General features: G+C 36.5%; 1 protein-coding gene across 1 annotated transcript; it reads left to right on the top strand.

The window, feature by feature from the left end:
* Positions 1-27,215: 27,215 nt before the first annotated feature.
* Positions 27,216-60,898, top strand: SNX18 (sorting nexin 18). Its single transcript, XM_074282517.1, is given in 3 exon segments — positions 27,216-27,979; positions 27,981-29,142; positions 57,591-60,898. Coding segments are annotated over 3 exon segments (1,929 nt in total). The 5' UTR covers positions 27,216-27,466; the 3' UTR covers positions 57,845-60,898.
* Positions 60,899-72,089: the final 11,191 nt, after the last annotated feature.

Here is a 72,089-nt window from a genome sequence, read left to right as displayed (position 1 = left end):
CATCAGAATTGATCATTGTATAGTCTCATTGTTGCTGTGTACAATGATTTCCAATGATTTCACTCAGAATCAGTTCATGTCAGTCTCTTCAGGACTCTCTGAAATCATCCTGCTGATCATTTCTTACAGAACAATAATATTTCATAATATTCATATACCACAATTTATTCAGCTATTCTCCATGATGGGCACTCAGTTTCCAGTTTCTTGACACTACACAAAGAGCTGCCACAAGCATTTTTGCACATGTGAGTCCCTTTCCCTTCTTTAGTATTTCCTTGGGATATAAGCCCAGTAGTAACACTGCTGGGTCAAAGAGTATGCACAGTTTGATAACTTTTGAGCATAGTTCCAAATTGTAAAGCAGCAGTTATCAAAACTATTTGGTACTGATTAAGAAATAGAGTGGTGGATCAGTGGAATTGATTAGATATACATGAAACAATAATCAAAACCTATGGCAATCTACTATTTGATAAACCCCCCAAACTCCGGTTTTTGGAATAAGAACTCACTAATTGACAAAAATTGCTGGTAAAATTGGAAAATGATAAGTCAGAAACATGGCATAGACCTACATCTCACACCCCATACCAAAATGGGTACATGATTTGGATGTAAAGGTGATAACTATAAACAAATTAGGAGAGCAAGGGATATTTGGAGAAGAGAGGAATATACAAACAAAGAAGAACTAGAGAACATTATGAAAGACAAAATGGGCAACTTTGACTGCATTAAATTAAAAAGGTTTTGCACAAATAAAACCAACAAGATTAAAAGGGAAATACAAAACTGGGAAAAAATCTTTATAGCCAGTGTTTCTGATAAAGGTCTCATTTCTAAAATACATAAAAAACTGTGTCAACTTTATAAGAATACGAGTCATTCCCCAGTTGATAAATGATTGAAGGATATGAACAGTCAATTTTCAGATGAAGAAATTAAATCTATTTATAATCAGATAAAAATGCTTTAAATCACTATTGATTAGAAAAAATATAAATTAAAACAACTCTGAGGTACCACCTTATACTTCTCAGATTGGCTAAGATGATAGGAAAAGATAATGATAAATGTTGGAGGGGATGTGGGAAAACCAGGACACTGATGCATTGTTGGTGAAATTGTGAAATGATTCACCCATTCAGGAGAGCAATCTGGAACTATACCCAAAGGACTATCAAATTGTGTTTACCCTTTGATTCAGCAGTACCATTACTGGGTCTGTATGCCAAGGAAATCATAAAGAAGGGAAAGAGACATATGTGTGCAAAAATGTTTGTAGCAGCTCTTTTTCTGGTGGTAAAGAATTGGAAAATGAGGAGATGCCCATTAATTGGGAAATGGCTGTATAAGCTGTGGTATATGAAGATAATGGAATATTATTGTTCTATAAAAAATGTTGAACAAGGTGATTTTAGAAAGGCCTGGACCTTATTTCTAAAATATATGAAGAATTGACTCAAATGTAAAAGAATACAAGCCATTCTCCAATTGATAAGTGGTCAAAGGATATGAACAGACAATTTTCAGATGAAAAAAATTGAAACCATTTCTAGTCATATGAAAAAATGCTCTAAAACACTATTGATCAGAGAAATTCAAATTAAGACAATTACAAGGTACCCCTGCACACCTCTCAGATTGGCTATGATGATGAGAAAAGAAAATGATGAACATTGGAGGGGATGTGGGAAAACTGGGACACTAATACATTGTTGGTGGAGCTGTGAACTGATCTAACCATTCAGGAGAGCAATATGAAATTATGCCCAAAAGGCTAGCAAATTGTGCAAACCCTTTGATCCAGCCATGTCTCTATTGGGATTATATCCCAAAGAAATCTTAAAGAACAGAAAGGGACCCACATGTGCAAAAATGTTTGCAGCAGCCCTTTTTGTAGTGGCTAGAAACAGGAAACTGAGTGGATGCTCATCAGTTGAAGAATGGCTGAATAAGTTATGGTAAATGAATGCTATGGAATATTATTGTTCTGTAAGAAACGCTTAGCAGAATGATTTCAGAGAAACCTGGAGTGACCTAGAGGAACTGATGCTGAGTGAAATTAGTAGAACCAGGAGAACATTGAACACAGCAACAAAAAAGGTTATAAGATGATCAATTCTGATGGACATGGCTTTTTTTCCACTGCAAAGTGATTCAGGCCAGTTCTAATGGTTTTGTGATGGAGAGTGTCATCTGCACCCAGAGAGGATATGGGAATTGAATGTGGATCACAGCATAGTATTTTCACTTTTTGTTGTTGTTGTTTTCTTGCATTTTGTTTTCTTTCTCATTTTTTCCTTTTTGATATAATTTTTCTTGTGCAGCATTATAATTGTGAAAATATGTATAAAGAATTGCACATGTTTAACATATATTGGATTTTTGCCATCTAGGGGAGGAGTGTGAGGAAGGGAAGGAAGAAAAAAAATTTGACTCAAGATTTTGCAAGGGTGAGTGTTAAAAACTATGCATATGTTTTGAAAATAAAAGGCTTTAATTAAAAATAAAATTTCTTAATGAAATAAAAAAAATTATCTAGATAAAAAGAGAAAGGCCTGGAAAGATTTACATGAAGTAAACAAGCAGAACCAGGAATACAGTATACACAATAACAGCAAGAATGTGTGATGAACAACTTTCAAAGACTTAGTTCTCAGTAGTTTAGTGATCCAAAGCAATCTCAATAGATTTTGAACAGAAAATTCCATTTGCATCCAGAAAAAGAACTATGGAGATTGAATGTAAGTCAACACATGCTATGTTCACTTCTTTTTTCTGTTTTGTTTTTTCCTCTTCCATAGTTTTTTCCTTTTTCTCTGATTTTTCTCTCCCAATATGATTCATAAAGCAATGTATATTAAAAATAAATATTTTTAAAAGAATTCTTCCTTTTACATAATTACTAATTATGAGGACTTGTATTAAAATTCTTCATCTGAAGTTTATTTTCTGTATGACAAATCACTTAATCTCCTAAATATAATTTTTTTCACCTGTTAAATAAGAACATTGGATTAAATAACTTTCAGAGTCCCTTCCAGCTTATGACTTATGACTCTACTATTAAATGCAACCCCAACAAATTAATTGAAACCAAGATTTATGAAAGTAAACATAAGAAATTTTGATTCATTTGTGAGCTTTTTTATTAGTCTGCTTTTTAAATTCCCATCCATCCTTTAAGACCCAATTCAAGAGGAAGCTGCTACATGAGAAAGAGGAGAGAAAATCAATCCTAAAATCAAGAGGACCTGAGTTCAAATCTGATCTCAATCACTTACCTCAAAAAGGATCCAATATTAATGTCATCATCATGAAGGCTTCTCTGAGTCTTACGGCTTCATTCCCATATATCTTCTCCCTACATTATATGATATTTTCTTTCTTTGAACTAATATCACATTTTATACTTATTAGATTTTCATGATCTGCCTTGTATTAGTTCATTTGGGTTTCCATATTATATCTATCTTCCTTATACTCCATTAAGGCAAGATTTTTGTCTTATTCATCTTTGCATATCTCTTACAAGAGAGACTGAAAGGCTCAGTAGATCTTCATTGAATTAAACCGAAACCAACTGGGTTAATTGTGCTTTTGAAATGTTTATTAGTTTTTAAAGCTAATGAAAAAGGGCAATGTCATCTCCCTGCTCTAGGAGTTCCAGTGGCTCCTCCAGGAACAACTATAAAATCTTCTGTTTATAAGAGCAAAAAGCTCTTCCTAATCTGGTCCCTTCCTACCTTTCCAGCCTTCTTATACCATACTTCTATGATACAACTATGGTGGCTTATATGAAGTTTCTCAAATCTCAACACTATGTACTGTTTTTACTTTTGCTTTTTGTTTGTATGTGAATAAAAATTGGATTAGCTTTATTCTGAATATTTTAATTTCAGAATAAAATAAACAGCTCACAATACACAATATCCCCTTCCCCAGTCAGGGAGTTAAGTGATTTGCCCAGGATCACATTGCTTCCTGATTCGGGACCCAGAGCATCACTTAACTGTCTATATATCTTTATCTCCTTCAGGTTATCAGGAAAAGCAGCAGTGAGTCCTTATACTGCCATCTTGTTCTTATTGATAGCTTAATCATATGGTAAATTCAATTTGATTGATTCTAGGAATCTTCAAGGGAGAAACCAAAAGGATAGTCTAAAACATATAAATAAACCTTTCACAGCTTTATCATACTTGACTCAGATTTCTGCTGAAGAGTTGAAGAAAATGGGATGATCTGAGTTTATCACCAGATGCTTCTTAGCTATCATAAAATGCATTGTGAAATATTGTCTCATTGCCTGTGCCTTCATGATGTGTTCCTTGTTGGCTTCCAGCAATGAAACAGGACAAAGACATCTGCTAATTGGAAATTGTCACTTTTCTCCACTTTCCTATACAGAGTTTTCTTCATTGACTTGAACAAGTTCTCAACTTTTGCCTTATTCTCTTACATTTTTTTTCTTATCTTTATCCTCTGGAAGTTTTAACCCTTCCTTGGCAACCAAGCAAGGATCTTCCCTTTAAATTCCTTTAAATTTTGCACATGGTACCTATCAATAAGGTCTGTCATGAATTGCTTCAAACCTATGTTTCTGTATTCATTCCACAAGGTAGAGCTGGCTACTCGTTCTTCACTCTCACCATTGGTAGAGTAGATATATTTCTAGATTTCCTTTATTCTGGACACATATTCAGATGAAGTTATTTCGACTCTTTTCTGAAATGCGAAGAGTGCTAGACACTTTTAAAAACAATATTTTTATGAGTGATCTTCAGGATTTTACTCTGCTATAACACTGCTCTTAAAATATTGAATGGTAGGTCCTTAGAGTCCATCATAACACAGATAGAGATAAGATGGTCAGAAATAGGCACATCACAATTGCCTATGATCATCAATCAATCAATATTTATTAAACACCTACTATGTTAGGCACTGTAATGAGCCAGAATTCTGTACTTGAAGCAAAGATTCTTACAAAATGCTAACTCTGGAATTGATAAGACATCGGTTATCTAGTTTAGCATGGTGATTAAGAGTTCTCTAGTTCAATACATGTACTTAGTACGTAATACAGTTCTACAAGATTCACACCTATGATGATGCAATTATAATAGAGTGTATAAGCTGGGACAAACTCAGCCAGAGGCATTCATTCCATCTCCCACCTTTGTGGTGGCTGGAGGCTGGAACACAAGCCCTAGGACTCAGACATTCATTACGTCTCCCACCACTGTGGGGGACTGGAGCAGAATCAGGGAAGACAGAGGACTGGAGGCTGGAGCACAAGCTCTCGGACTCAGGGAGACTCCAAGATCACGTCATACGTCATCATGGTCCTCCTGCCTCCCCCAGAGAAACCAAGACACATCCCAGAGAACCTCAGAAATGGCCCCAGGCAAGGAAATTAGACTGTGAAGGAGGCAATAAAGAATTTGGATTTTATCCCTGGCTATTCTAGTGGTGATTACTTTGCTGAAAGAAAGGCTGGTCCAAAGACTTCCAGAATACCAATCAGAACACTACAAGGCACTGTGCTAAGCACTGAGGATGCAAATAGTAACAAAAGCCAATATTTGCCCTCAAGGAACTTAAAATCAAATGAGGGAGATAATGAGCATATAGTACAATTTGATATTCTTTTTGTTTTCAAAGATGATGAAGGGAGTCCAAAGAGAGATGAAAAAAGCAAAGCTCTGAATTCTAGTTTCCACTGAGAAGTGTGTACTAATAAATCATTGATGAGGCTTTTTGTTAGGATTACAAGGTGCTAACTCAGATTGTCTAAACAATTCTCTAGCTCAAAATTAAGGTCCAGGCCAGCTCCTCTGAAGGGCTCAGAATAAGTCCTTGTCAGGATAAGCAAAAGTCTTTGCCCCATGGTGGGCACCAATTTGTAATGTTCTGTCATTTCTCAATTATAATCTTTCTGTGGGAGAAGGTTTTTTTTTTTTTTTTTTTTTTTGGTATAATCTTTTCTTCTGTGAGCAGGTTTCCTGGGAGACCTCTGGAACCTTCCCCTCCAAAAGTGTGGGATTGCTAGACTTGTGAATCCATGGGACGTCTTCTCTTTGACTCAATCCAGAATGCCGTCCCAACTCAATGTCCCAGTCTAGACTGTTCTTCAGACTCAATGTTGCCTTCTTTTATCTTCAAAGAGAATGGGCTTATGAGAACTCCTACAGCCAATGAACTTGCTCCTTTTAAAGGTGTAAACTCCTTTAAATGTGTAAACTCCTTTCAGAAGTCTAAAGGTGTAAACTCCTTTTAAAGGTTTGAAATAAAGGTGTGAATTCTGAGCTAGAGAGTTGTTTAGACAATCTGAGTTAGCACTTTGTAATCCTAACAGCTTTTATAAAAGTCATCATACTCCTCTTGCCTGATATCATCAGTACTTAATAAATGCATATTGATATATTATCTTTTTTTTTTTTGATATATAATCTTTGTCAGGTTTTTTGCTGTTTTGGGGAGAGGAAAGATAAAAGAGTGAGGGAGATAAAACTTGGAACACAAAATCTTACAAAAATGAATGTTGAAAACAATTTTTCCTTGGGACACTAATACATTGCTGGTGGAGTTGTGAAAGAATCCAGCCATTCTGGAGAGCAATCTGGAATTATGCCCAAAAAGTTATCAAACTGTGCATACCCTTTGACCCAGCAGTGCTACTACTGGGATTATATCCCAAAGAAATACTAAAGAGCGGAAAGAGACATATATGTGCCAAAATGTTTGTGGCAGCTCTTTTTGTTGTAGCTAGAAACTGGAAGATGAATGGATGTCCATCAGTTGGAGAATGGTTGGGTAAATTATGGTATATGAAGGTTATGGAATATTATTGCTCTGTAAGAAATGACCAGCAGGAGGAATACAGAGAGGCCTGGAGAGACTTAAATCAACTGATGCTGAGTGAAATGAGCAGAACCAGAAGATCACTGTACACTTCAACAACAATACTGTATGAGGATGTATTCTGATGGAAGTGGAAATCTTCAACATAAAGAAGATCCAACCCACTTCCAGTTGATCAATGATGGACAGAGGTAGCTACACCCAGAGAAGAAACACTGGGAAGTGAATGTAAATTGTTAGCACTAATATCTGTCTGCCCAGGTTGCATGTACCTTCGGATTCTAATGTTTATTGTTCAACAAGAAAATGATATTCACACACATGTATTGTACCTAGACTATATTGTAACACATGTAAAATGTATAGTATTGCCTGTCGTCGGGGAGAGGGAATAGAGGGAGGGGGGGTAATTTGGAAAAATGAATACAAGGGATAATATTATAAAATATATATATATATAATAAAAAAAATTTAAATAAAAAAAAATTAAAAAAAATTTAAAAAAAAAACAAAAACAATTTTTCCATATATTTGGAGAAATAAAATACTATTGAGAAAATAAAAAAATAGATAAAATCAATGCATGTTGGTAGTCTGAAAGTGACACACACACAAATCATGATTTTTAGGGAGCCTTGACAAAGCCACCTGCAAGTAAATGCTACTTCCAACTGCTCCCTTTAAATTGCCTAGCACTTTAGGCATTGTAAAGTGCTCCTAACCTTGGATTTAATTCAAACAAATCTTTCTCAAACATCTACTGTTTACCATAGGACTATGATAGCACTGGGGGAAATGCACATTTAACATAGCACTTAGCCAGAAGAAAAATAAATATTTCACTTTATAACTAATGAAAGTTGGGGTCCCTTTGAGATTCCTTTCTAATTGCCCAACCCATGGCTGACCTTGATTCACAAATCCTGGTCAAAGCACCCTTTGAATATCCGGGCCCAGCCCCACTATCAGCTCAGCTTCCCCAGCTCTCACCTGATCTGAGCTAACTGAAAAGCTCGCCAGAACTTAGGGGTACCGCCCATCATCTTTTGGGTATAAAAGAGGTGAGCCGGAACGCCCTCATTGCAGGAGCCCTCCCAGCCAACACATGGTATCCTTCCAGCCATGTAAGGGTTCCTGTCCGCCATCCCTCTCAGGTCCCAGACTAGCAGTCTCCTTGATCTCTTCTGGGGGAGATATCTGTGTTTGAGCCCTTCTTGCATTCCACCATAGTAGTCAGCCTGTAGCCACGAGGAGACAGTCAATGGATTGGGGCAAACTTGGAGATGTGTCTCTACCCAACTGCGTGAGCCTTCACCTTTGCCACCCCATAAGCACTGGGTAAGATAACATCTCTCCCTTCCCCCATCCTCTCTCTTTTCCAACCTCTCCCATGTGGCTTAACCTGCCATTTAAATGCTCCCATCCTGTCCCCTTCTTGGGATACAGTGAGGAGATTTGGGGACTCTTCAAGATCTCTAGAAACACCCCTCTCAAAGCTTCTACCTGGCTCTTAAAGGAGTCAAGGCTTCCAGCACTCTCAGAGAACTAGCTTGTCCTATACCTTTTAAAATGGGACTCGGTTTCCTGATTTAGTCATCCTGCATTAGAACATGCTCTCTAGGCTGAATATAGAATTTTAAAACCGCCCATTTTCTTTCTAAGCCTCAGGGCATACTTACCTGCTCTCTAAAGCCTAGACAGAGAATTTAAACTGTTCAAGCCTTTCTCTGTCTCAGGAGCTCCTAGCACACTCTCCTATTTCTCTGGATTGGCATCCTATGCCCCATATGCCAATAATTAAGGGCTTCTTTTCTGAAGTGCAGCTTTGGCCACACTGTCATTTCAGAAAGGAGACCTTTGTAATTTTGGCTGGGGAACAAAATTCTGAATCCAGGCAAATTATTTGTTAAGAGAGTGAGAATAGTTTCTTTAATCTTTCCCTCATCCTGACTGCAGCGGGAAGAGAATTCAGAGACTGAAACTATTTAAAAAGCACTCCTTAACTACTTTTAATTTGGTGCCTTGCTAAAATCTTGATCTGTTCTGATGTGCGACAGTTCTTTTTTTTTACTGCCTCAGTTTCCTTAAACTGTCTCTCTTGCCTCAATTTCTCTGGCTTCAGTCCAGGAAGTCCAGGGATATAGAATAGGAATAGACTCTACCTCAAGCTGCCTTTTAGAGAATGGCTAAATTAACACCTGAATTCTATGTAGAGTTCCAATCTCTCTCTACTCGCCCAACCCCCAACTTGCTTCAGGAATCGCTTATCTCCAATTAGGGTCTGACCTTTCTAAATGCCCCAAACACCCCCACACCCTACTCACTAAAAGATGGGTGGGGGTAGACTCTGCATTAAGTACCTGTAGCCTGAGGTAAATGCTAGCTGCCTTCCCCTCCCTAAGCTTCTTCTAACAGAGTTGTATAGTCTCATTGTTGCTGTGTACAATGATTTCCATTGATTTCACTCAGCATCAGTTCATGTCAGTCTCTCCAAGCCTCTCTGAAATCATCCTGCTGATCATTTCTTACAGAACAATAATGTTCCATCAGCTCAGCTTCCCCCAGCCCTCACCTGATCTGAGCTGACTGAAAAGCCCGCCGAGAACTTAGGGGTACTGTCCATCATCTTCTAGGTATAAAAAGAGCCAAGCCAAAGCCCTCTTGACAGGAGCCTTCCCAGCCAACACATGGTATCCTTCCAGCCATGTAAGGGTTCCTGCCTGCCCAGTGGCCACCTCTGGCCCTGGCATCTTTCTACCTGAGCTTTACTTCCAAATTTCTACAATTAACCTTTTATTTATCAATCTAGGTTTTCGGGCCTGTAAATTCATTTTACAGGGTACACTGTGCCTCATGGGATTATCTATGTGCCGAGAAATGGGGTTCCCCCTTTCCTTTCCCTCATTACCTTGACAACAAAGGTTCATGTAGTCAAAGCTAGTTTTTCCAGTAGCAATGTATGACTGTCAGAATTGGACTATGTGGAAAGCTGAATTGACCTCAGAATTGACACTTTCAAATTGTGGTGCTAGAGAAGACTTTTGAGAATCCCTTGGACAGCATGGAGGTCAAAACAGTCAATATTAAAGAAATTAATTCATACTTTTCACTGAACAGTCAAATATTGAAGCTGAAGCTTACGTACTTTGGCCACTTATTGGGAAGATGGGAGCCATTAGAAAAGCTCCTGATGATGGGAAAGATTGAAGGCAAAAGGAGAAAGGGACAGCAGAAGATAAGATGAATAAGATAGTGTCATGGAAATAAAGAGCATGAACTTGGATAGATTTTGAGATATAGTGGAGGACAGAAAGGTCTGGCATGCTATGGTCCATGATCTCAGGAAGAGTCAGACATGACTGAATAATAACAATACAATATTAATTAAGGAGGTGGACACTAGTAAACTGGAAGTGAAGAGTGGAGAATCAGGAAGTTTAATGTAGTAAATGGTATTAAGGAGAGTAGAATAGGGATTCTAAGAAGCAGAGGTGAGGGAGGAAGGCATTCCAGTTATGGGGGACAGTCTGTGAAAAGACATGGACTCTAAAGAGAATTTTGTGAATGAGGAAGAGTAAAAAGGCCAATTGGCTGGACCATAGGCTGTATATAATAAGAAATAATAATAAATAAGACTGGAAAAGTCGGAGGTACCTGTATTACATAGGACCTTTAATGTCCTTAATTCAGGTTGTTGGTGATGATAATTAGTACCTCTATTAGGGTAGAAGCTGTGGGAATAGAGAAGAAGAATGATTTAATGAGCACTTGCTAATGAGCACAAACATGTTCAGTGCCCATTTACAAATACAAAGTAAAGACAATTCATACTTCGAAGGAATTTATGATCTAATTGGGAGAGACAACATACATAGGGTAATGATGAACAGGGAGGTAAGTGGGGCCATAAGTGAATAGGCTGACAATTCTTCCAGGAAATGATGTCAGGGTTAATATGAATTGGGAGGGAGAAAAGAAAATGGATATGTTCTGCTGAACCAAAAGGTTGGGAAGATAAAAAAGAACCCTGGAAAGAGTTTAAGGTGGAGTAATTATTGAGGTAGAAAAAATAAAGAAGTGGTGTCTCAAAAGCCAAGGAAAGGGAGAGTGTCCAGAAAAAGAGACTGGTGAAAAGGGCAAAGTACTTCAGAAAGGTCAAGGACAATGAAAACTAGAAAAGACAGATTTGATAAAAAGAAAGTCACTGGACACCAGAGTTTCAGGAAAGTGGAGAAAGTCAAAGCCAAAACGTCTGAGTTTGTAGAAAATGTGAGTGGAATAGAATTAAAATTTTCTGTTCTGTTGGGCATATGACAATGTACTCTTTTGTTTTGTATTTCTTTTCTATTTACCTTTTTTATTCTGTTTTTTAATAAAATAAATTTAATACTATTACTTATTAAAAAAAACTACTATTAATAATTTTTTTTTTCTGAAGAACCAAGATAAGTAACACTCCTCTAACAATTATGTAGAAGGTCCTTGTTTAATACACTAGTCTAATCCAGTGAAGTGTCTAAAAATTGAATATTTATTTATTTTAATTAAAGCTGTTTATTTTCAAAACGTATGTGTAGATAATTTTCAACATTCACCTTTGCAAAATCTTGTGCTCCAAATTTTTTTCCTTCCCTCCAACCCCTCCCTTAGATGGCAAATAATCCAATATGTTAAACATATGCAATTCTTCTATACATATTTCTACAATTATCATGGTGCATAAGAAAAATCAGATCAAAAAGGAAAAAGTGAGAAAGAAAACAAAATGCAAGAAAACTATAACAAAAAAGGTGAAAAAAAATTATGTTGTGTATGATTTCAGAAAGGCCTGGAAAGACTTACATGAACTGATGTTGAGTGAAATGAGTGGACCAAGAGATCATTATATACTTCAACAATAATACTATATGATGATCAATTCTGATGGATGTGGCCCTCTCCAACAATGAGATGAACCAAATCAGTTCCAATAGAGCAGTAATGAATTGAACCAGCTACACCCAGCGAAAGAACTTTGGGAGATGACTATGAAACACTACATAGAATTCCCAATCCCTCTATTTTTGTCCACTTGCATTTTTTATTTCCTCCACAGGCTAATTATAAACTATTTCAAGTCTGATTCTTTTTTGTACAGCAAAATAACTGTTTGGACATGTATACATATATTGTATTTAATTTATACTTTAACATATTTAGCATGTATTGATCAACCTGCCATTTAGGGGGGCGGGGGGAAGGAGGGGAAAAATTGGAACAAAAGGTTTGGCAATTGTCAATGCTATAAAATTACCCATGCGTATATCTGGTAAATAAAAACTATAATTAAAAAAAAAATCATGTTGTGACCCACACTCAGTCCCCACACTTTTGTGTGTCTTGGACAGCAAGGAGATCAACTTAGTCAATATTTAAGTTAATTCAAACTATTCATTGGAAGGTCAAATATTGAATGTGAAATTTAAATATTTTGGCCACACAATGTGAAGAGAGAGTTCATTGGAAAAGACACTGATGTTGGGATAAAGACAAAAGAAAAGGGATCGTCAGAAGATGAGATGGGTAGATAATGTCATGGAAATAATGAACATCAACTTGGACAGACTGAGAGATAATGGAAGATAAAACGGCATGATATGAACTCTGTGGGCACAAAAATTCAGATATACCTGAACAAGTGAACAACAACAATCCAGAGTGGTACAAAATTGTGCATACCCTTTGACACAGCAATACCAAGACTAGGTTTGAATCCCCAAGAGATCAAAGGAAAACAAAAAGAACCTATATGTACAAAATATTTATAGCAGCTCTTTTTGTAGTAGCAAAAATTGGAAATTGAGGGGATGCCCACCATTGGGGAATGACTGAACAAGCTGTGGTATATGAATGTAATGGAAAATTATTGTGTTATAAGAAAATGAAGTGGATGGCTTAAGAAAAATCTAAGAAGATTTATATGAGCTAATACAAAATGAGTTAGAACTAGGAAAATATTTTATATAGTAACAGCAATATTGTAATGGTAATCAACTTTGAAAGCTAAGGATTTAGTTATAATGATCAATAGAATGATCCATGACAATTTGAAAAGTCTTATGATAAAAAAAAAAATACTACCTCCCTCCAAAAACAGAACTGATGAACTTTGAGTGTAGATTGAAGCATATTTTTTGACTTCATTTTCCTTCCTTTCCCCCCATAAACTGGCAAATGTAGAAATGCGTTTTTCATGACTTTATTTATATACTGAGTATCAAATTTCTTGCCTTCTCGGTAGACAGTCATGATCTTTTATGCTGTGTATCTTGAAGGGAAAGAAAGAATTTGGAACTGAAAAAAAAAAAAAAAGCCTAATCACTAAATAAACTAAACACAAGTAAAAAAACATGCCACTGTAATATAGTAGGTGAGATACTCCTTGGAAGTCAGTACTGAGTTCTAATCTCATATTTATCTATGTAACCCCTCAGAAAAAGCATTTAATCCCTATCAGACTCATTTTTCTCAGCTGTTAAAATGATGGGATTGGACTCAGTAGTTTTTGAGTTACTTCCAGCTCTAAATTTATTCTAATCTGAATAATTAACAAGCAAATAAATGTTTGTTGTATATTCCTTTCCAAGCCCTTCACTTTGGTTTCTTTTCCTTTTCTTCACTGATATTGTCAATGTGTACAAAATTCTAAACTTATTCACATTTTCCTTTTCGCTGTTTCAGCACTTTATTTTCATATTCCTCTTGGATGTTTAAAAGTGAAAGGGACCTCTGATGTCAAGTCAGATTTCCATTTGCAGTCAAGGAAACTTAAACCAGAAAGTTCAAGTGACTCACATCAAATCACACAAGGAAGATGACCACACAAGTCAGGCCTGACCCACAGAGTCACCTAGTTCTCCTATAGTCACTCAGGTAGTAAATGACCAAGGTATGATTTGAACACAAACTTCTGTGTTCTAAAAGCAGACCTCTTTCACTGTAGGACAGTGTCTCCCTACTTACCTACAATTTCTGCAACTGACCTTGCAGTTTATTGTTAAGTAAGGACCACCAGAGACCTCTAGCCAATGAGAAAACCCTGGAAAATCTTGCCAAATCATGCAGGTTCTTAAGCTTAATCCTATTGCAAAAGCCCTTAATACAAAAGCCAACATGGCTACATTCTGACCTAGGTATCTCTGAAAACTTCAGACAGTCTGGATAATTCAAAGATTAGTTTTAATGCTGATCTTCCTGGCGTCTAATGCTTCCAGGTTATTCCAGCTAGCAGCCTGAGAGGTCCTAACCGCACGGCTGTATTCCAAATGTCTGGTGTGAGCAGCTGTTTTCATGTAAGGCTAAATGCTGACAAGTGAGAATACAAACAGACACAGGAATAAAGATAAAATACTGTTTTCCTGCTTACACAGAGCACAGGATTTTCTTTAAAGCTAATCCAAAAGAACCCTTTTTAACCAAAGAAACTTTTGAAACTCGTATCTTCCTTTCCTTTTGATATTCTGCTGCAACATTAAGGCTGGGTCTCCTGGGACCCTTGTGGAGTATGTTAATGTCTGATTGTCTTACAAGTCATGATCTTTTATGCTGTGTAACTTGGCTTTGTGTCTGAATGTTCACGGCCAATGATATCAGTTCTTTCTTTCTGGTCAGCAAATTGACCAATTATATGATATTGGGTTTACTATTCAATTCCCTGGCTCATCTCGTGTATTTTCATTTTTCACTTTAATTCAACAATCATCTCCTAAACAGAAAACTAAGTAGGAATTTTAAGATCTGCAATAAGCACCACAAACTTTAGTCTGAGGCAGTCTTCAGAAAAGGAATCCTCATCTGGGGGTGGGAGTGAACACTGTCCGGTGCAGGTGAGAGGGATAGGGGACACCTCAGACTACTGATGGCGAGACTTCTCTCCTTATGCCCTCACTCTCGGAGGAAGGGGACCATTTAGTAGCATGCTAACTCATTTCTCCCAATAATTAAATATTAAAGTCAATAGTTTCTATACATGTTTACATCTATCACCCCTGACTTTTGGAGGAAGGATGTGATCTCTTGATTAGTAATCCAAAATCACGTAGTCCTTCTCTCTCTATGTCTTTTTGTTTGTCTTTCTGCCTCTGCCTGCATCTCTCTTTCTGTCTGTGTATCTCTGCATGTGTCTCTTTGTGTCTCTCTTTGTCCTTTCTCTGTCTCTGCCTCTCTCTGTCTCTCTCTGTCATTCAGTATCTTTATCTCTGTCTCTACCTCTGTCTCGGTCTCTTCATCTCTTTGTCTCTGTTTCTGTCTCTCTTTCTCTGTCTCTCCTACATATTAAAGGAATTAGAGTATTGACTTGGACTAAGAAAGACCTGAATTTGAATCCTGCCCCAGGCACTCTGTAACCCTGAACAGTCTATTTAACCTTCTCAGATTCCATTTCCTCATCTGTAAAATGGGGATAATAATAGTACCCCACTTCACAGAATTACTGTGAAAGTCAAATGAGAAAACATATGCACAATATTTTGCAAATCTTAAATAATTATATAAACGTTAGCTATTTATTATAATTGCTGCTGTTTTTATTATAAATATTCCAGCTGTAGGTTAGCCAGGGGTTCTCAAACTACGCCCCTCGGGCCAGATGCAGCCCACTGAGGAAGTTTATGTGGCCCACCAGATTATGGCAAATGGGCTGAGGGGTGGAGACAGAGTGTGAGTTTTTGTTTTTACTATAGTCCCGTCCTACCACAGTCTGAGGGACAGTGAACTGGCCCCTATTTAAAAAGTTTGAGGACCACTGAGTTAGACCATATTTCACATCTTATCTAGTCAACTACTAAGACCATCCTGCTATTCATTTTGCTTTGCTTCCCTCCCCTCCTTTTCATCAAATCTCTGTCCCTTAGACTGTCCATCCCCAGATTTCTTTCTCTGGCTATCATTCCCCTAAGTAAAATATAAGTTTCTCAAAGGAAAAGAGTGTTTCACTTTTTTATTGTATCCTTATATTATAACAGAGTTCCTGGTATGTAGTAAATGCTTAATAAGTTTTTTCCATTCACTTAATCAGAGAGATTACATTCTTTTGAATTAGAACACGGGTTGTAGAGATAAGCAAAAGGAAGATAACATGAGAAGGGAAAGAGCACCAGCAATTCTTTGGAGTTGAGGCTTTAAAAAGCCCCATTTTAAAATGTCTGGTTCCTTTTGTTTGTTTTTTGTTTTGTTTTGTTTTGTTTTGTTTTTTAATACTCTAGGAGTTATTTGAAATAATAATGTACTTGAATTGCTTAAAATTCAACTGTCTAACCTACACTTTTGTGTTTGCTAGATTGACTTTGTACATTGTGGTATCCTCTTACAAAATTCAGTTTACACTATTCGCTGACCTGATTTTCAGAGGTAAAAGTGAGGGGGGAATGAATTCTGGGAGTTTAGGAAAACTAAGAAGGCTGGAGATAAAAAGTTGCTCTGTCTGTGAACAGTAGGCCACATAGGTTGGAATAGGCAGTGTGGGACAGGAAGTCAGGTGAAGAAATGAAGTTTACCTTTGTTCCTTGTCCCTTAAAAGTTTGTTAACTTTTTTTTTTCATGTTTAACTTTTTATTTATGTCTAAAACTAGCAATCTTGATAAAAACTGTTAAGCAACAGAACTACTAATCTACCAGTTGGAATTCATTGAGAAGTGGCAATTCTGAAGCATCCCTGGAAGAAAGAGAAACACTTTTAAAACTGCTCTGTAGTGCCAGGGCATCTCTGACTGGAATATGATTGATTCAGTTTTGCATCTTTCTAAAACCGAAAGTCAGGGAGTCATAAACATTTAGTAAGGATATCATGTGCCAGATACTGTGCTAAGCTCTGGGGATACAAAGAAAAGTAAAAGACAGTCACTGATCTACAACAGGATTTCTTAAATTTTTTCTACTTGTGACCCCTTTTCACAGGAGAAATTTTAATGTGACCCCAGATATAGAGGTGTATAAAAGATGCATACAAATCTTACATTAGTTTATAATAAATCATAAAGAAATTATTTAAAAACAATTCTTTAGAATACGTATAATTTTACCATTTATCAAAGACAAAAGTTAATTTGCATACTGAGATTGCTGTGCTTATTTGTTTTTACATAAAGAATTAAAACTTGGCTAAATATTTGATATCTTTTACTGTTGTCAAATTTTTTGTGATTACCCACATTCAGTTATGTAACCCTGTATGGGGTCCGGGCCAGCAATTTAAGAAGCTTTGATCTTTAGAAGTTTATAATCTCTGGATCATGGATCTCTAATGGATCCAAAGAAGGTCTATAACACTCAAAAAATTTTTTTGAGGAAGTTCTGCTCTAGAATTTAGACAATAAATGTACAGTATAGGATGTACAGTAGTACAGTAGCTGAGCTTGCACTAAGCTGAGCAGGACCTCCTCCATGTTCCTGAGCTTGGTTTGGAAGGAATGCTGCTCACAGAACATAGAGCAGAGAGAGATAAAGATAGACAGAGAGAGAGAGAGAGAGAGAGAGAGAGAGAGAGAGAGAGAGAGAGAGAGAGAGAGAGAGAGAGAGAGAGAAGAGAGAGAGAGAGAGAGAGAGAGAGAGAGAGAGTCTATCTCCAAAAGGAGTAGCCTTGTTCGCAAATAGTCGAGGGAATAAGCAGCAGAGACTGATAACCCTGCATGACTGTGCACCAGCTCTATATAACATGGTCACACTTCTGCTAGATACATACTAAGTTTTATGATTCATTAGAAAAGGTACTGGGCTGGGTCTGACTTCACCTCTAAGCTAAGTAACAAAAAAAAGGGCTCCATTCAAATCCACTTTAAATAGAGCAACTGCCATCTTTTGCTTGGAAGTGGGTGGAGGGTTATGGCAATAAGAATTCTTTTTTTCTATTCTCCCTTCCTCTCACCTATATTCATATCTAGCAGTTATGTTTTACAATGGCTGGAAATATCAAAATTATTTTCATAATAATACTAAGACATTTTAACTTTTAATACAGTAAATATTGATAGATACAACTCAAACAAACCAAAGCTCTTTGGGCAGTAGGACCTCAATAATGTTTAAGAGTATAAAGGTGTCCTGAGATCAAAATTTTTGAGAAGCATGGGATGCCATTTCTTCTAAATTCCTACATGACTTTTCTCCCTATTGTTAAATAAATGACAATAGGTTTTTTGTTTGTTTTCTAGGACAAGTTAACAGATTTCCCTTCCTTATAGCAGGTAAATTAGGCAGGTAAGCCTAGTCAAATACCATGTATATATTTACTCCATTTACTATATATTTTAAGTTAAGGAAAATTAGAACAAAGATTGACAGAGGAAAATTTAATATGGCAATCTTAGAAAAGGGATTCATTATAACTGTCCATTAATAGGAAGTTGGAAAATAGCTGAAATATTGAAGTTGGAAAATGTTGCTGCTATTGCTGCTGCTGTAAAGTCAGTAGTACAAGAATTATTATCCCCATTTTACAGATGTAATGGATACGCCAGACCCCATCAGTTTGCTCAGCTAATGTAACTTTCTATTTGAAACTGGGAAATCTGCCTCAGAGAGAGAATTTTGACAATTGCCTTGGAAAGCTTGTGGAATACAATAACTGGTTCTTGGCTGCTCTTCCAAAATGATAGTGAGCATCTTTTGGATTCATTAGGGAAACACTCCAAAGATTTCAGTGTTCTTCTTTTAGGTCTCATTTTTGGCGGATGTAGTTGCCTGGCATCTGGTAGGAGACAGTGTGGTCAGGAGAAAGGCTGTGGAGCCTTTGGATCTGGGCTTGAGAATGGCCTTGGCCCTTGAGAATGGTCTCTGCTTTTGTTCTTTTCTCTTGTTCGCAAAGGGAGTGGAGTCGTTTACCCTGCCAGTCTCAAAAGGTCAGGAAAGCAAACCACAGGAATCTAGGAGTCAGAGTCCAGACTTGAGTTTTTCAGCCAGCCCAGATTTGATGCTTTGAGCAACGTTGGAACTTTCAGGAAGTGAACTTCTGGACTCTGACCAATGGACCTGAAATGAGGGGTACTTTGGAAGTCATAGTACATCTAGATTTTAATCTGATGGGACCAATGCAATATAAGAATTGAGTTAAAGTCTAAGCCTTCTTCCTCCAAAGACCAAGATGGTATAGGGAAGTTTATGACCCAGGTGCTATGCTGGGGCATGGGGTAAATTTGTACATTTGTTCTTGCTATACTTTCAAATTTTTTTTTTTCTGTGTGTGTGTGAGAGAGAGACAGAGAAAAACATTGACACAGAGACTTTGTGTCTAAAGCTGGCAATCTTGAAAAAAGTTGTTAACCACTAGAACTACTAATCGATGGGTTATATTTTCCAAGTAAATATTCTTTATAAAAGCTCATGGATGTGAAGTGGTTTAGGGAGCAAGGCTAATCCCTAGTGAAGAACAATTTGGGGAAAGACAGAGATGCTGGGTAGCTCAGGTTGATTGCATTGGAAGTGAAATACCCCACATACTCCTCAGAGTACCCTAGAAAAGAGGGAAAAGAGCCTTTCTGGCCTGGGATAATATGGAAACTAAGACTCATAAAACTAAAATAATTTGCCAAGGTTACACAGACAAGAATCCATGCATCCTAATTCCATGACTTATATTTTTTAATCTGTAGTGACTACTCAAATGAGTAGGGAGAAAATATTCTATTGTAGGGTTGGATTTGTTTTTGGTTTGTTTTAACTCTTAGATCTACATGTTAGGAAGTGACTCTCCTTGGGAGGCAAATGCTTGAAGATTCAGCAGGGGACACATCTTGAAAAATTGAAGAAGGAAAAGTCTCTCATCTGATATCAGAGGGTATAGTGAGAAGGAAGAAGGGATGTCTCCAGAGTCCATATAGGACCCTGTCTGGCATATCCATTACATCTGTAAAATGGGGATAATAATAATTCTTGTACTACCAACTTTACAGCAACAGCAGCAGCAGCATCATTTTCCAGCTTCAATATTTCAGCTATTTTCCAACTTCTTATGAATGGACAGTTACCATGAATCCCTTTTCTAAGTTTGTCATTGAATCTAGGGTGAGTGAAACATAAAATCATTGCACATGTATAAACTTCTTTAAATGTTTTTTAATATCCTAATCTTCCAGTGTATATCAGTAAATCTCTGTCTCTGTCTGTCTTTCTCTTTCTTTGTTCCTGTTTCTATCTCTATCTCTCCCTCCCTCCCTCTATCTTTTTCTCTCTCTTCCTTTCTCCTTTTCTCTCCTTCTCTCCATCTCCCTTTCTCTCCCCTTCTCGCTCTCTTTCTCCCCTTCCCTTCTCTCCCCTAATTTTTCTTTCTCTCTCTGTCTCTCTGTGTGTCTGTCTTTTTGTCTGTCTGTCTCTATTTCTGTCTTTCTGACTCTATCTTTCTGTCTGTTTTTGGCCCTATCTCCATCTCTGTCTCTTTTTTTTTTTCCTGTTTCTCTCTCTCTCTGTCTCTTTCTCTCAAAATAACTACCTGTAAGGGTATGCTTCAAAGCCCCTCTGATGAAACTTTCATCTGACTTTATCTAAATATTAAAAAGCCAGGAATGAAGTTAGGCTGGTAGAAGAGACAAAGAAAGGCCTTGTCCCCTAGACTTAATGTGCCTTGTGACTTTTTTCCCTACTTAGTCATCCACAAAAAGAGAATGGAAGAGACCTAGATTCTGAAAACTAGGTAACTCTGAATCCTTCAGTTGTTTATTATTAGACAAATAACCATTATCTGGTTTATTAGCGTTTAGACACATAATCATGGGAGATATATAGATTGCACATCATGAACTCAGGGGAAGAATAGAATAGAGAGAATGAACCAGAAAGCCTCTGAACCAGAAAGAAGAGCCCAAAAGAAAAATTAGTCCTTGGGATATTAGCAAGCTAGGAGGACCTTGCTTTTTGTTCTAAAGAGCTTGGGACCTGGAGCCAAAAATCTTGAGCTGGGAAGAGGAAAGGTTTCAGGAGCCAAGATTTTTGGGGAATAAGACCAGAGAATTTGGGTGGAGGCTTTAAAAAAAATGCTTATGCCAAGGTTTCTGCTTAAAAAAAAAAAAGAACTGGGGGTGGGGGGAGCAGGAAGGGAAAGCATGGCAACACCCATTCTCCCCTGAGGAAAATGTAGCCAAGGGTTTCAGCAGAGCCAGAACCTGGAAGTGCAGACCAGAGGGGAACATCTGGTGAAGACTTTTGTCTGCTTGAGCAGGGTCCAATGGAGAAAACAAGTCCAGCAGAATAGCTTCTGGAGGAGATGAGAGCAAAGCAGTGAATGGCAGACATGATGTGTCCTGAAGCATTCAGCGTAGACTGAGCCAACAGAGAATCACATCAGCCGGAGGAGCCCCTTCACTGTATGTGCTCTGGGAGTGTGGGTCTCTTCCTAAGTTTCCCAGCCCAAGGCATTTATTCTATGTGCATCCATCAGTGTTCATGCATTACCTTCACACATCTCCTATGCATGTGATCTTTCTACATTATTGGCTACAGACACATGTTTGTCTAATCCATGTTTATCCTGAGGCACATCCAACTCTTCTCACAGATGCAATGGGCATTTGGGGGAATAGCTTGTTTTTTATTTCTCTATTTCAGAAACAGTCTTTCGTTTGATTTAGTTGTGTTTTCTGGTTGATATTAAAGGTAAAAAAAAAAAAAAAAGTAGTGAATGCTTATGTAGCAGATTTAGATACTCAGACTAGATTAGACTTGGGGTAGCTATCTCCTGGGGGAGTTGTCCTGTTAACTAAAAATTATCACTCCTAAAACATGATTTTCCTATTTTCCTAAAGTTCAGGCTTGACCATCCTGGATTTATTGACAAGGTCAGGCCTGTGTTTTAAAAATATAATTTCATTTGATCCTCTTAACAACCCTTTGAGATTGGTGCTGATATTATCTCCATTTTGCAGTTGAGGAAACTGAGGCAAACAGAGGTTAAGTGTCCTTGAGAATAGAGAAAATGTTAAAATGTTAAACTTTGTATCCTCAGTGACTGGCACATGTTAGATGATTAATAAGTACTTGTTGATTTATTCATTGATTATCTTTCAAGGAGTAGAAAGAACAGTGGAAAAAGGAAAATGACTTCATTTTTTTTTTTAAATCGTAGTTTATGTTCATTGTCTAGGAAACTCAGGAAACAGTAGAGGTCGTAACCAAGTAAATATCATGAGGGCATGCCAGTGTCCTAAATCCTTATATTTGATAGTAGAAGAAAAATGGTCCAGCGCATCATAAGAACCAGCAAGAGATTCATTGATTCTCAAATTCTTTGGTGATCAGGTTTCATCTTCCCTCACCTTCCCATCTCTAAGGATAGGATGAAAGGAGAAGCATGTAATAAATATAAAAGTGTTTTTCAAATTTATTATTCTTTACCTTGAGGAATTCCCGCACATTATTATGATTATGAGTAGAAATCCCATGCAATTCAAGTCAGAATTTGAGGCATACTTTTTGATAACTACAAGTTTAAAGAAGTGACTGGAGAGTTAATATTAAAATTTAAATGTTTTAAACTACTAACAGGACAATGGAATATTCTCTTCAAAATGCTAAAAGCAGTAAGAAGAAAGATTCTTCCTAAAAAAAATTAAATGCATTCCTGAAAAATTGGCCATAATACAATTATGTCCTTCCTTCCTTCCATTTTCACATTAGTCATGTTGTGAAAGATGAAACAGAACAAAAGGAAAAGCATGAAAAGAATTGTGAAAATAGAATGCTTCAATCTGAAGAAATAATGCTTCTTGAGGACTAGGACCATATTTTTTGCTTTTCTTTGCATTCAGTGCTTAACACAGTGCCTGGCACATTGTAACCTTACTAAATGCTTGTTGACTGACTGATTTTAAAGAAGCACTGAGAACTCATACATTTAGAAGAAAAATGATGTTATTTGCTAAAATTGAACTCATAATTAAAGCAAAAAATTAGCAATGTAGGTTGGTCTATTTTTATTTGTGGTAAAAAGGACCTAGAAATAAGGGAAGAAAAACTATGAAGGCTTAATGAAGCAGAGCATGTTAGGATAAAAATTCACTCTGTTCAAACTCCACATATTTTACAGCAGGATAATATATAATTCTTTTTGGTTGTTCAGGGCTTTTGTGGAAGTGTCTGACTTTGTGGAAATGGGCAGGTTCATTTGGGCTAATGCAAAAAGATAATAGAAATTCAACAAACGCTGTCATTCAAAATGAAGTAGTTATTGAACAATTAAACAAATGTTTATTAGAACTTAAAACAGGGAATGAAGAAGTAAATTCACTGAAGCACCTGCCTAAAGGTACATGAGAATTCTGAAAAATCTATCCCCCAATTTTATGAGTATACAGATATTAACTTCTTTGGAGGCAATAATAAAAATTAATAGCATTAATTGAGAATTTTTTTTACCTCAAGACAACGAATCATACTTCAGTGTAATATGAATCTAATATGCTCTGGATAACAAAGGTGACCTATTTTCAATAAAGCTCCTAGAGTATTGTTAATATTATCATCTCTTAGCTCTTTTAATAATAATTGAAAAAGTTTTTATCGTTGCAAATTTTTGAAATAACCTATTTATAAAGAAATAACCTATTTATCTAGAAGTCAGACTTCCAGCCATCTCAATCACTCTAGAGACAATCCCAAATTGGGAAATAATTTAAAAATTATCTCATGGAAAAGAATCCTCACTAAAACTATTTACTTTCTCTTATGATGAAATAAAGCTTTTTTTTTTTTTCTTATCCTTCTTGGTTGCCTGGTTGGCCCTGGATCCTTTAAGGTCTCCTGAGGTTATTGCTGATGGCAGAAAAGGGGAATGTGGGGATAGTGGTAAAGTAGTATCAAGACATTCTGACAGAAGCTAGGAAGTGAAAGAAAGCTATGATTGAAGGGCTCTCATGTGGGGAAAGTATCTGGCTTCTGCTTAGATCCAAAAGACAGAACAGGGAGCAAAGAGTTGATATTGTAAAGAGACAAATATTATAAAGAAATGGGAGGAAAGCCTAATAGAGCTGTTCAAAAATGGGATGAGCTGCCTTGTGAGGTAATGCAGTCCCTCACTGAGTCTTTTGAGCAAATGGTGGATGATCACTGGTTCAATCCTTTCCCTGTGTAGTATCATGTCATCTCTTTCAATGGCTCACTTTTTCCAAGGCTGATTATGGACTTTTCATGCCCTTGACCAATTAAATAGAGGTGGTGGGCCCAGAATGACTGATTGTGGATTTCAGGTGATTTATGATTGATTCAGTCAATTCCTAGCTTTCATTTGGAAGAGGGATCAGACTTGCTTTGTCTAAGATTTGCTTTTTACTGACTCTATAACATTTCACCAGTTGAATAATTCAAAGAAAGAATCTTCTTTGTTCTGGTTTGACTTTTCTGATCACTAGAAATTGTTCGGATTCATTAAGTGTGCAAAAGTAATAAAGCTGATTGAGTAACTTTGCCCTGGACTAAGTGCTGACCACTTAAAACACTGACTTTAGAATTCAATAATTGGCAAAATGATTAATTAGCAGAAATTATAAGCTTAAGATTTAGAAATGGAAAAAAAAACCCTTTAACAATCCTGTATTCCAACCTTCACATTTTATAGACATGGAAATTGAAGACCAGAGGACAAGAAGAGATCTGTGTGAGGACACTCCAGCTGCTGGTGCCTTCCTCTCGAAGGTTTCCTTATATCTACTTTGTGTGTGTATCTGTCAATTTATGCACATGCTATCTCTCATAATATAAAATCCATGAGGCAGGGACTATTTTCAGTGATTGTTTAAGTGCAGCACACACATCCATACAATCATTGAAAATTATTTATTTAACTAAAGAGCGGAAAGGGACCTGTATGTGCCAAAATGTTTGTGGCAGCTCTTTTTGTAGTGGCTAGAAACTGGAAAATGAATGGATGTCCATCAATTGGAGAATGGTTGGGTAAATTATGGTATATGAAGGTTATGGAATATTATTGTTCTGTAAGAAATGACCAGCAGGAGGAATACAGAGAGGCTTGGAGAGACTTACATCAACTGATGCTGAGTGAAATGAGCAGAACCAGAAGATCACTGTACACTTCAACAACAATGCTATATGAAGATGTATTCTGATGGAAGTGGATAACTTCAACATAAAGAAGATCCAACTCACTTCCAGTTGATCAATGATGGACAAAGACAATTACACCCAGGGAAGGAACACTGGGAAGTGAATGTAAATTGTTAGCACTACCGTCTATCTACCCAGGTTACTTATACCTTCGGAATCTAATACTTAACGTGCAACAAGAAAATGGGATTTACACACATGTATTGTATCTAGGTTATACTGTAACACATGTAAAATGTATGGGATTGCCTGTCATCGGAGGGAGGGAGTAGAGGAAGGGAGGGGATAATTTGGAAAAATGAATACAAGGGATAATGTAATAAAAAAAATTACTCATGCATATATACTGTGAAAAAATTATAAATAAATTTTAAAAAAAGAAAATTATTTATTTAGTAAACACTTAATAAATGCTTACTGATTTGATTCATTGATAATAAGTAGTAGAGCTGTAATGTAAATCTAGGTCTTCTGATTACAAAGTCAATTCTCTTTCCACTCTAGAATTTTCACTTTCATTAATGTGGAGCAGATGCGCACACACACATATGTATATATACTTCTATCTACTTCTCTATCTCAAAACAAGTAAGACAGTCCCTGCTCTCAAAAAGCTTCCATTTGAATGTGGGAAGACAGCACATGAGCTGGGACTGGGAGCATTGCACCAGGTAAGATGCTCACCATCAGATCCTGAGCTTCAGGGGCAGCTGGTCAGTTCCAGTCGGAGGAAGAGGAGACGCCAGAAAGCAGGTGAAATGTTCGGAGATGAGCCAGAAGTTAAAAGCATATACTAATAACGCATTTGGGGGATGCAGAGAATAAAAAATCTTGCTAGACATAATCCTTCTGCCTTCAGTGAAGGTATAGAAGAGGTGGACATATAGGAAATAAAGGGAAAGAGGCGGTAACAGAGGCTCCTGCTATCCATGGGAAAGGAAGGTTCCGTTAGGCCCCGCCCACACCTATAGGCCTGTTGAGCTGCGCTAGTGGGTGCACATCCTTAAGGGCCACCACACACGCCGTACTTTTACTACTTTTGTCCACGTGACTTTCCAGTCACTGAGCTACATAATTGTCAATGGCAAGCTTTGCTCACTCCAGCCAAAAGCATCGCTGTGACAGTCCAGCCCACAAAGAAATAGATTGTTGTGTGTAAGTAGGCTGTGAAAGGAAGCTGACCTATTTGGACAGCACCGGCTAGCACCAGAAATCATCCCTCGTTGTTCATAGGACTATGGACCAAGAGCTGAAAGGGACCTCAGAGAAAACAGGGGCCCCTGGAGGCAAAAGGGCAACCCTGAGTGCTAGAATGTTAGCACTAAAGTAGCTTAGAAATCATCTGGTTCTTCGTTTTAGGATTCAGCAGGATCCCCTTCTGTACTTTAAATGAGATTCCAGGCAGTATAATTTCATATCTACATATGTATATGTGCATAATAACTATAAATTTACATATATAAATGTGTATATATATATATATATGTATATAGTACTTTGCAAAGGATTAGAAATATGTAAACTATTAATTTACTAACACTAACCCATTATTTTGTTCATTGTCTGATCTCCCTTCTTTCTTTTTAGATCAAAAACTCTTAATCTGTTTTGTGAATCTGTTGATCCCTTATGGATCCAAGAAAAAAGTTCCTTAGGGGGCAGCTAGGTGGCGCAGTAGGTAGAGCACCAGCCCTGAATTCAGGAGGACCCGAGTTAAAATATGATCTCAGACACTTAACACTTCCTAGCTGTGTGACCCTGGGCAAGTCATTTAACCCCAGCCTCAGGGAAAAAGAGAAATGTTTTTAAATAAAAGAAGAAACTGCTAAATTTCGTAAGAGGTTAAACGGAAATTATATATGTATGTATGTATATAATTTCCCCAGAATACTGGTTAATCATTGTGAATAGGAATGAAAGCTCAGGACTTGCATTCCTTGTTAAAAACAAACAAAGCACCTTTTGCATGTAATTATATTTAATTTACATTTAAGGTGCTTTAACCAGATAGTTGAATGCAACAATAACGAAGTTGCTTTCCACCCTGGAACGATGCTCGGGAAAGCGCGGTGGCGCGCTGCAGGACTCGACCAGCAGGGGGCAGCGGCGGCCCGGGAACCGTTGTGCCACCGCCGCCTCCCCTGGAGCGAGCCGAGCGAACGCCGCGGAGGAGCGACTCTGCGATCGCTTGCTTTCCCCTGGCCGCGCTGCTCTCGGCCGTGGATTAGCAAAGCTGGGGACGTGGGAGGCTGTGGCGCCCCCCGCCCCCAAAGCCCGCGGCGGCGGCGGAGAAGCGGGGACTGTGCGCCGCTGCTGTTGCTGCCGCCGCCGTGGCCGCGAGGGAAGCCGGAGGGGAGCGGGCACCGCGAGCCCCGCGCAGCCGAGCGGCGGGACGAACGGGGACGGGCGGCGCAGGGCGGGCGCCGCGGAGGCTGCCTGTCGCGCGCCGGGAGTCTCCGGGGGGGCCGGTCGAGGACCCCGAGCGGGCGGGCGGGTGGAGGGCGCCGGGGCCATGGCGCTGCGCGCCCGGGCGCTGTACGACTTCAGGTCGGAGAACCCGGGCGAGATCTCCCTGCGCGAGCACGAGGTGCTGAGTCTGTGTAGCGAGCAGGACATCGAGGGCTGGCTGGAGGGGGTCAACAGCCGCGGCGACCGCGGGCTCTTCCCGGCCTCCTACGTGCAGGTGATCCGCGCCCCGGACCCCCTGAGCGCGCCCGGCGGCGACAGCCACGGCCAGGCGGCCCGCTACGCCAACGTGCCGCCGGGCGGCTTCGAGCCGCTGCCCCCGGCCGCCGCCTCCGCGTCCTCGGCCGCGCCGCCGGGGCTGTCGCTGGCGAGCTCCTTCAAGCCGCTGCCCTCCGACAGCTTCCAGCCAGTGCAGCAGCAGCAGCAGCCGCCCCCCGCCGCGGCGGGCTACCCGTACGGCGCGGGGAGCGCGGCCCTGCAGCCCTCGCCGGCGCAGCCGCTCTACGGCGGGGGCTACCAGCCCAGCCAAGGCAGCGACGACGACTGGGACGACGAGTGGGGACGACAGCTCGACCGTGGCCGACGAGCCCGGGGCGCTGGGCAGCGGCTCGTACCCGGACTACGACGGCTCCTCCTCGGGGGGCGGCGGCTGCGCGCCCGGGCGCTACCGCCTGTCCACGCGCTCCGACCTGTCCCTGGGCTCCCGGGGCGGCCCGGCCCACGCGCACCCCCCGCACTCGCACCCGCCGTCGGGAGCCAAGAGCTCGGCCACCGTGAGCCGCAACCTGAACCGCTTCTCCACCTTCGTCAAGTCGGGGGGCGAGGCCTTCGTGCTGGGGGAGGCGTCGGGCTTCGTGAAGGACGGGGACAAGCTGTGCGTGGTGCTGGGCCCCTACGGCCCCGAGTGGCAGGAGAACCCCTACCCGTTCCAGTGCACCATCGACGACCCCACCAAGCAGACCAAGTTCAAAGGCATGAAGAGCTACATCTCGTACAAGCTGGTGCCCACGCACACCCAGGTGCCCGTGCACCGGCGTTACAAGCACTTTGACTGGCTCTACGCCCGCCTGGCCGAGAAGTTCCCGGTCATCTCGGTGCCCCACCTGCCCGAGAAGCAGGCCACTGGCCGCTTCGAGGAGGACTTTATTTCCAAGCGCAGGAAAGGACTCATCTGGTGGATGAACCACATGGCCAGTCACCCGGTGCTGGCCCAGTGCGACGTCTTCCAGCACTTTCTGACCTGCAGCAGCAGCACCGACGAAAAGGCCTGGAAGCAGGGCAAGAGGAAAGCCGAGAAGGACGAGATGGTGGGAGCGAACTTTTTTTTGACCCTGAGCACCCCTTCGGCCGCAGCCTTGGACCTGCAAGAAGTGGAGAGCAAAATCGACGGATTCAAGAGCTTCACCAAGAAGATGGACGACAGCGCCCTGCAGCTCAACCACACGGCCAATGAATTTGCTAGGAAGCAAGTGACCGGCTTCAAGAAGGAATACCAGAAAGTGGGACAGTCCTTCCGAGGGCTCAGCCAAGCTTTCGAACTGGACCAACAGGCCTTTTCCGTTGGCCTGAACCAGGCCATTGCCTTCACCGGAGATGCCTACGATGCCATCGGAGAGCTCTTTGCCGAGCAGCCCCGGCAGGACCTGGACCCAGTGATGGATTTGTTAGCGCTCTATCAGGGACATCTGGCCAACTTTCCAGACATCATTCACGTTCAGAAAGGTAGAGTACTGTTCTTTTGCACAAAATGTGTATGTTTCCCAGGTTGAATGCTTGCTGAGTGGTTCTTTTTAGTGATTTTGGAGGAATTGCTTGAAAATGCATCTCTCCCAGGTCAGGAACCAGATGCAGGAGAGGTTGCTCCCTTCGTTGTCTAGTACTTTAGGGTGGCCACCTTTTGTTATTGTTAAGCAGTGCCCATTATGCAGAGGCAGCAGGACTTCGTGAATGGCAAACCTGGACTGGGAACCAAAAAGACCCGAGTTACAAATCCTACCTCTGACATTCTGACTGTGTGGCAAGTCATTAATCTCTCCAACTGTAGAGTATCTCTGGACCCTGACTCAAAGGTGCAGAAACTTTAGCAAACTAAGCTTTGTTTAGCAGAAAATTTAGGTAACTTCAGAAAAAAGTAACTTGGTGCCTTTTTGTCCAAAAAGTGAAAATTCAATTCAGGTCACTATTTATTAAGGAGTAGAATAGAGTGTTAGAGGATCTGGGTTCAAATCTAGCTCTACAACTTACCTGTGTGGCTTTGGGCAGGTCACTTATGTCTGGACCTCAGTCCTCATCTCTAAAGTGAGAGGATTGGACTCATTGGAGGGTTTTTTTCAGTCCTAAATCTGATTAGTGTGCCAAGAACTGGGAAATGCAAAGAGAAAAACTACACAGCCTGGGCTCTCAAGAAGCTTATAGTTTAACAGAAAAGTTAAAGGCAAGGGAGGGATCCAACTCCACCCCATCCCACCCTCACCCTCTACTATACAAAACTGAGAAGACTGATCACTTTCTGTAAGAGGGATGGAGGGAAGATTTCCTGGAGGAGATAGTGGTACTTACCATAGGTTTTAGAGCAGCTAGGTGGCCCAGTGGAGCCCTGGACCTGGAATCAGGAAGACTCATCTTCCTGACCCCAGACTGAGGTCACTTAATCCTGTTTCATTTGTAAAATGAGCTAAAGAAGGTATTGGCAAATCAATACCTTTGTCAAGAAAACCCCTGAACGATGGCAAAAAAACCCAGGCTTTTTGTATAAATAGAGGTGAAGATTTCTCTTTTCTTTTTAAATTTCATATTATTTCTAAGATTTTCTTTAAAATTTTAAGTTTCAAATTCTCTCCCTTGTACCCCTTCCATACCCTTTGAGAAAAATGTAATATCAATTATACATGTAAAATTGAGCACAACATATTTCCATATTAACTTGTTGGAAAAGAGAAAACAATGAAAAAAAAAATTTTGCTTTAGGCTGCCCCCAGACTCCCATCAGTTCATTTTCTGAAGGTAGTTTTTATCATGTCATTCAGGATTGTCCTTGATCATTGCATTGCTGCAAAGAGCTATGATTCAAGTGATTATCTTAATGTTTTGCTGTTACTATGTACAATGTTCTAGTTCTGTTCACTTGCATCAGTTCATATAAGTCTTCCCAGGATTTTTTGAACTCATCTCCCTCTTTTCCTGAACCACAGAAGTATTCCATCACACTCTTAATACAACATTTTCAGTCTCATTTCCAATTGATGGTTATCCAGAAAAAAAAGAAAGGGAGTACATCTAATCTTGGAGACAAAGGGCAATATAATTGGAATAGAATTAAGAACAAGATGCAGAACAGCTAATAATCTTTTGGGTGGGAGCAGATTGAAGTAAGATGAGAAAGATAGATTGAAATCAGACCCAGGAGTAAAATTTGATTTTGAATCATGGGATCATCGGTTTATACTTGTAGAGCTTTACAGCTTATTTTAATAAACATTCAATCAGTAAACATTTACTAAGCATCTACTTAGACAAAGTACAGAGCACTGAGGATACAAAAGGAAGGAAAAGACCTTAAGCAGTTCATGATCTAAGAAAACATAATTTGCATTAAATTATATTCAGGAAAGTGAGGTCCAAATTGAAGTCTAAACTGATAACTTGGAAAGAACCTTAAGTTCAGTCTCCCACCTAAAGCAGAAATTTTTTGCATTTCTGACAGATCTAGCTTGTGTTTGAACATCTTTCAATGACAAGGAGCTCACTTGATAGCTAATTGATTTTTTTGGCCCCATAATAGCAGAATAAGTTTTTTCTACCAGATACAGCCATGATCATTTGGAGACAGCATGGTGCAGTGTAAAGGGCACTAGGTTTGGATACTGGCTCTGCCACTTACTACCTTTAAGAATTTAGGCAAATCACTTAATTTCTCTGAACCTACTATTGTTATTTCATCTATAGGATTGAAGTAGATGAGTGAATGAAAAAGTGTTTGTTGTTTACACAAAGCACTTTTCTAAGTACTGGGGATACAAAAAAAAGTAAGGCAGTTTGTGTTCTCAAGCAGCTCTAGCACTCACTCTGATAAGGGGAAATTACATGAACTTTTAACTGCAAGTCAGATGGAAAAGCCTGGTGGTCCTTAGAATGCAGTAGCAAAGCATATGGTAATCCATCATCTTTAGTGTCATTTTCATTAATAAAATTTTATGTTGAGCCAGTTGACAATGACAAGAACTTTTGGTACTGAGACCTTTTTTTTTCTGGGTCTTTGAAGCTATGACTATTTAAAATCAAAGGGCTGGTTGGTGTCTTCTGAGATAGGTGCTGATCACACCTCTACAAGATTTACTTCCTTAATGATGTCAGAGGTTAGTCTTGGAAGCAGGTCTGTTATGGGGAGAGGTGGGATGCTTAGTGGCAAGCTCTTTGTTCTTTGGGATCCTAGATTTACCTGCTCAGTGTTGGCAGTTGGTCAACCCTTGGAATTGGTGGTGGTGAGGATGGCTGGCTTCTTTCTTAGAGAGATTAATTGCTTCATTGGATGATGATTGGGGGGTGGAGCAGAGCCAATTGTTTGTGGGGCATTGATGTTTCTGGGCTCTTGAACTTACCAATGACTGTGGATGTCAGCTAAAGTCCCTTCCAGCTTTAGACTATGATCCTATTCCCTCTCTCTCTTGTTATTCTCCCAGGCTAACCATTCCCATTCATGTAACATTGTCTTCAGATTTTGTAAAACTTCTGGATTTACTTTAGGTTTCTGTCTTTAAAATGTGGTACTTAGGCATAAAAACTGTATTTCAGATGTGACCTGATGAGTGGGACAAAATTGGAATTGAATATTTAATCTGATGACTGGGGAACCTTGAGTTCAGAGGCGTGTACACACACACACACACACACACACACACACACACACACACACACAGAGGATTATCTCTTGCTCTGATCATTATATTTCTTGTTAATTTAGTTCCATTAGTGTCAGCTTTTTTTCCAAGTTAGTGTTCATTGAACTTTAACATAAGCTTAAACTCCTAGAACTTTTTTATATTAATTCCTTTTGAACCTTTCACTCTGATCCTGTATTTGTATAAAATGTGTTTGTTTTTTGGGGGGGGTTGTTTTTAGGTTTTTACTTTTTTTTTTTTTAACTTATTTGGGGCTTCACATTTGTCCTTTAAATTATTGTCTTGTTAATTTCAGGCTTTGTGTCTCAGTCTGTTGATCTTTTTAGTTCCTGATTTTCTTATCCATTATATTGCTCTTATTTCCAACTTTCTGCCTCCAGCCAAGTCATTGATAAAAGACAGAGGACCAAGCCAGAGAGTCTTGCATTAATGTAATAGAAAGCAACAGTAAGTAAAGAGGACTAGGTTTTAATAACCAACTTTGCCACTCACCAGTGATGTCCTCAGCAAGTCACTTCATCTTTATTAGCTTCAGATTTCCTCATTTCTTAAATAGACAGGGATGGATATCTAAAATCTTTTCTAACTTTGTTTTATGGTTCTGTTTTAAAACTGCTTTTGGATATATATTTTTTCCCAGTGAGGAGGGTTGAGTATCTGACATCTGTATTCCATATCATTGTCCAGATAATAGGTAATAGTTAATATTTTATAAAGTACCTTATATGTGTTAGGCTCTATGCTAAGGGCATTTATAAGTATTTCATTAGACCCTCACAATACCAGTGGGATATAGATACAGTTTTATTCTCATTTTCACAGTTGAGAAAATTGAGACAAAAAGATATGTGACTTGCCCTTGTTCACACAGCAAGTAAGTGTTTGAGGCTGTAAAATTTAATATTTAAAATAGTACTGTTATATCAATATGGAGATAGGGAATATTATTTTTATTAGGAGCAGCATATTTATGAGAGATAGCAAGGTGGCATGGAAATAACCCTGGAGTTGGTTTTAAAAAATGGGGTTTCAAGGTCAGTCCAGACACCTGCAAGCCACATGTTGGGAAACAAACTTCATAAACTCTGGCAGCTCAATGTCCTTAGTTGCATTTGGGGAGGATAAAAATGCACTATGTCACAAGGTTGTTATGGGGAAAGTATTGATTATGCTGTCAAGCAGAGCCAGTGATTACAAAATCTCTACAAGCTCTCAGTCAGTGAACATTTATCAAGTGCTTACAGTGTGCCAGATGGGTGCTAAGCTCTAGAGACTTAAAGAAAGGCAAAAGACAATCCCTTTCTCTGAGGGATTTCACTGTTTAACTGCTGGGAGGAGGGAGGACTGGGAGAACATGCAAATAACTAGTACAAAAAAAAAAAAAGAAACTAAGTGTAAATGAATGTGAGAGAGGAAGATTCTAAGGTGGAAAGGACTATGAGCATTCTGCAGAAGAGGTTACTGAAGGTGAATGTAGAAAAAAGCCAAGGAAACAAAAGTTTTAATTTTTCCTCATTGTAGTAAGTAAGATGCAATATTGCCCCTAAATTCTGTAAGGACCTCTTTTTCTCCTCTTCAGATTTGGTAGGTTTGGAATTTGCTGCCTAAAGCTATGCTTTTGGAAAAGTAGGCCATTAACATTGTTTTCTAGGAATTTTGATGGACTGCTTTTCATAGACTTGGATGAAACTTTTCAGAAATACTCAAAATTTTGATATAAAAAGAAGTTCCACTCTCCGCTCCACCCAGATTCAAAGCTTTACTCTTGAGACCTTTGAAAGAACTCAGATCACTTCAAAGGCCTTAACTTTTGGTCCTGAGAAAACCCCAAACAATTTTGATGCAATTCAAATAACCCTTTTGTGTTTAAAATTCTCTATTGGAATATAATTATTTTAGTAACCTCTCAAGGTTTATAAGGGGGGCTTCCCCCTTAGAAGATTAGCTACTTATCTCTAAGATTATCAGAGATGTTGATTCCCTTTAGGTTTTTCTTCGCCTTGGGGGAGTTCTTAACCTGCTGTTTTTCAACTTTAAAATTTTTTTTTAAAAAACTATTTCAATGTAATTGATTTCATTTATAATTCTATGTACTTTATTTTACAAATTTAAAATCATTATTCTTAGAAAAGGTTCATAGGCTTCTCCAAAGAGATTGATAACCCAAAAGGTTATGAAAACCACTGCTAATTTAAGGAAGAGAAAGCATTGTTAGATCTTAGATCCTGGACTTTATCCAAAAATCAGGATAGGAAACTTCCTCTACTGCTAGAAAAAAGTAACTTTAGAGATTATGTAATCCAACTCCAGCATTTTATGTATTAGGAAACTGAGGCTTAGAGAGAAAAAATGATTTGGCCAAGACTCCTTTCCACTGCTTTCACATTCTTTTTCAGCAAATTTCTTTTTTTCTTAACCTAACCTTCCACATAGTTTTCTGATTATGTAACTTTTCCCCCATAGCCTTTAGATACGACATTAGGGAAATGAAATAGGCATAGATCTTCCTTAAAGGGTTTTTTAAGGCACTCATCAAGTGGATAATTTTGTAAAGCGGGCCCCAGCATCAGAATTTAGACAATATAAACCAGCACTTAAGAATTTATGGCTAGTGATAAATGCATTAAAGACTGAAGATAAAAAAAAAAATGCAAATAAATACTATTCTGTCCAGTAGACTCAAACTTTATATTTTACTTATACTAAAGTTGTTGCATAGATTTAGTTTTCATTTTTGGCATTAGAAATGGAAAACCATCTGTCAGATCAGAATTTCATTTTTTTTTTTTAATCAGGTAATATTTCTTTCCCATGTGTCTATCTGGGTTAATGCATTAGAATGAAGGAGGAAAGTAGTTTGCCCTAGTTTTTAGGCCATCATAGTGGGACTCAGTTTTTCTTTATATTTTGTATATACCTATTTATTTACATATCTTCCCTTGGAATGTGCATTTTTTAGAAGCAAGGACTATTTTTTTGTCCTCCTTTGTATTCCCAGAACTTAGCAAAATTCCTAGCCCATATTAAATGCCTACTAGATGCTTGTTAACTATTTATTCACTTTGAATAAGCAGGGAATCTCTTTTAAACTATTAGTACCTTAATATTAGACTGTTAGTTAATTGACTCTGTTATCTATAGTACCAACTTGTCCTTGGTGTTTCATAATTTTTTCTTTAATAAAGGGATATTGCATATTTTACCCTCTTGTATTAATTAGCTTTATATTGTCCTTCATTCTCAAAAGAGGATCTTGATATCAGAGAGATGATGCTGTGACATACAAGTGAGGTAAGCAAGGCTCTTTAAAGTCACCAAACTCACTTTCTCCTCCAGGGCCATCTGGTCTAATGGTAAGAAATAGATCAGGATGGATGGAAATGGCTTAGGATACAGTGGGGTTAACTTTTATAATGTGCTAGAAGCATAAGACTAACAGTGAACTTAATAAAGTATATTGTCAGACTTTAATACAGGTAATTTTGTTTCATGAGATATGGTTTGATTTTCAATATATGTAAGTCTGGTTAAAAGTTATTTTATAAAGGGATCTTCAAGGTTTTATGCTTATTTGGGGAGAATTGTTGAAGGAAAGGATAATCTCTAAATATGAATATGAAAATATTATTTGTGGAATTATGAATATGTAACAGGTCGCTATGGAAAACCAGATTATATTTAAAAACTGAATGCAAATATCAATCTTTCCAGGGAAGAATATGAAATTATATGAAGTAATAGCAAGGTTTGGACCGTGAGCAGAATTAAATTGTAATCTCCTTCAGAGCATGGCTTGCTGCTTTTTCTCTGTATTTCTTGCTTCAATTTTATCTCCATGGTGTCTTTATGGGGTTCCTTAATATTTTTTGCATGAATGCAAGCTTCCTTAGTACAGGAGTAAGGTAACTTTTTTTCTTTTACTACACATTATAGAGAGATCATTTCTATCTAAGCTAGATCTGGTGCAGTCATCCTTATAAAGTCTTACAACTAAAAATGGCCAGTACCTTAAAAATAGTCATATTTAAAATGTTAGCAGGTTGTGTGGGGTATTTGTATATTACTCACCTATTTCCTTGGGGGGGGGGGGCATGTAATTGAAAGACCTTTGTAATTGAAAAGCTTTTAGTGTTCCTGGAATTGTGCTCAGCCCTGGGAATACAAAAAGAGGCAAAAAGACAGTCCCTGCCCTCAAGGAGCTCACAATCTAATTGGGAAGACATAATGCAAACAAATATATGCAAAGTAGGCTGTATACAGGATAAAAAGAACATAATTAATTGAGGGAAGGCAGTGGAATTCAGTGGGGTTGCAGATGGCTTCCTATAGATTTTGCTTGGAACTTAAAGGAGGCCACAGAAAGCAGTTAGTTGAAACAGGGGAGATCTTTCCAGGCAGAGCAATAACCAGAAAAAATGCCCAGAACTGAGAGATGGAGTATCTTATTCATGGAACAACCAGGCCAATGTCAGTAGATCAAAGATTATGTGTTGGGAACTAAGGTTAAAAAAATTGGAAATGGAGGCTGGGACTTGGTTATGAATGCTAAAAGAGACATTATGTATTTGTATCTGGAGGTTATAGGGAGCCACTGAAGTTTATTGAGCAGGGTTATGACATGATCCAACCTGTGTTTAAGAAAATCACTTTAGTGGCTGAATGGGAGTCGGATAGGAGGGGATAGAAATTTGGGGTAGGCAGATGCATCAGCATGCTATTGCAGTAATGAAGGCATGAAGTGATGACAGCCCGCACTAGACTGATGGCAGTGTCAGAAGAGAGAAAGGGGATGCATTTGTGAAATGTTGCAAAGATGAAATCAGCAGGCCTTGGCAACAGCTTGGATATGGGAAGTGAGAGAGAGTGAGGAATTTAGGATGACTTCTGGCTTTGAGCCCAAGTGACTAAGAGGATAATGCTGCCCACTACAGTAATACCGAAGGTAGGGGCTGGGGGAAACTGAGGGGGAAAGATCCTGAATTGTGTTTTTGACACAATTTAATATGCCCACTGAACTCCAGTTGGGGATGTCTGAAAAGTAGTCAGAGATGCAAGATGAGAGATCTATGGAGAAATTGGGACAAGAAAGGTAGATTTGAAAGTCATCAGCATAAAGATGGTAATTAAATTGATCTATCATGGGAGCTGATGAGATCATCAATTGAAGTAATTGAAAGGGACAAGAGAAGGGGGCCCAGAACAAAACCCTAAGGTCATGATTTAGATGAATATCCAGCAAAGGAGACAGATGGAAAAAAAATCAGTATAGAATGGTATCCTAAAAACCTATAGAAAAGAAAGTGTCAAGGAAAGAGTGATCAACAGTGTCAAAGAGAGGTTGAGGAGAAAATGAGAATTGAAAAAGACCATTCAACGATTTTTGGCAACTTTAAGACCATTACTGACTTTTGAGAGGGCAGCTTTGGTGGAATGAAGAAACCAGATTGTTAGCATGTAAGAGGAAAGTAGAGGCGCTATTGTAGTTGGCCTTTTCAGGGAGTTTAGCTGCATAGAGGGGTAGGGATCAAGTGAAGGTTTTTTAGAATAAGGGAGGACATGAACATGTAGGTAGACAGGTAAGAGATGAGCCAGTAGAAAAGAAGAGATTGAAAAAAAAAAAAAGAATTGGGGTGACAGAAGAGTAAGTCTATTGAAGGAGATGTGTTAGAATGAAATCATTTGAATGAGGCTACTTTATTATGTGTAACTGGAGAGAAGAAAGAGAAAGTGACAGATGTGATGGTACTTGAGTGATTGGAAATGAGGAAGGAGGAGATGGTTGAGATATCTGGTTTCCTTTATTTTATCACTGAGACCTTTAAGCCTAAAAAGGATTGGGATAGAGCCAGAAATTAGTTTCAGACCATGTCTTAAATTCATTGAGTAGGTCCAGTAAGTGTAGCTACCTGCTACACTTTGCTTGCTGTGAACCCTCCCAGACTTATGGAGCCAGATAAATTCCAGACTTGGATAGAATCTAGAGCAAAATCTAAATCTAAATAAAGGAGCTCCTTTAGTTAAAGTCTGAAATTTAAATCTTTTTCATTTTTGGGTCTGACTTAATCAGAGTTATGTTCCCATAGCCAGTTTTGGGGAAATGGTGAAGATTTTGAAGTTGACTTTTTAAAAATACTCATCTAAAGGCAGAAAATGGTCTGGAAGCCTTAAGAATGAAAACTACATTACAATAGTGATCTCCAAGGTTACCTTGAGATTTCAAATTCTTTGACTTTTTAATGATGTGATATACTTGCTACTGCTGTCCTGGTAGTTTGTTTCATTATTCAATAGTTGTAATAATAAATGTTTATTCAGCTTTGTATTGTATATCATTGAGGTTAGAATTTTGACAGATGTTGGCCAACTGAAAGAAGTCTTAGAATAAACCAGTTTCTTTGGGGGGGGTGGAGTGTTTGAGTTTAGAATTGTTTCTACTTCTGTGACATCTTTAATATCAGTTTCACAGGCTAAAAAATTATTCAAGGAGTTATAATGGCACTGATCAAGATACAGTCAGTTCTGGGATGGGTCTCTGAGTATTTTGGTATTTGTTTATCCTCTATTTATTAGAATATAACTTTTATCAATATCAAGTAAAGTCTTACTTTTTGAAAGGGGAGAGGGAGAAAGATTAGTTACTTCTTCCTCTAATCAGAGATAAAGATTTCTTTTTGATGCCTGAATGCATAATGAATATATGTTCCTAGACCACAGTAACTTCTTTGGTCCTATAACCACCTTCTCTGGTGCTGTTTTTTCTTGGTTCTTTTTTCTGGCTTCCCTCTGCTTTCTTGGATTATTCCTTAGTTTCATAAATATTGAAAGGATTTGTGATTTTTATATGAAGAAACTTAGATCACAACTTGCCCATGACTTCCTATGTCAGGATCTCTTCCAGAATTCAGACTCAGGGCTTTCTAATTCCATGTTATCAGTAAGCACTCTATCCCACTCTGTTCTGCTGCCTCTACTTTTCTCTTATTTTTGTAGTTCAATAATTCTAATTATTTTGCTATTCAGGATAGGGGAAACCATCTCTAAATTTGTCTGCTTTTTTTTTTTAAGCAGCAGCACCAACCAGAAATTTAACATTAACTTAACTCATAATTCATTTATGCAAAAATGTTCTCAGCCATGAAAATTGGCTTTTTGACAATCATATTATTTATTGCCAAATGCAACAGTAAAAACTAAACAACTGAAAAAGTAAATTAGAAGATAGTTTGAATTAACTTCCAAATTGTAGGAAGAATCATAGGATTTTGATTTGAAAATTATTTTATTCATTTAATCCAAGATTCAGATTTTACAGATGAGAAAACTCAGAAAGCTCAGAAAGATGAACTAACTTAAGTTTGCACAGTAAGCAACAGAATCTGGATTCAGATCTTGGTCCTTTGATTGTGAAGCTAAAATCCAAACTCTGAAATTTTGAGTACTTTGCCAAGATTCTCAAGGTAAATAAAATCCAGCTACATTTTTTAAATTCTGCTTTAGATATTAGATTAGAGGATAGATAATTTTTTTAATAATACCTTTTTATTTTTTTTGAATACATGCAAAGATAATTTCCAACATTCACCTTTACAAAGCATTGTTCCCAAATTTTTCTCTTCCTCTTCCCCTTCCCCTAGATAGCAAGCAATCCAATGTAGGTTAAACATTTAATGCACAGTTATTCTAAATATATTTCCATATTTGGTCACATTGCACAAGAAAAATCAGATCAAAGGGAGGAAAAAAAGCCGGGAGAAAGAAAAATCTAAGCAAACAAACAACAACAAAAAGATGAAAATATTTTGCTTTGATCCACAGTCTCCATAGTTCTCTCTGTGTATGTAGATGGCTCTTTCCAAGGGATGAATAATGTTTAAAAAAAAAAAAGCCAAAAATAATTTTGGTAAGTGAACTGCTTATGTCATTTCTGCTCAAAAGCTTTCAATTGCTCTCAATTTCTAATAGACAGTTTTGAAGAGAATTTCTTACTCTGCCATTTAAGGTCCTTCATGGTCTGACACCAACCTACCTGTTTAAGTCTTTCTCATCATTCCTTTTCATTCAATCAAAAGACGATTTAAATTTGATTAATAGCTAGTCCTCAAACTCAGCTTTACACCGTCTTTTATGTGTAGTAGCTTGATTTCAGTTCTACCTCCACTAATAGCTTACTCAGTTGCTATTTATTAATAGCATTCTCCAAATCTCTCTCCATTGCCATGCCTCTGTACTCCTTTGGACAGCTCCATCATAACAATAATGGTAGCTTGCATTTATGTTCTGCCCACTATGTTCTGCCCACTATGTAAAAGAACTGTATGTCGGGTGCTTTGCAAATATCATCTCATTTGGTGCCTTCTTCTCTAAGGTCACATGAGCACAGGTACTCGAATTTCCTGCATACCCTCTGGAGATTGGTCTTTGGGAACGGTGGCCATGGATTTGCTCTCCAGGCACTTTTGCTGAGTGGCTGCTGAGGTGGGGACACCTGACTGCTCCACTGCCAAACCAATTGCAAGGTCCAGAAGCAGTTCTGAAGATTGATACAGTTAGTACAGACCTTTGAGTGAGTAAGGCACTTGGGAGCCAGCCAGTGAGCTTCCTTGTTTCCTCCAAAGGGGAACACCATTTCTTTGGACAAAGGTCAGTGCCTGGGGGCACAGTGGGCAAAGGGAAGCAGGAAGACCCGACTTGAAATGGGCCAAAGACACTATTAGCTGGTTAGGATCCTGGGCAAGTCACTGCCCCTCTGTTTGCATCACTTTCCTTGTCTGTAAAATGAACTTCCTACTTCTCAGTGTTATGAGGACCAAATGAGAAAATATTTTTAAAGTGCTTAGCACAGTGACTAGCATATAGTAAGCTTTTCATAAATGTTAGCTAGTGTCATTATTATCAAATTAATTGAGAAACTTATTACTGGGTAGAATCCTACCAAAGTGTCACATACCCCCTTTCCCCTGCATATAATTTTCTATTTTTGCCATATATTGTATTTATTTTGTAATTTATATTGTAAACAGATGTTTACAAGAACCTTAAACATTTATAATTTATTTTTATGTGACCTTTGTGATTTCTGTGTTATATGCCTGTTTTCATGATTCTGCTATCATCACTGCAGCAACAGAAGGGGGTTTCACAGGCTTGATGACTATTTTGTATTTTTTCTTTGTTTCATGAGTTACTATGGCCAAAGAATTCATTACCAAGTGACCAGCATACTGCTGATGAGCCTGTCCATTCTTAATTGAGCTGTTCCTCAGTAAGCACATCCAGTCTATTGCTAGGACTGTGTTTTGAAGCTTTTCCACTTGGTACAACAGGCCTAAGTATATTATGCTTACTCAGCAGTGCCTTTGAAAACTCAAGGTCACGTTGATGCCCAAGGGAAACATTGGAGTAGGACATGGTGAATGATAGTTACACTTCTTTTATAGTTAATTCACCAACTAATTGATGGCCTGTCCAAGCAGTTTATTATTTTTTCAGAGTCAGAGATTAGCTGTCACCTTACAGCCAGCCTAGTAATCAGACAAGAAGTTTTCTTGTTTAGGAAAATAATTATTTTACTTTAGTACTTCAAGGATTTGTCATTCATTGGTGTGTCATTTCCTCTCCTGAGGCAGATTACATGTTTCTGTTGTTGAAAAATTCATCACCCTGTGGCCAAAGTCTCTAAACTTAGTCTGGTCCTTAGACAAAGGACACATAATACATCACCAGGGCTGTGCTTGAAGCCTTTCCAGCTAGATAGAAACTGCCAAGCTTGTACTTTTCTGGTGTAGCCTTTAAGAGCTCAGTGACCTCCATGTCTCCCATGACGTGTTGCAGTAGAAATCTAGTGGAAGTTTGTTCTCCTCGTGTGCGTGACTTAGAAAACCATAAGTTAGCATCCTCTCTATGTTGTGCTGTTTGGTTTTTTGGTTAAATTTCTCAGATACATTTTAATCTGGTTCTTGCTGGGAAGTTTTGCAGGAAGCCTACAACTAAAAGACTGAAAGTTTGACACCTTGGATATAAAGCAAAGAAACTGAATTTTGAGTCAGGACAACCTAGACTTGAATCTCCATTTGAAAATTTACTGCCTTTATATGGTCCTTAGGCAAGTCACTCAATATCACAAGCCTGAGGTAATTCTTTAAGACATGTAGAAAGATCTCAATTTGAGTCATTGGAGGTAATAAAAATCATAAGAACTTGATATGTAAATCTGTAGATAAAAATATTACTACTCATATTGAACAAAAATGTTTTAATTATTTCAAAACTGCTAAAATTTAAGAATATTTAATAGTGAATATATGTATATGTATGTCCATTATGTTGAGAGTATAAGTTATAGTAGAAGGCATAAATATGATTATTTAGCTTTCTCATAATCTCATAGTAAAGCAATATGTTGTTCAATTTGGAAATATAGTAGTACATGGTGAAAATTGGTTTTTGGAAAGGAGAAAGAATAGTCTGCGCATTTGATAGTAAAAATAGATTTCTTTTAACAGGATTTGGTTATAATCTGGAAATGCTGATATTCACTTCAATAAATTTATTAATCATTTATTAAGGGCTAGATGCTTGGAATATATAGATGAACAATAACCTAGTGCCTAATCTGAAGGAGAACTAACAATCTACTATCAAGAATAAATATAGTACAAGATAGGAACTTATTTGGAGAGGAAGAGAATATTTGCTTCTGATAGTTATCTGCTAAGGCTTTTATGTAAGATAAGTTGAACCTTGGAGAAAGGAAAAAAAGAAGGAATAGAATTGATGAATTAAAAATAGGGTGACATATACCTTATATACATACCCTGAAAGAGGGGAGAAGATAAGTATTAGTTTGGTTTGATCCCAATGATCTTTTTAGATTTTTTCTAAATCACCAGAATCTTCTGAATTTTTTTTGAGCAAAAGAATTAACTTAGTCCTACTGGAATCAGAATAGGCTAGTTAAGTTAAGTAGGCTAGAGGTGATAAGGATTGCTTGCTAGGTTAATATATATTATTAATTAAAGCTTTTTATTTTCAAAACATATGCATGGATAATTTTTCAACACTCATCCTTGCAAAACGTTGTGTTCCAAATTTTCCCCTCCTCCCCAGATGGCAAGTAATCCAATATATGTTAACATATATATAAATGTTTAAACCAATATATGTATACATATTTATACAATTATCTTGTTGCACAAGAAAGATTAAATCAAAAAGGAAAAAAAAATGAGAAAGAAAACAAAATGCAAGCAAATCATAAAAAGGGTGAAAACGCAATGTTGTGATCCACATCCAGTTCCCATAGTCCTTCCTCTGGGTGTAGAGGGCTCTTTTCATCATAAGACCTTTGGAAGTGGTCTCAATATTCTCATTGTTGGAAAGAGTCATGTCCATCAGAATTGATCATTGTATAATCTTGCTGTTCCAGTGTATAATGATCTCCCGGTTCTACTCACTTCACTTAGCATCAGTTCATATAAGTCCCTCCAGGCCTCTCTAAAATCATTCTGTTGATCGTTTCTTACAGAACAATAATATTCTATTTCATATACCATAACTTATTCAGCCATTCTCCAACTGATGGGCATCCACTCAGCTTCTAGTTTCTTGCCACTACAAAAAGGGCAGCCACAACATTTTTTCCACATGTGGGTGGCTTTCCCTTCTTTAAGAGCTCTTTGGGATATAAATCCAGTAGAAAAACACTGCTGTGTCAATGAAGATGCAGTATGATAACATTTTGAGCATAGTTCCAAATTGCCCTCCAGAATGGCTGGATCCGTTCACAGTTCTACCAACAATGTATCAATCAGTGTCCCAGTTTTCCCACATCCCCTCCAACATTTGTCATTATCTTTTCTTGTCATTTTAACCAATCTTGGAGATATATAGTGGTATATCAGGGTTTTCTTAATTTGCATTTCTCTGATCAGTAGTGATTTAAAACACCTGGTTGCCTAAGGTTGCTTACCCCTCTAAACCATTTTCCACATAGCATAGTCAAAGTGGTTTTCCTAAAGTGCAGGTCTGAGATTGTTGCCTTTTTTCATCCCTCTCTCTCCCTTCAATATACGAGATAATTTTCTAAAAATTAGAGCTTTCCAATAATGGAATAGGCTGCCTCATTAGATTCCCTGTTACTGGATTGAGTGAGTTAGAACTTGTATGACTGTCTTCCTTATCCAATAAAAAGTTGATTCAAATGAAAAGAAAAAAAATGAAGCTTTTTCCATCTAAAATTCTTTAAAATATTGACTATCAAGATATTAGACTTTAGTCTGGATATCTATCCTGATAGTCTACTGATATCCTTCATATTTTTACCCCTTCTCCACTTCTTTCTCAGGGACTGATAATCAAATCAACATTACCTTTCCTCCTGTGAAATTTGCTATGATTCCTTTAAGAATCCTAAATCATTCCACCATTCCACTGATTTCCTCATACACATTCTAGCCTATGTTCTTAATTCATCTTTTCTAGCCCTCCTTTCATAAACTGTTTTCTCTCTATTTTGTGTATACTTATATGTGCAAGTGCTGCCCCTTTCCTTCAATAGAATGCTAGCTTCTTGAGGCAGGGATTGCTTTATATTATTTTTGTATTCCCAACATTTTCTATATGTGTCTCACATGTACTATTCAATAAATGCTTGTTGTATTTAATAACATTACCTGTAATCTAGACACCTTGTTTGGAACTGTTAAAGTGCTTTTCCATTTTTTTCTGACTGTTATAAAATGACTAATGTCATTAGTATTAGAAGAATACTAATTAGGATTATATTTTTATATAACATTACTATGTGAAAGGAAGTATTAAGTACAGAAGTCCTGCTGTTCAGGACTTTTTAATTTTGAAAGGCAATATTTTAGTTGTATACACATAGTAAGGATATATATATATATATATTTAATGCAGAACAATTTTTTTCATTTTTACATGTAAAAATAATTTTAACCTTCTTTTGAATATTTTTTTTAACTTGCATATTCTCTTTCCCTCTCTTCTCCTTTCCCTGAAGAAAGCAATTTGATATAGATGTGCAGTCACCAAGTAGTCATTTTAAAAGAGGTTCCTAAATTGCTTGCTGTAGGTTTTTTTTTTTTTTTTTTTTTTTTTTTTTTTTTTTTAAATTCAGGCTAAAGAAAATGAGGAAGATAGAAAATGATGGATGGGGAGAGTAAAGAGGAATAGAAAAATAAAGTTCAGCAAACATTTTTTAAAGCATCTACTGTGCTCAAAGAACTTTGCACATAGAGAACAGATGGGTGTAGAATATATAAAAGCACCTTCCCTCAGACAGTTTAGATTTAAGAAGAGAATGAATTGGAGAGGGGGAAGATGGAGGCAAGGAAAACAATGGGGAGGCAGTGACATTAGTCCCTGAGAGAAGTGATAAATATTTGACGTAGTGTGTGATCTGTGATTGGAGAGAAGGGAACCAATGTGAGTAATGTGGAGGTAAAATTGATAAAACTTGCCTACTGGTTGAATGTAGGCAGAGGCAAGATATTCCAGAGTGACTTTAAGCTTACAAACTTGAATGACTGGAAGGATGGTGGATATTCTGCAGAGGCAGAGGTGGAGACAGCACTTGAACTGACCTTTTAAGGAAACCAAGATTTCAGATCAGCAGATTTGAGTAGTCATAGTAGCCTTTCATCTTTTGTGTGTCCATAATGCTTGGAATTCATTCCTTCCTTTCCCCTCCGCCTTTTATAATCACCTGCTTCTTTTAAAGTTTGACTTGGGTGCTGCTACCACATGGTGCCTTTCCGAATTCCTCCATCTCTTAGTGGCCCTGAGAATTATTTTGTATTTTCTTTGTATAAATATTGTAAATGTATTGTATTTACTTTGCATATATTTTGAATTTGCCATAATATTTAGGCAGACTATTTTGGAAGGGCTATCTGCCAGATTTGTTATTTAAAGAGATTGTAACCTCAGTCTATTCTGTCTAGCTGAGATTTGAATGGTGGTGAGTAGATAGAGATTGGCAATGTACTCTGCCTATCACCCTTTCTCTTTAGGGAGGGGATCTGAAAGAAAACAGATAGCCTTCAGGGGAGGGTTAGGTTTGTTTGTTTTCCCTAGGTGGGAATTAGCTTGAGGGTTTGTTTGTTTTGATCTTGGTGTAAGAATGAGGACCCGGAATGTTTGGGGAAAAATGTGAGTAAGAGAGGAAATGATTTTCTGCTGCTGGTTCCTGGAAGATGACACCCAAGTGGAAAGATCTGGGGCACTTAGAATTAAGACTATTTTATCTTTTCCCCAGAGACAGGGTTTGGGTGTGGAAGAAGGAAAGATTGAGTAAAAACACTGAGGCTTTGGGGGTCTGGAGTAGGAAAGAAGAATAGATGACTTCTATTGACTTTTACAGTAGGAGATGGAACTACCTGCCTCCCCCCTCCAAAAAAAAAAAAAAAAAAAAAAAGGAAAATAGAAAGTTTTGAGAGCTTGAAATAAGCTTTTCTGCACTTAGCAAAGGCTAGGTTGAAGTTAGATATCACAACTTCAATGGACAGTATGAATTAACAAAAAAGGATTTATTGAGCTCTTATTTTTTGCAACACACCTTAATTAGGTGTTAGGATGAAAATAGAAAAATGAAACAATTCTTGCTCTCCTTGAACCCTCATTCTTATGGGGAAGAGAGGAGGTAACACATGGGAGGTTTTGCTGAAAGTCAGATAGAAAGGTCCTATGGTCTTTAGCTGGGCAAAGGAAATGGTAGTGCTTATTTTAATGTCATTTACATTGATAAAATCATTTCAATTTCTGGTGTTGACCTATTTGACAATGGCAAGGTATTTGCAGGGCTTGTAGTTCTAGGGAGTCAAGGACAAAGGACAATAGCAGACTCTGTTCTTTAAGGTATTACTTTAAAGATTAAAGTGAGGTCAGAGCAAGACTGGAAGTTGGCAGTGAGGATTTAGAATTGGTTTAGTAGAGGGAAGCAGATGAAGAGAAGCTAAGGCAGGATTCATGTGGGAAGAAGAAATGAGTAAATGATATGTAGAATACTATAGAAGGGAAGAGTGTGGGAGGAAAGAAGTGATGAGAAGATGAAGAAATGAGTAATGGCAACCAAATTAGCATTTTATCTCAATATTTCATTGCATAAAGGAATGAGGAAAAACTAGCTTTCTCTTCTCTCTTATCTCCTTCCTCCCTAATTTGTTTCTACTATTATGCCTTTTCTAGTCCTGCCTTCTTTGCCCTTGGGACAGTGGTTGCCATTTTTAAGTGGAAGGAAAGAAAATTTGTATGAGGAAGATAAAACCAAATTCAGTTTTGTATAAATTAGTAATTTTCTGTCATATATTTTAAAGTTAAGAAAAACCTGTGATTCATATGACAGTATTGTGTTTTATACAATGTCTTTACTGACAAATTCTAGAAATAGGAAACAACCAATTAATTTTCAACATGGAACTACTTGTGTTGCTGACAACATTCAAAAATTAAGAAAGAATATTTTGAATTTAAGAAAAGTAAAAATTAACTTTGCCATTAAGGTCTAAATTAGAAACACAAAATTATTTTCTGTTAAGTAAAGAATAAGTGGATTTCTTGTAGTGACTTCATCTATTGCTTATATAAACACTGATTTAAGTTATTCATCTCTAGTATGTAATTATTTAAATTTTGTTTTCTTGTGGAAACAAAATATGTCTGTGGTGTACCTATGGATTACAAAACTTAATGGATGTGGTATTGGAAAATAAGCAACACATGTCTTAGAAACTAATTTTGCTCGATCACATTTTTAATGGTGTAATTGTTATATTTGAAGGGATGTTTTTGAACTGAGATATGTCAGGATTTACATAATAATAAATTAGATATAATATAATTAATTATTATAATTAATATAATATATAGTAATTTGTAATTATATAATGTAATGATAATATAATAAGTTATATTATCATTGGATTATTATATTATAAGTGGATTTCAGAGCTCTTTAATGATTATATGGATTCTTTTATTTTGAAATATGGTTCACAAGCCTTATAAAAGTAGTATCCAGTTTACTAAGTTACTAGCCTTGTTATAATATCTAATTTTTCTTGAATGGTATGAGAGAATGAGATTTCTTATTGAACCATATTTTGTGAGTTAACAAAGCATACTTCCCTGCCTTAATAAACAGAGTATGCAAATATAATTTACCTTCTTTATGCTGACTCAGGCTCTCTTCTACTATTATAAATCAGTAAACATTAGGTACCTATTATATTCCAGGCACTGTGCTAAACTTTGGAGATTTAAAGTGAGGCAAAATATAGTTGTTGGTTTCAAGAAGCTTAGTCAAGTAAGGGAGACAGCATGAAGAGGTTCAAACTAGGGACAAAAAAAGCAATATTCAGGATAAATTGGAAATAATCAAAAGAGGGAATACACTAATATAAGGGGATTTGAAAAAGACTTTTTATAGAAGGTAGATTTTTAGTTGTAAATAAAAGAATCTAGAAGTCAGAGATAAGGAAAGAGTATTTTTAAACTTGGGACAGACAGTGAAAGTTCCTGGATTTTGGTGATGGAGAAGTTAAGGGAACTGCAAGGTCAGTGTCATTTGTTTGCCAAGTAGATAGGGTGAAAGGAGTGTTAAGATTTAAGACTAGAAAGGGGAGGGGGAAGGGTGTTGGGTAATGAAGGGCTTTGAACACTAAATGGAGGATTTTATATGAAGCTCACTTTGACAGCTTAGTGGAGATTGGATTAGAAGTGGAAAGACTTGTGGCAGGCAGATTTACCACTAGCTATGGCATTAATTCAGCTGAAGTGGTGAAGACCAGGGTGGTGGCAGGTGAGAGGGTGTGTACGAGAGATGCTAGAAAGCAAAATGCAAAATCAACCATCCTTGGAAACAGGACTGGATAATAGGGAGTGAGAGAGTGAGCAGTCAAGGATGACATTTAGATTGGGGAGCCTGGGGGACTGAATGAATGGTGGTAGTCATAGGGAAGTTCGGAAGAGGGTGGAGGAGAGCACTGGATTTGTCTAGTAGGTATTTGTAGATGCAAGTCTGGAAGTTAGAGAAGATGCAACATGTGAAACTAGGCATTGACCCACACCTAACACTATAGCAAGATAAGGTCGAAATGGGTTCATGATCTAGGCATAAAGAATGAAATTATAAATAAATTAGAAGAATATAGGATAGTTCTCAGATCTGTGAAGGAGGAAAGAATTTGTGACCAAAGAAGAACTAGAGATCATTATTGATCACAAAATAGAAAATTTTGATTATATCAAGTTTAAAAAGTTTTTTTGTACAAATAAAACTAATGCAAACAAGATTAGAAGGGAAGCAATAAATTGGGAAAAAAAAATTACATTCAGAGGTTCTGATAAAGACCTCATTTCTGGAATATATAATCAACTCAAATTTATAAGAAATCAAGCCATTCTCTAATTGATAAGTGGTCAAAGGATATGAACAATTTTCAGATAAAGAAATTGAAATTATTTCTAATCATATGAAAAGGTGTTCTAAATCACTATTGATCAGAGAAATGCAAATCAAAACAACTCTGAGATACCACTACATACCTCTCAGATTGGCTAAGATGACAGGAAAAGATAATGATGAATGTTGGAGGGGATGCGGGGAAAACTGGGACACTGATCCATTGTTAGTGGAGCTGTCAACAGATCCAGCCATTCTGGAGAGCAATTTGGAGCTATGTTCAAAAAGTTATCAAACTGTGCATTACCCTTTGATCCAGCAGTGTTACTATTGGGCTTGTATCCCAAAGAGATCTTAAAGGAGGGAAAGGGACCCACATGTGCAAAAATGTTTGTGGCAACCCTTTTTGCAGTGGCTAGAAATTGGATAGTGTCCCATCAGTTGGTGAAGGGCTTAATAATTATGGTATATGAATGTTATAGAATATTATTGTTCTACAAGAAACAATCAAGAGGATTTCAGAGAGGTTTGGAGAGACTTACATGAACTAATGCTAAATGAAATGAGCAGAATCAAGAGATCATTGTATACAGTTAAAACAAGACTACACGATATTTAATATAGTTTAAAAATTTTTAAGTGCATTTTTTTTTGCCCATTTTTCCTGGATTATTTTAGTAATATACACAAATGCTCGTGATCTTTTGGATTTAGGGGGAGAGTATATTGTTATTTTGTCAAAATTATTATCTCAGTTTTCTTTTTAAGTGATTCTTTTAGATTTTCTAAGTAATAGCTTTCTGTGATTATGCTTGTTCCCATAAATTTATTTTTTCTTATTGTTATAACTGATCTTTCAAATATGATGTTATATAATCATGGTGACAGTGAGCAATCTTTCACCTTGATCTTGCTATAACAGCTTTCATTTATTTATTACTAATATTGTCTATTCTTGGATTTAGATAAATAAGTTTGATCACATTAAGAAGGAAGTATTTCTTTCTAATAAGCCATGCAGCAAATAGAGCCTTTGAAAACTTTGGATTATTTTTGTAATGATGGCAATGATGAAAATGTGGGACTCTTTTGTTTTCTAATCTGTGTTTCCAGAATTCATGCTGTATGAAAAGTTCAGTAAAATGAAAAGAATTCTTAAAATATGTTGTAATGTTATACAACATTGTTGTAACTGGCTATTCCCATGCCCTGTGTTACTGTTCTTTATAAACAGATGCAAATTATTTTTTAAAAGAAACCTTAGAAATTGCAACTTAACACATTTTTTTTAGACTAAACTAATAATTCTTCTCCAGCTGTTCATTATTTAAATGCCAACACTATTGGAAAATTCTATATTTCAGTGCCAGTATTATGACACATCTGAAAAGTCAAGACATGTGCAGGTGGGCTCCAATTTACATATAGTACATTTCTGAGTTGGTAGTTTAGAGTTTAGTTTTTTAGGTCATCCCATGTAAAGCTTAAATGGCCATCAAGGATACCTGAAAAATATTTCAGCTTTATCTTTTTTTTTTTTTTAACAGCATTTCTGTAGGGAAACTATGTTCTGAGTTCTAGTAGAAAGCCAAAAATGTGTCAGCAACCAAGGGCTTGAGTGTGTGTGTGTGTGAGCATGTACACGCACATGTGTGTATCTATGTCTGTGTCTAGGGCAGGGAGACTGGGAAAAGAAGAAACAGGTTGTGCAAGCAACAATATTTTTTCATTTTGTGACTCAGGATACCGTAATAGCTTAAAGTTATCATTCTCAACATTAGTTACTATTTCTTACTTTATTCTTGTAGAAATAATCTTGGATTGAATTTTCTACTGAATCCAGAGTGTATATCATGAAAGGGGAGTGGTGAGTCTTTAAAAAAAAAAAATTAGAATAAGTCTCTAATTGAAGTTACTCTTGAGACAACTCCTAAAGCTAGCTACAAAATCTTATTCCAGAACTCTTGAATTTGGGTCTGCTTGAGAGGAGGTACTTAGGAAATTCTACCATTGAGCCACATGTTGGGGAGGTTACATTCTCCCTTTCTGAGCCTGGGCCTGGGAATTGGACATTTTCCAGGAACTTAGCTGTTTGGCATTATGGTTACATTTCCTTTTGCCATGTAGCTTTTTCAGAACTTTTGATACTCAATGTAGCCATCTAGCATTTATTAAGAGTCTACTATTGATGTAGTAGAAGCCCCAATAATAGTAGAAAACCCTACTATTTGGGGGGGGGGGGAACCAGTCTACCTGACCTTGGGAATGCAGCTATTGGAAATAAGGCACAAGCTTAGAGAATGTGTGTGTGAAAGAAAGGGAGTTGGGCCCAATATCTTTATTTCCATTAAGCTGTCCTTCAAGAAGGACATGTGCTTTGTCATTCAAAAGTCTGAACTGCTATCTTCTTAGGTTAAGAAAGGGAATAATTACCAAACTTCCCACCAATCAAGTCAACCCCAGTCTCATGATGTCATTTGCCCTGCTCCATGCTTTGTTCTGAACTCCCCAAATCCCTATAAATTTATCTGATTACTCTTTACTCTTTGCTATTTTCTTCTCTTGGAATTTATCCTGCTTTAATTAGTGTTTTAATTATAATGAAAATCTGCTTCTTGACTTGGAGATTTTCTAAACCTCCAAATTCTTTTGGGACATCTGTGTCACCATTCCAGAAAACCAATATTCTGGGGTCCCCCTGAATCTGAACACTCACTATAAGCTAGATACCTTCACATGGCAAATGCTTAACAAATGCCTTTTTATGCATCCACTCTTTTCCAACCAGTACTCTAGCTGGTGCTATGTCCTTAAATGAGAAATTGCCACTTTGTGATTGAGGAAAAGTTAGTAAGTTCATCTCTGGGTTCCAGGAACTCTTAATTCTCTTCTTGGACCATATGGGTTAGAGTGTAGCATAAAAGTGTAATTTGATTCAGAAAAGATAGGTGAGAATCTAGAAAGCTAATAAGCTGCTTTAAAAAGCAATTTATAACTCACAATAAAGTCATTTTGATCAGCCATTAGTTTGGGGATTTTGGTTTGTTTCTAGCAGTTTTCCTCTCCAAATAAAACATGTTAGCTTCTGAGATTCTCTCAAATCCCTTTCACTTTCTTGCTTGGGCTTTTGAAGCCAACTTGGGATGTCCTTTATTGTCATCTTTCTTTATATATAGTATATAACACTTGACAAACATAGACTTATACTATTTGATTATGCCTGATGCTTTGATCCTACATTCACAAAAATAAACTAGGATTTTAAAAAAGGAAATTGATTAGTCTTAATTCTGGTGTGAATGTTCATGATTCTTTCATCTTGTTTTTAGAATATTTTTAATTTATCTGGACTAAAAATATTAATTTCTAGTCTTTTAAATCTGGAAGCATAAACGTTAATAGCTTGAAAAAATATGCTAGTATCATAGGCTGTATTTTCAATTTTTGTTTTATTTCATGTGTTGTTTACCCTTAGTCTTATTAATGTTAGACTTTCAAAATAGCAACATTTAGTTGCACCTGCCAAGCAAATCTCTTTCTGGAAGAAATTAGTCATAAAATCTTCTTTTGCATTCTAGAGAATCTTTTTTGCCTTTCATTGAGTACAGTAAAAGTTTTCATAGAACAGTTATACAGAAGTTGGGGAGAATTTTAGACCAGCCTCTATTCTCTTTCTGTGTTCAAAGAGTTTTTTTTTGTTGTTATTGTTTTTTTTAATCCATCCAGCTGCCTACTCATGGTGATAAGATATAAGAAGGGTTCTTGACATGGTCTGTAAACTTAAAAAAAAAAAACAACACAGCATTTTTATGATTTGTTTTCTTTATAATCATAGATATTTTTAACATGTTGTTCTGAGAAGAGGTATGGATTGTAGGTTTCCCTAGATTGACAAAGGAGTTTGTGATACTGTAACTTGAAAATCTTAAATCAGTTAGTCACCTTTGGACTTGATTATCATTAACTCCAGATATAATGTGAAATACCAAAGATACTCCTTATTGTATCAAGTGCTTCAAAGGGTTTTTTTAAAAATACATAAAAATATTAGCTACGCTGGCCAAAATAGTCGTTATTGAGTTTGGTTCTAAGAGGAATTTAGCTCACAGTGATTTATTTTGTACCTAAGAGAGTGTTTTAATTGACACTGTCCGTTTCCTTCTTTTTCCTCTTAAGAGAAAGATTAGTGCTTCAAGAGAAAATACTGCATCCCACTGAAATTTTTGAGTTACCTTTTTTTTCTTTATTGAATGATAACTGAATAATTTAAGTGATCATTTGAGGGCTATACTCAATCATTTTATTGATTTTTTGTGGGTCAAAAGTTGGTTCTCTGGCATTCTTTATGTTGTTTTTTTTGTTGTTGTTTTTATTTTTAAATTTTGTTTTGTTTTGTTTTTTTGTTTTTGATGGTAGCATTTAGGTTTTCCAAATAACCTTCTTATTCTTCTTGACTAGTGTTTTGGCTTCCTTTCATTTTTACTTTCCCCTTACTTATTAGTTCATGCTTTATTTCATCATTCTGTGTTCTTATTTTACTCCTTTTTCTTTCTTTTTTTTTTTTTTTTAACTTTTCATTCTGAATTAGTATACTTAATTCAACATTAGAATGGGAAATGTAAATTCTTAAGTTATTAAATAAGTAAACAAAATAAGATTTTAAAATGCAGCTCAAAAGTCTATGCAAGTATAACCATGATAATAAACCTGCTGTTAAGGAAATTGTGAAATCCTTTCTCTTAGTTTTTGAAAGTATCAACACTGAGGAAGCAATTTAGGATGATATATTACTGTTGGCCAATATTCTAGCAATGTTCTTTATGCATGATGTAATTGGAAAGAGAACTAGACTCTAAGAGTCATGAGAACTGAGTTATAGTTTTGAATTTTCTTTTAACTAGCTGTGTTATTTGGACAAGTCATTTAACCCCATTTGATGCTCAGTTTCATTATCTCTAAAATAGAGTATTGAACTAGCCAACTTCTTAAGGTTTCTTTCAACTTTAAAATTTTAAATTCTATTATTCAAAAAAACCTAATGTTTCTTTAACAATGTCTCTAATTCACACCTTTCTTACCATTTCTACTGTCACTACCTTTGTCATTTTGCCATTTCTATCTTGTCATTACAGGCAGGATTACAATCACAGATGGAATGCAGGAATGTTGCAGCAACCTTAAAATGTACAAGGACCTTTCTAGAAGAATTAGAACAGCCATTCTATGCTTCAGAATACTTAACTTTCGTAGGAGAAAGCACCCAAGACACCTCAAAGTTTTTGGATGAGATAGGGCAAAAAGGAGCCAAAGCTATTTTGGGGATTGCCTATTTGGATGTCTAAAAGGATGGTTGAAGAGAAGAGTTGAGTTTTACAGGGAAAATGAGTTGTGTTTTGGACACAATGAGTTTGAGATAGCTCTGACACATCCAGTTTGAAATGTCTGGTGGGCAGTTGGTTATGTGGGATTAGAGCTCAAGAGAACTTGGGATAACTATGCTGATCTGAAGATCATCTACATAGAAAAGAGAATAGGACTCATGTTTGTTGGTGAGATCATTAAGAGAGGCTATGGAGAGAAGAGGACCCAGTACAGCACTTTTGGGACATCTTTGATTTTAGAATGTGAAATAAATGGTGATTTAGGGAAGGTGACTAGTTATTTAGAAGAATTAGAACAGTTCATGAAAACTCAGTAAGGTTTCACTTATCCAAACCTCCCTTTAAGCCCTAATCTAGCTCTCAATTCCCACTCTTAAGAGCAGATATTCTAATGTACTTCACTAAGAGAATGGAGCCCATTTGAGAGAAGCACTGCAACTCATCTTTTCAATATTTTTCTGTTTACTCTCTTCTTTGATTTTTGAGACTGTTCTTTACCCACTTTAAATATTCTTTATGACTTCTCTGCTGGTCCTCTTCCCAAACTCTTAAGCTTGTATTCCTGCTGTTGTGGTCTCAACTTCATTTTATTCTCTCTGAACTGTTCCTGGTAATTTCACTTGCCACTGCGGTTTAAGCTACAACCTTTAGATGAATTCCAAATCTAGCCCTTGCATCAAATTCTTTCCTAAACTCGACCCTGCCAACTTAGGTTTCCCATAATTGCCCCAGATTTAGCTGAAACAAAATTTATTATCTCTTTTGATATTTGGTTCTCCTTTGGACTCTTCTATCTGTCAGTAGTATCACTATTTGCTTGGCCTCTTGTGTTGAAGACTTTGGTTATTAATAATAATAGCTAATATTTATTTAGTGCTTATTATGGGCCAGGCATTATATTAAATACATGGCAATTATTATCTCATTTGATTTTCACAACATCCACATTCTCAAAGTTTAACCTACTGGACTTACACTATTTTTCTTCATGCATATCCTAATTCTTCCCTACCTCTACATAATTTAATATATTTATTCCCTATGACTGGAATGATTCCCCTTTCTTTAACTCCCCTTCACCTGCTAAAATCTTAGTCTGTACATTTACCATTTCCTTTCAGAAGACTTCCCTGATTTGTTCTCTCCTTAAAACTTCTCTCTAAATCATTATTTTCGGTTACAGTTTATTATTCTTTGTCATATTTCTCTACTGTGAAGTCAAGGACCTCACTTCTTATCATAGCAATATGCATAATTACATTTATAAGACAATATTCATTGGGAGAGAATGTAGCACAATAGATAGAAGGCCATCTTTGTCAAGAGAAGCCTTGATTTTAAGGTCTTGTCTGTGATCTAAAGTATGGCCCCAGGCAACTCTTAAGGCATGAAGTTCTATAACACAGTGCTTTGAAGTGAAGAAATTTTAAATACACTAGTAATTTCCTATACTTATGAAATCTGAAGGTAGTATGTGTTTGTGTATGTATGCATGCAGGTGTGTGTATAAAATTTTATTCTTAACTGATCTTGTGATTTCATCAATCTAGAGAGTTCCTGATAAAGAATTGTATATACTAGTTCACATCTGCTCCTTCTTGCAATTTATCCTAAAGAATGCATGCATATATTGTATGTATAGGTATACTTATATATTTGTGTGTGTATTATGTATTTGAAATACTATGATGTAATAAATATGAAGACTATAAAGAAATATGATGAGGTTTCTGAAGGGATGAAATGCAAATTCAGCATACCTTTTAATTATTATAAAATCCTATTTTTAAAAAGAGACAGCTGGACAAATTCATGTATGGAAAGAGGCAGGATAAATATTGTTAGTGTTCTTATTTGTATTTTAATGGGAATATCTGAATCCAGTTATACAATAAATTTACAACAAAATTTTTTTATTATTTATAATGATAAAGTTTCTTATTAAATTCCAGATTCTGCCTGACTTTGAAAACCTTCAGTGATCTAATATTTTCTTACCTATCTAGATAGCTTTATTTATTCATCTTCCCTAATACATAACCTTCTTAGGTTATTTAGCTGATCTCTACATTTCATTTGCACGTATCATATTGAATGTGGATTGTCAGAATCTTCTGAAAATATTATTCAGTGGGGCTTCCTGAGAAGTGATTTTTCATTCTTTCTCTGTTAGTGACTTATAAGCACTTTCATTATTAAGTCACTTCAGAGGAAAAAAAAACTGATATAGAAATTCAGCCTCCTATAGTGTGGTGGACTCCTAAAGTGAAATCCCAGAAAGTGATGGTTTTTATACATACATAGACAAACTATCAAGTTTTTAAAGAATTTTAAAATATTTTAAGAATGCATTAATAGTACCTAAAAATACAATATAATAATTATGATTAGTATTGCATGATTAGATTGAGGTGATGTTAGTAATAAAAATTCTTCCTTCTTTTAACATTAATTTTCTCTTTGTGACAGGAGCTCTTACCAAAGTAAAGGAGAGTAAACGGCATGTAGAAGAAGGGAAAATGGAGGTCCAAAAGGCAGATGGCATTCAAGATCGCTGTAATACAATTTCTTTTGCTACTTTGGCTGAAATTCATCACTTCCATCAAATTCGAGTGAGAGACTTCAAATCACAGATGCAACATTTCTTACAGCAGCAAATAATATTTTTCCAAAAAGTGACACAAAAGTTGGAAGAAGCTCTTCACAAGTATGATAGTGTTTAATATCTGAACTTTGAATTCTAACTTCCCTCAGTTTGAGGGTGATTTAAACAGAGTAAAAATAACTGCTGTCAAAGAACTCTTGCCAACTGTCAGTGGTGGTACAAGGATGGTTTTGTGTTCAACTGGAACCCAGCTGAATATATAATTATGTAGGAAAGAAACAGTTAATATGGTTATGTAATAGAAACAGTACCACACATTGTAGCTAAATTATACTATGTATGCCTACACTACCATTGTAACTTTTGGAATAATGATTATACTATTTGCCTTATTGCTTTTTGAAGTATGGGTATTTTAGTGCATACTTTGTAGACCTCAAAACCCATTAAGGGTCTCAAAGAAGCTGGCTAGTTAAAAGCCTACTTTGGATGCCTTTTTATTCTTGTAGATTTGGATTATCTAAATTCAACCAATTCTCTGTTTACAAACTCCTCCTAGAGCAGCTATGCGACTTTGTGCCTTTAGACTCTTGGTTTTTCTTCTCTCCACCCCCCACCCACCCCACCCCACTTTTTTTTTTTTTTTTTTTTTTTTTTTTTTTTTTTTTGTAAGCCACATTTTTTCGAAATTGAAAGAATGAAGGGTCAGTGCATACAAATGACAGACTGATAACCTCATTGACTGGAAAAGTTATCAGCTGTCATCATTTTGCACAGCAAGTATTATCTCCTGAGAAAATACTGTCTGAAAAATGCAAGATCTGGAACCAATGCTCGTCTCTGGATGTGAAGACTATTTATTATGTATCCCAGGAAGCAAGAACATTGTGCCACTGCAGTCTCGTACATGACATGTTAGCATATGAGCCTCTTCACTAAATTATAACTCAAAATTATGAGTGAAGAAGAAAATTCAATTCAGGGGATACAAAAATAGATTCGGTGACCACTCAGTTTTTTTTTTCTTTTTTGAGTTTAAAAGTATTTTTCTCATTGTTTGGATAGTCACTGATTTTGAAATGGAGCTACACTGTTAAATAATTGACCCGAGACTCCACTGTGATTCACTGGCTTACTCAATCAAAAACTTTCAGGGATGTCTATAAAGTATTGTACTAAATAATTTAAAAGTAGCTTTGGTTGATTTAGGAGGGACCAGACATGATTTCTACTATTCCAGATACTGAAGAAATACAAATTTATTTCTATTGCATGTAAAAGAATCATTATTATTATAAGGTATTCCTCCCCTCCCCCCCAATTTTTTTCTTTTGCTATAATTACAAGGGAAATTTATATGAGTTTTGAATACCAAAAAAGATTTAAAAGCAGCTTAATTTTCAAAAGCACAAAAAAAAAAGGAGTCTGGCTTAAGCAAAAGTGCTAAAACATTCATGGTGATACAGTTGATGAGTGGGAATGACATGATTCTTAATAAGTTTACAAATATATCACGTTGGTGAAAGATCAAGTATCCACTATTTTGTAAAGTCAAACAAAGGTATCAAAAACCCTCTGGTACTGTATTGCTAACAGTTAAAAGAAAGAAAGAAAAGCCAGCTTGATCTTCTAGCTCATTGAATGAGAAGGAATATCAAAAAGTCTTGGCAGTCTAAATAGAGAAGGTTGTGAAATAAATTTTATCATTTCATTAAGAAGTCTCTGAAAGTAGACTAATGTGGGTTGAATTCTAAGATCAAATAATCAATTATTTTGACCTTTGGTTTGAATTTCATGCCATAGGTTGCTTAGAGCCAGACTTATATATGGCTATGTTTTACCGTAGAATTGTAACCAAATTCATTGTTTTCCAAATAAGTGATATGATCTTATTGATTGTAAAATAACATTGTTGAACTGAAACAGTTCAGTTTATAAATTCCCAGTTCACTTTAGCTTGGGAATTACAACATTTATTTTTTTTAAGTCTTGCTCTATACTGGATAAATAAGCAATATACGTTCAATGTGTTTTCCAAGTGGTTTGAAAATGACATTTATTTGCCTCCTTATTGTGATGATGCCTTGGGATAAAAAAAAAAAAAAAAGAATTAGAAAATTAAATTTGTGGGTCGGCAGCACTATCTGAATCTCATGACTGTGTTTTGGCCAGTGTAGACTTAATTTAAATACAAAACCCCTGAAAACTAGGGTGTACCAGGGTCATGAATGTGTAGATCCTGAACTGAAATGTGCATTGAGCTACACAAGAAAGTATAAGTTCACACTGCCTTGTTACAAGAAAGCTTTTGTTTTTTAACAAGCACATTATGTTATACCAGTGGCTCATATGAAATTAAACTAATTTAGTATTGTGGCATAGAAGACCAGAATTATTATTCTTCATTTCCATTTGAAAAGAGAAGATCTTCATTTCTCTAACGATCTTGGGCCTATTAAACCATTTCGGCATGCAAATTACTGGAATGGTAATGCCTAAGAGAAAAGCCATGACACGTGTATGCTGGTCACCGTAATCAGAATGGTACAAATGGTACAATTCCCTCCAATAAACTCATGCCCTTCATTACATTATCTGGTCTTCTTTATTTCTAGAATTGGTAAATAAGAAATGAATTGACTAGAAGAGTACTTCTGTGAGGCAGTCCACTGTGAAAACCTATTTTTCTATTTAAAGTAAAACTACAGCTGTATCTTAAGAGCAAGGTAATGAGACTGATCTCCCAACCACACAAATATCAGTCTCACAGCTTTGTAGTCACATCTGTTGGATCTTTTTTTTTTTTTTTTTTTTTTTAAAGTTGAGATTGTTTAGACGCAGAGCTAAAGAACCTATTTGAAGGATGACTCTTCAAAGATGAGCAGCATGATACATAGTGGAAGGAAAGAGCAGTGGACTTGTGGTCAGGAGAACAGGAAAATAGTCGTCTCTCTGACTTCAGAGCTGCATGACCTTTGTCAAGTCTTTTATTCTTCTGAGCCTCATTTTCCTCATCTCTAAAATGGAAATAATAATATTGTCCTGACCTACCTCACAGGATTGTTGTGAGGAAAGTGCTTTGTAAACTCAAAAGCACTATTATCAATGTGAGCTATTATTTATTAATAAACTCATTTTATGTTAGTTTTTAGTTGGAATAAAATGGTTGGTGGAATTTCTTTGGACCTCCCTAATCATACATATAGTACATGCATACAGTTAAAAACTCCTGTTGATAATAACTTTAAGCAATATTTTAGGTGTTCAAATATCTATTCTCTGATCTACTTGTTCCAGAATGATATGTACTCATTTTCAAATATTTCTGTTACATCTTTCTTGACTATAACCTGTTCAATGCTACCATCATTTTCATTTCCATTTTTGCTCTATTTTTCAAGAATTTTTCAACTGAATTTGTTCTTGTCTTATTCTTTGCTCCTCTTTACCAAATTCAGTATATTCTTACCTATAAGTTGTCCTTTTCTGTTTTGTTTATCTTCTAACAGTATTTTCTTCTGTCAGTTCTTGTAAGCTAAAGCTATGACTACACATTTAAGAAGGGGAAGGGTTAAGTTTCTCAACAAAAGTGAATATTACTTTTTTTTCAACATTTATCAAGAAAGTATTCATTAATAAGTATGAAAGACTCACTAGAGAAGGAAATGTTAAGACAATGAACAAAACATCTTCTGTACTGGGCAATTTATATGCTAACTGCAGATGGACGCCTACTCATCCCAATAACTAAATGATAACTGATAATTATAATAATATAGTAATATAATGTTATATATTATATGTTGTATATATAAAGTAGGATAGCTGTTGTATGTTAGAATATAATACTAAATATTATATTTATTATAACTAAAGTGTTACTTATATGATTCAGAGAAAAAAGCACTGAACTTATAGCCCTGAATCTTGAGTTCAAATCCTACCTCTGCTATTTAACACCTATGTGATCTTGAATAAGTCACTTAACTTCAATAGACCTTAGTTTCCTCCATGTCAGATGAGGAGATTATGCAAGAATACCTCTAAGTTCTCTTTCAATTTCAGATCTGTTATCTTAGAAACTAAAATCCTTTGTTATATTTTCTGCTGAATATATATTTACCCATGCAAGTTACCTAAGCTCACTGTGTGTTGTCAATACTTATGGTAGATCTAGTCAGTGGAAATACAAGAGGAAGGATGTATAAAATTGTTTTACACACATATACATATGTGTCTAATAGCCATCTTTTGGAGAGAAAAAAGAAATTTTCATTATAATATTATTATTAATATTATAATATATATAATTAATATATAATAATATTATATTTAAAAGGAATAGCAAGTTGTACATAATAGATTTGCAGTTTCATATGCAAATCATCTTTTTTATTATCCTGTGTTATAGAAATGCTTGATTTTATTTCATAAATTAAAACCAAAATTTAAAAAATACAATATAAGGTAATAGACTGGAAGGTGGAATAAAACTGCCCTCATTAAGTTTTAGAGCTGCCTACAGCCATCCTGCAAAGCTTGCCAGCCACTGAGGTGATTTTCTGTTTAGTTAAAAGCAGTGTGTCATGCAGAAGTCTTAATATTAAAATTTTGTTTTGGGCACACCAATATCTGCCTGGTGCTTTAGACCTGAGAAGGCCTATTAATTTCTGCTTTTATTAGCAGCAACTGACTTAACTTATGGGGATGAAAAGAAGTTGATTTAACTTTAGCCCTAGAATTAAGAGTGATACGGTAGGTTTTGTCTACCAAGTTAATTTAGTGAGATTCAGGTTTTCAGCAAATTAATGCAGTTCATAGGCTCATAGAGCTAACCAATGTGGAAGAGACCTCAAAAGGTCTTTTAGTCCAAACCTCTAATTTTGCAGATTATTCATTTAAGGTTGAAAAGTCAGTCAGTCTAAGTCACTGTGCCACTTAGCAAAATGGATAAAGTATGGAGAAACTATTGGGTTTGGAATCAGGAAAGTTCATCTTCATAAGTGCAAATCCGGTTTCAGACACTAATTGTGTGATCTTGCACAAGTCATTTAATCCTGTTTGTCTCATATAAAATGAACTAGAGAAGGAAATGGCAAATTACTTCAGTATCTTTGCCAAGAAAATCCCAAAAGGTATCATGAGAGTCAGACATGAATGAAAACTGATCAAACAGCATGTTACAAAATAGAGTTCTGATATCAGCAGATAACATTATACAAAACATATCCCAATTATTGGTGAATTACCTGTCAAGCCAAGCAAGAATGTCAGTTGCCTTTTTAGTACAATGCCACAAATATGAGTTTTCTTCATTACATATGAGACAACACAGGCAAAATGAGAGTAGAATCATTGCAATTCTAAAATGATTCACTAGGACTAGAAGTGATCTTAGGAGTCATTTAGGAAGCATAGGTCCAAAGAGTGACCTATCCAAAGTCGTATAGGCAGTAAGCCTCAAAGCTGGAATTTGAATCCAGCTCCTCAGACTAAATATAACACTACTTCTGTACCATAAGTATCTGTGTGGGAAGTAATACTTGTTCCTTTGAAAAGCAGTCTGTCTCTAATATTTTTAATAATAAGCATTTAATACTTTCCATTTAAATTTTTTTTATTTTTTAACATTTTTTTTTGACAGTACATATACATGGTTAAATTTTTACAACATTATCCCTTGCACTCCCTTCTGTGCCGAATTTTCCCCTTCTTCCTTCCACCCCCTCCCCTAGATGACAGGCATTCTCATACATGTTAAATATTATAGTATATCCTAGATACAATATATGTGTGCAGAACCAAAATTTTTGTTGTTGTTGTTGTTGTACAGGAAGAATTGGATTCGGAAGGTAAAAATAACCTGGGAAGAAAAACAAAAATGCAAACAGTTTACACTCATTTCCCAGTGTTCCTTCTCTAGGTGTAGCTGATTCTGTCCATCATTGATCAATTGGATCTGAGTTAGATATTCTCTTTGTTGAAGATATCCACTTCTATCAGAATACATTCTCATATAGTATTGCTGTTGAAGTGTATAATGATCTCCTGGTTCCATTTTAAAATTAATGCACTGAAAATTTGATTTTTTAGGCAAATGAGTGATGGAAGCCATCTAGACATGTTGCCTTGTACTTGAATCATTAAAAAATTGTAGGTATATTAAAACATTCAGAAAACTACTTATATTTTCATTCCTCTCCTAAGTGACAAAATAGATCCATGGCATATTACTTGATATCTGAGTATAAAACATAAAGCACATGAAAGGAATCCTATGCTAATGAGGGAATTACTCTGATCACCTAATCAGTTGGCACTTCTTTGATTTTATACCAGTCCTCAGTAGCATTACTGCAAGATGCTTCTGGAATGTCTAATAGTAGACTAACAGGTGGCACACACTGCTTAATCCCAGATGTTAATTATGGTATTTTTTCTTAGGATTCCCTTAATCATTTCTGCCTTTTCCTAGCATACCTTCTATTCAAATCAGTTCAAATTTCCTTCTTTTCTTCAAAATCCAACCCAGATCCCTTTTTTTTTTTTCTTAATAATATTTTATTTCTCCAAATACATGTAAAGATAGTTTTCAACATTCATTTTTGTAAGACTTTGTATTCCAAAATTTTCTCCCTCCCTGCCCTTTCCCCAGAATAGCAAGCAATCTGCTATTGGTTAAGTATGTTCAGTCCTTTTAAACATTTTTCCATTTTTGTCATGTGCAAGAAAAATCAGAAGGTTCCATTCTTTTAGTGATTGTACCCTTCTCTGAACTTTGGTACATTTATAGTGTATAGAATGCCAAAGGCCTTGATTATATTTTATTTTTTAGTTATATTTTATGGATAGAGTGTGTACAATACTAGACTTGGAATCAAGAAAAACTGAGTGAGTTCAAACCTGACCTTGAAGTGTACTGGACAAGTCACTTAACCTGTTTTGGTCTCATTTTCCTCATCTAGGAAATGGGAAGAAAAGCATTTAGCTTCCAGGGTTACTGTGAGGATCAAATAAGATAATATTTGTAAAGTGCTTTACAAATCTCAAAACACTGTATATCATCATTGGTATCATTGAGTCCAGGGGCTGAAGCTATACAAGTTCTTTATGATTAATGCTTTATGAATACAGCAGAGCTCCTGAGACTTGCATTATACTTTGCTAATCGTTTGACCATTGAAGCTTGTTGTCCCTTCTGGCTCCAGATCTGTGACTCTAGTTCTTTTTTTTTTTTGCTTCATTACTACCTTAGGATGCTAATCCTGTTAATCACAGTACTTCCAGAAGGGGAGAAGATAGAGAACTAAAGGTTATCTTTTCATTGATCTTCAGTTCTTTCTTACTTGCAAGGCTTTTCACTTAACCATCTTTCACTTTATGTAGTTGTTACTGCTCTTACTGTGGTAGGAAGTACATGGGTGATTCCAAATACTGGGAAAATACATAGCATTTTGTTGAAATTGCTCCCACACCCTAATGCGCAAATATTTGATTTATTGCTATTTTTAGTTCTGATGGCTTTTCTCTTACTAAATAAGAGTTTCCTCTGATTTTATACAACATACAACAATCTGTTCTTTTTATGTATTTGATCCCATTTTTTCCCCACTCCCCATTTGATCTTCGTATTACAGTTATGTCGATGAAACTCAGTTGCAAATAGAAAGCACCCTTTAAAACTCATCAAGCTCAGCTTTCTTGTTTTCCAGCTGAGGATATCAAAGGCCAAATGACTGAAGTAGCTTTCTTCAAGGTTCATCAGCAATTAAATGGTAGGGCCTGGATTTAAAGAATCCCAGTACTACAAAATGCCAAATGATTACTTTGTCATTTTTTGATAACTTGATTTATTATATTAATTAATGTCTTGCTAATAGTTCACTTTCTTCCAAGTTTGTCTAAAAACACTTTGTTTAGACAAGAAAAACTTCAAGTGTAATGATTCCATGTCTGTTTACAAGGTAGAATTTTCTTCTAATTCTTAACTCTGACAGCTAAATTTCTTTGTAAATTTCTGCCTTAGTACATCAATGACATATCCCCTTATTGAGAAAATCAATACACATTTAACTCTAACCTTTCTGGGCTACTTCTATGGCCTTCTCAGCTACCATTTTAAGTTCTAGCATACCATAGATTCTCCAGTTCTTTGTATTCTGGCATAGTATTATGCTTTCCATTTTAGAAAATTCTTAAAAAAAGAATTCATATTTCTATAACTCTTTAAGGTTTACAAACATCAGTTCTCACTACAACTCTATTATTATCTCCATCCCACATATGAGGCTATAGTCTCAGAGTGGTTAAGTGATTCACACACCTCCTAAGTGATGGGGCAAAGACTTGAACTCAGTTTTGCTGACATAGCTGGAAAGCTATGGAAATTTCATTTAGGCTAACAGGTTTCAGAGATGAGAGAGCTGAAGCCCAGAGATGAATATACAAGTGTATTTTATAATTTAAAAAAATGTTATGTTCTACCTAAAGTTCCTAGGTCTTAGTGATTCATGGAGTTAATCCTTTGATGGCTGCATAGTAATATCTAAATGCCATTACTGGCAGAACAGTGCTATGATGAGCTACCTGATTGAATAATGGAATTAAAGTTTTTGTGAAAATGTTTATGTAGAGGGGTTTGCACTCCAATCTGTGAGTTAAAGGCCTAAGCAACTGGCCCTCCTTCATTTCCCCTGACATGAACTTTTTCTGATTTCATACATGAAGTCATTTCCTATTTGACCTTAATTTTTTCTATTCTTATCTGTAAATGCCTCCCTAAGTTTCCTTTATTTTTATTTCCATATACAAGTAAAAGTGACTCCCACCCACAATCTTAAGACTTTTCAAGTACTTTAATGTTAATATGTTTTTATACTTCTCTTCCCCAAAATCTGAAGGATTGTTCTATCTATCATGATGGAGATTTAGCGCTTCCAATGAGGTGACTAGGACTTTAATGTTTATAAACTACTGAAAACCTATACATTTTATTTCTATCTCCCCCCACCTCTAGATTTGCTGAAAATCTAGAAAAGCATTAGCCCAAAACCAAAGAACTAATGAATTAGAAAGCATTTAGTAAGCATTTATTCTGTGCCAGGAACTATGCTAACACTGGGTTTACAATCTGGTGAGGGAACTAACAAAGCAACACACATAAATGAGTTAACTCTCTTCAGTACCAATAATGCACAAGCAGGTGAAATAATGGAAACAGTCCTGGACTAGGAGTCAAAAGACAAGTTTTCATTTCAGTTCTGATCCTATTCTTTAACTAAGGGAAATAACTTGGAATCTCTGAATCTATTTCCTAATTGGAAAGATAAGAATAATAATAACTGAGTTGTTGAGATTAAATAAAAATAAATTAAAGGGCTTTGGACCTTAATGAGATGCTATGTTATATAAGGGATTATTCTCTGTCTTCAGCTCTTTAGTGAGATAAGAATCAAGGAAGAAATGTGTATCTTCTCACTGTTACATAGGTGAACAACAGGCCAGAGACAGAGCCTCCAATAAGTTGGCTATCAAGCTCTTTTAGACCCTTTGAGATGGATATTATTACTCTGGTTTCTTTAATTTTCCTTTTTAGTTGCTTTGATGACTTCATACTTTCTTGGCATTGTTAAAAGCAAACCAAAACTCGTTGAAAAGATGTTTTTGTTTGTTTTTTTCCCTTCACATTTGAATCAAATGTAGAACAAACATGACTTATAGGATTATCATGCCAGGACTTAATCAAATGATAGTATTTTATTAACTGTATTGTTACCTAACTTTGCTAATCATCAGATATTGAACTATGATATTTGCTTCAAGGATTTGGTGGGGTGAAACTAACAATCTTGGAATTTGTGGCCCTAAGGATGAACTATCAATTTCTTGAATAACTACATAATTTCTAAATAGAGATTGAAAGGTTTTTCTTTTTTCAAATATCCCCTTATCAGCAGGAAACACATGCAACTGACAAGTTCTGATTCAAGGCAACTAGATAACTAACTAAAGAATTTGGTATTTTATCTTTTATATTTTAATTTTATTGATTTCTTTTCATTGTTTTGTTATATTTATTTACAAATGCCTCTCCTCCCTTTTCTATCCCGGGAGCCACCCCTTTTGATAAAGATCACAAAATTGGGAGGGAAGGGAGGCAATTTTGGTAAAACCAAACAAAACATTGACTTATGTGTGACAGAATATGCAATATTTCACACAATTTTCCCCTGCCTCTGCAATTAAGGAATGAAAGAGTATTTTAACTATTCTTGGAGGCTAAGCTTCTTCATTATGTAACATTCAGGTTGATTTTATTGTATATTCTGGTTACATTTTGATTATTGTGTCTATCAGTTTAGGTTTTTGATGTTGTTGCTAGTTTTGTTTATTGTTTCAGTTCATATATGTTTTTGTAGTTTTTTCTAAATTCTTTATATTCAATTCTTAGGATATTGCAATATTCCAGTACAATTATCTATTCAACATACCACCCAATTAATGAACATGTACTTTGTTGCCATTGCTTTGCCACTCTAAAAAGTATGGCATCAGTTTTAAAATTAGATCAATGTGAGTTGTTTAATTTTCTACCTATAAAGGGGATGTTTCTAGAAAAGAGCTTTTTTTTGTTGTTGGTATAACTTTTTATTGACAGAACATATGCATGGGTAATTTTTTTATAGCATTATTCCTTGCACTCACTTCTGTTCCGACTTTTCCCTTCCTTCTCTCCACTCCCTCCCCTAGATGGCAAGCAGTCTTATACATGTTAAATATGTTATAGTATATCCTAGATACAATATATGTGTATAGAACCGAACAGTTCTCTTGTTGCACAAGAAGAATTGGATTTAGAAGGTAAAAATAACCTGGGAAGAAAAACAAAAATACAAACAGTTTACACTCATTTCCCAGTGTTCCTTCTCTGGTGTAGCTGATTCTGTCCGTCATTGATCAATTGGAACTGAATTAATCTTCTCTTTGTTGAAGATATCCGCTTCCATCAGAATACATCCTCAATAGTATTGTTGTTTAAATGTATAATAGATCAGAGCTTCTTAAACTTTTTCCATTTGCTACCCTTTTTTGCCCAAGAAATTTTTGCAAGATTTTGAGGATATAGATGTATAAAATGGATTTACAAATCAAACATTTACTGATGATAAATCATAATTTGTGACTTGATATTCAGTTATACTACATCATATGGGGGTCATAACACACATTTTAAGAAACTTTGTATTATATCAGACTGCCTGTGGCTGGGAGCTACCTGCCAATCTACCTCTCCCAGCTCTTACTCACATCTCTTCCTGTTTGGGTATGGTCCCTTGCCCGTGAAACCACATGCATATTTGTAGCCTGATAAGTACTTCCCAATACTCAGGTGACTGAGGAAATCTGAGAATTCGGCTTCTTCCCAGCAGGGCCCAGTTTACCTGTAAGAAGACTGTAGCTGAAGCTTTTTTTTCTCATAGGATTTGGTAATTGACATAGCATTAGACTACAATCAGGATCAATAATCATTTTCTGGGACTGAAAACCTACTGGAGTATACTTAAAAGAAAGCTAACTCAGGATGGAGGGATAGCTTCGTTCTAGGCAGGTAAAAGGAAATCTTCAAGATTTGTGTCACACATTTTCTCATTACCTTCCCCTCTTCCCTAGTGTCTAGTATGGTGTTGGTAGGTAATAAATACTAATGAAGCCATAGCATTTTTCTTTAATTGTAGCATTGTTAGAAACTTCTTCCAAACATTACTTAAGGGGATTATTAGAGTTTGGATTTTATGGATTTTAAAGAAGTGATGTAATTTCTAGAAATCTGTCTAGAACTTTTACTGAAATCTCTTCTGATTTTTATCTTGAAGTCTTTCTCTTGTTTTTCAAATCTGTCAAGGGAAGATTTTGTTGTTGTATTTTTGTTATGAAAGTGATAATGATTGAGAATCACTGAAAGGGCAACAGAGAGGTTTCTGCTGGGTATGAGTAAACTGTAACATCTTAGAAATGAGGGATGGCACAAAAGTGATATAAAAGATATAAAAGGACCAGACAACAATATAGGCCAATCCTTTGGAAGAGTAACAAATAAAATGGACTTCCCATGTGTAACACTGGTGCTCTCCTTCATATATTTATGGAAGACCAAGACTAAGACCAAGACCTGTCCATAAGATGGACATAGGATGGATCCTATGGACATAGGATGGACAGGCTTGAATAGATTATAAGCTTATTACATTATTGAAAGGAGTATCTTAACCCAGGTTATTTATGCCATCATGCCATCAGCCAATTTTATTTAATAGTTATTTTTGTAAACTTTGGGATATCAGATCCCTTAATCCTGGAAAGTAACTTTGGATATGTGTACTTATCTGTTTGGCTTTTCTTTCAACCATTCCTTGATTATTCTTTCTACTAGACTTGCATAACAAGCCCTGTCCAAATCACTCATTTGGCATTTTGCATATATTATCATGTATCATTAGTTATGGTTTTACATATAGATGTGTCTTATTTCTCCAACTGGATCCTAAATTTCTGGAGAGCATACTTTACTTTTTAGTATTTTCCTTTCTTCCTCTGTGCTAAATGTGCTTAGGGGTAGAAGACTATCTACTTGAAGATTAGCATGGGAGCAGGGAGGAGGAAGAAGGATTACATCTGGTATCATTTTCATTATCCAAGTTCTACCTTCATATGATCCTAGTTGGAAGCTAAGCTGAGAACTCTGCCTGCTTTGTTGTTTGCCCTTCCTTCTAACAGAGGACCTTGACATCGGAGGGGATTCATGATATGCAAATGAATTGGATTTGAATGAGGGAGGGCTGTGCAAGGTCGCCTGCCTCACTTTCCCCTCCAGAACCATCTGCGTCCAATGACAAGATGTGGATTAGAATGACTGGGGATGGCCCTGGATGAAATTGGAGATTTTTGCCTTTTTAAGCTAAAGTCTTCACAGGTCACTGTGTGACTGAGGTCACACCTCTTCATTGATTAAGGTTAGGTAGCAATTAAGGCAAAAAATCTCTTCTTTCACTTAGTCCAAAAATTTCTAAATAAATAAAGAAATGAATGAAGCTGGGAGGGGAAGACCCTCAAGATTTCTTGTCAAAGCAGAAATTATTCTATTTACATTCAATTTAAGTCAAAACAGGACCCATACAATGACCAAATGGGGCTTGGCCTAGGACTTATTGGTGGCCAATGAGAATCAGATTGGTTTGGATTTAAGGGCTGGTCCTTTAGAAACAAATCTAGTCAGAAAGCCCTAGTATACCTTAGGAGGTTCAAAAGTGCAAAAGAGAAAAAAAAAAAAAAAAAGTGCCTTTAAGAGTATTTATTTATTTAGAGTCCTTTTTTTTTTTAGACTAATTGGGGGCAAAAAAGGACATTTTTAGTTATTTGGGAGGAAAGGCTAACAGCACTGCTCAGGCTTGAAGACCACAGAGAGAAGATAGAACTACTCACTCAGTTGTCTCTAACAACAAGAAAAACCATCAGTTAGAAAGGACAAAATAAGAAACTTGTTAACAGGTAATTGAAACCTAACATAAGATGGTGAGAGAATTCCTGTCATTGAATTTGTTACCAAGTATGATTGAACATTGACTTTGACAATGTTAGAGGAATCTGGATTCTAATCTGCCTCTGACACTAATGCTATCTGTATGATTTTAGTTTTTTTTGGGTCTCAATTTTTTCTTATCTATAGAATGGAAGGGTTGGACGGGATGGGATGATATCTGAGTTGTCTTTTAACTCTAGTCCTATGTTCCTATTGGGAGAAAAGAAACATAAGGCAACTAAACAAAACAGCACTACCTCAAAGGAAGTCTTCCAAGATAGAATCTCATACTGAGAAACAGAATCTCAGTATTTTTATCTTATCCTGAGATAGAATTATGGAAGATTGGAGCTGCTTAAAGATCCATCTTCATTTTATATATTAAGAAAATGGGTCTCCAAGGGGTACGTTAACTGACCTGAGGTCACACAGCTGTTTCAAGGAGGTAAAGCCAAAAATTAGGGTTGAGTTTGGTCCCTGGCTTTCATTCATGCACCATGACACACATAGACTTTCTTCTATCTAAATGTATATTTTTCCTCTTAGAAGAAAATGTAAATTCTGAATAGACGCCAAGTAAAATTTATATCCTCTAAGAGTAAAGTGCATTGTTTTCTGTGCTATGCAGAGATATCCAATAATTTGTCAGGGAATACTTATTGCTTTCAACATTGTTGGTCAATGTGTTGGATGAGTTTGAATAGCCTCGGTTGAGTCCCATTTGCAGGTGATACATTAGGTTTCCCTTGAGAGGTTTTCTGTGTGAAAGGACCAAGGTAATATTTTT

This window comes from Sminthopsis crassicaudata, chromosome 1 (genome assembly GCF_048593235.1).
Source record: "Sminthopsis crassicaudata isolate SCR6 chromosome 1, ASM4859323v1, whole genome shotgun sequence".
Classification (NCBI taxonomy): Eukaryota; Metazoa; Chordata; class Mammalia; order Dasyuromorphia; family Dasyuridae; genus Sminthopsis; species Sminthopsis crassicaudata.
Note: the sequence above shows the minus strand (reverse complement) of the source record. Positions and strands in the feature narration are given on the sequence as shown.